The sequence below is a fragment of the Furipterus horrens genome, unplaced genomic scaffold (assembly GCF_987537825.1).
Source record: "Furipterus horrens unplaced genomic scaffold, mFurHor1.1.pri manual_scaffold_17, whole genome shotgun sequence".
Classification (NCBI taxonomy): Eukaryota; Metazoa; Chordata; class Mammalia; order Chiroptera; family Furipteridae; genus Furipterus; species Furipterus horrens.
Window position 1 is genome coordinate 78,729,682 of NW_028327187.1, and position 72,089 is coordinate 78,801,770.

The 72,089-nt window shown below is 41.9% G+C and overlaps 2 protein-coding genes and 1 pseudogene across 5 annotated transcripts; 1 reads left to right on the forward strand and 2 right to left on the reverse strand.

The window, feature by feature from the left end:
* Nucleotides 1-733: 733 nt before the first annotated feature.
* On the reverse strand, nucleotides 734-1,230 carry LOC149991358 (small ribosomal subunit protein uS15). The gene has a single exon (XM_090264625.1). It carries the CDS (start codon nucleotides 1,228-1,230, stop codon nucleotides 832-834), a length of 399 nt encoding a protein of 132 aa, XP_090120751.1. The 3' UTR covers nucleotides 734-831.
* Nucleotides 1,231-23,982: 22,752 nt separating this feature from the next.
* GNL3L (G protein nucleolar 3 like) lies at nucleotides 23,983-59,995 on the reverse strand. Of its 4 annotated transcripts, none has more exons than XM_090265419.1 (15): nucleotides 56,354-56,410; nucleotides 44,741-44,787; nucleotides 43,722-43,817; nucleotides 42,877-42,990; nucleotides 42,001-42,084; nucleotides 37,006-37,141; nucleotides 35,609-35,712; nucleotides 33,569-33,713; nucleotides 30,992-31,079; nucleotides 30,299-30,473; nucleotides 30,073-30,215; nucleotides 29,721-29,857; nucleotides 28,467-28,594; nucleotides 25,821-26,025; nucleotides 23,983-24,320 (listed from the first exon to the last, which is right to left on the reverse strand). In XM_090265419.1, exons 1-15 carry the CDS (start codon nucleotides 56,382-56,384, stop codon nucleotides 24,238-24,240), a joined length of 1,716 nt encoding a protein of 571 aa, XP_090121545.1. In that variant the 5' UTR covers nucleotides 56,385-56,410; the 3' UTR covers nucleotides 23,983-24,237. The 4 variants fall into 4 exon arrangements, with proteins under 4 accessions (XP_090121545.1, XP_090121544.1, XP_090121542.1 ...); XM_090265418.1 differs by lacking the exons at nucleotides 23,983-24,320; nucleotides 56,354-56,410 and adding exons at nucleotides 57,659-57,725; nucleotides 59,889-59,995 and having other exon boundaries at nucleotides 25,744-26,025; nucleotides 37,006-37,144; XM_090265416.1 differs by lacking the exons at nucleotides 23,983-24,320; nucleotides 56,354-56,410 and adding exons at nucleotides 57,659-57,725; nucleotides 59,767-59,853 and having other exon boundaries at nucleotides 25,744-26,025; nucleotides 37,006-37,144.
* On the forward strand, nucleotides 37,614-40,730 carry LOC149991360 (DNA (cytosine-5)-methyltransferase 3B pseudogene; annotated as a pseudogene).
* Nucleotides 59,996-72,089: the final 12,094 nt, after the last annotated feature.

Consider the following 72,089-nt stretch of genomic DNA (forward strand, 5'->3'; position numbering starts at 1 on the left):
CCTTCATATCCATGATTCGGTCTTTGTTCTTCTTTGCTTAATTTGTTTTTTTAGATTCAATTGTTGATAGATTTGTATTTTTTGCCATTTTATTTTTCATAGTTTTGAACTTCTTTTTCTTAAATAAGTCCATTTAACATTTCATATAATAGTTTGGTGATGATGAACTCCTCTAGTTTTTCTTGTCTGGAAAGCTTTTTATCTGCCCCTTCATTTCTAAATGATAGCTTTGCTGGGTAGAGCAATCTTGACTTTTCATGACTTTGAATATTTCTCTCCTATCCCTTCTAGCTTGCCAAGTTTCTTCTGAGAAATCAGCTGATAATCTTATGGAAACTCCCCTGTAAGGAACTAACTGCTTTTCTCTTGTTACTTTTAAGATTCTCTCTTTATCTTGAACTTTTGGCATTTCAAGCATGATGTGACTTGGAGTGGGCCTCTTTGAATCCATCTTGTTTGGGACTCTCTGTGCTTCCTGGACTTGCATGTCTATTTCCTTCACCAAATCAGGGAAGCCTTCTTTCATTATTTTTTCAAATAGATTTCCAATTTTTTGCTCTTTCTCTTCTCCTTCTGACACCCTTATAATGCAAATGTTGGAATGCTTGAAGTTGTCTCAAAGGCTGCTTACACTATCATTTTTTTAATTCCTTTTTTTACCTTTGTTGTTCTGATTGGTTGTTTTTTATTTTTTTTTTATTTTTTTTTTATTATTTTTATTTATTTATTTATTTTCTAGTTAAACAATGGTTTTATTGCTTGAGTACAGACATTTTATGCAACCAGGGCAGAGGCTGTGGATGACTCGTATTTCCAATTGGGAGGGAGGACTCATTTGGTCTTATAATATCGAGCCAACTGGTAAATACGGCTCTCGATCAGAATCAGACGGAATTTAGCATCCTTGTCCTTTCTGTTCCTCTCAAGATGCTTTCGAACAGCAACAGCTTTCTTAATTAAATGGTAGAGATCCTCAGGAAGATCAGGAGCAAGTCCTTTGGACTTAAGAATTCTCAAGATTTTATTGCCTGTCACAAAACGCACTTGTGCAACACCATGTGAGTCTCTGAGGATCACACCGATTTGTGAGGGAGTCAGGCCCTTCTTGGCCAGTATGTAGATCTGCTCCTTCACGTCATCAGACGTCAATTTCAGCCAGGTGGGGACGCTGCGGCGGTAGGGCAGAGCCGACTGAGACAGGCCCTTCCCAGGAGCATGCATGTGATCCATGATGGCGGGGAACAGACAACGAAAAGAGAGCTGATTGGTTGTTTTTTAGGTTCCTAGTGTCCTAAATCATTAATTTGATCCTCAGTTTCATCCACTCTACTGCTGTTTCCCTGTAAATTGTTATTTATTTTCATTAGTGTATCTTTTGTTTCTGACTGGATCTTGTTTATGCTTTTGAGGTCCTCACTAAGTTCCTTGAGCATTCTTCTAATCTGTGTTTTGAACTCTGCATCTGATAGATTACTTATCTCCATTTTGTTTAGTTCTTTTTCTGGAGTTTTGATCTGTTCTTTCATTTGAGCCATTTTTCTTTGTCTCCTCATTTTGGCAGCCTTTCTGTGTTTGTTTCTATGTATTCAATAGAGCTGCTATGACTCCCTGTATTGGTAATGTGGCCTGATAGGTAGCAGTGTCTTGTTGGGTCCAGTAGCACATTTTTCCCTATCACCCAAGCTGGGCACTTGAGGTATGCCCTTCATGTGGTCAGAGTATACTCTTTTATTCTTTTACATCTGAGCTATTGCTGTTGTCAGGTCAATGGGAAGGATTTTCCCAGTCCAGTCAGCTGCAAGGACTGGCTGTGACCACAGACCACCAATTTCCACCCTCCATGGAGGACCAGCGATGCAGTGGCAGGTTGGTGGTGCTCTGAGGTGGGTGTGCAGGCCCTGGGATTTTCAAGGTGGTGCAGGCCAAGGGCAGCACCCACCTGTGTTTTTCCCGGGGCCACCATGCCTGAGCTGTAAAGCAATCTGAGATGGCTGCTACTTGTGCAGAACTTGGCAATTCCCAGAAAAAGCCAAGCTGGGAATCTAGGCTGATGCTGCTAGTGCTGATCCTTTGGTCACATAGCAAGAGGTACAGGAGCTGGGAGGCCAGCTGTTGTTTAATTGACAGGATTTAGGAAGTTGTGAAGCATGAGCCAAGACCAGCCATTCATATGGCTACAAGTTGGGTAGGGCAGAGCCTCAGGAGATCACCAAGTCTGGGTATACAATGTTAGCCAGATTGATGGAGTCTCAGATATGGCTCCTGCCTGCCAGCTCTGTGGCTCTGTTGGAGGAGGGTTCAGAAAGGGACAATGGCTTCTGCTTGCATTTCCATCTGGGAGAAAGCTGTTCCCTAGCTCTCACCTTGATGCCTGACATTTTGGTTCCTCACCATATGCCACTGGAGCCTTTCAAGCTGCTAGCCAGGTGCCAGTGCTCAGAGGCAGTGAGTCGAGTAAGTCCATGTGTGGGTTCTTTAAGGAGAACTGCTTGGAACTACAGAAGTTTTGTCCACCAACTCAATCTCCACTGGTTTTCAGAGCTAGAAGTTATGAGGACTTATATTCCTGGCATTGTAACTCTGGGCTCGGGGGCTTGGTGTGGTACTGGGACTCCTTGTTCCCACGATATCCCTTCCAAATTTTTATCCACCATACATGGATGTGGGACTAGCCTGCCCTGCACCTCCACCCCTCCTACCAGTCTAGATGGATGTGGTTTCTTTAATTTGATAGTTGTCAGACTTCCATTCAACACAGTTTCTGATGGTTTTGAGTGATGGACGTTCTATATTTTAGTTATAATTTTGATGTGGTTGTGCAAGGAAGTGAGCCATGTTTACCTATGCTGCCATCTTGACTGGAAGTCCTCAAGAGATTGCCAATAAGCTAATTTTTAAAGACTTTATTATTTTAGAGTCATTTTAGTTTCACAGCAAAATTAAGAAGGTACAAAGATATTACATACATACACTCTGCTCACACATGAAAGCCTCCCCATTATCAACATCACTCACCGAAATAATACATTTTTCAAAGTTGAGGAAGTTACATTGACACATCATGTTCACCCAATGTCCATAGTTTACCTTATTTTTTTGTTTGTTTTTGTACATTTTCTGGGTTTGGACAAATGTATAATAACATGTATCTATCATTATAATACTATAAAGAATATTTTCACTTTCCTAAAAATCCTGTGTTCCACCAATCATCCCTCCCTCTACCCCAAACCCTGGCAAACACTGATCTTTTTGCTATTGCCTTAGTTTTACATTTCCCAGAATGTTATATAGTTGGAATAATACAGTGTATAGCTTTTTCAGATTGGCTTTATTCACTTAGCAATATATATTTATTATTTGTGCCTTTTTATGGCTTGATATCTCATTTTTATCATTGAATAATTTTTCATTATCTGGATGTAGTACTCATTTTTTATCCATTCCAAGTTTTAGAAATTATTAATAAAGCTGCTATGAACATCCATGTACAAGTTTTTGTATGAACATAGACTTTCAACTCCTTTGGGTAAATACCAAGGAATGTAATTGCTGGATTGTATGGTAAGAGTACATTTAGTTTTGTAAGAAACCACTAAAGTTTCTTCCAAAGTGGCTGTACCATTTTGCATTTCCACTAGCAATGAATGAGTTTCTCCCCCAGATCATCAACAGTATTTGGTGTTTTTGTTGTTCATTATTTTGATCATCTTAATAGTTGTGAAGTGGGATCTCATTGTTGTTTTAATTTGCCTTTCCCTGATATCATGTGATATGGAGCATCATTTCACATTTTTATTTGCCAATTATTTACCTTCTTTGGAGAGATGTCTGTTACAATCTTTGGACTATTTTTTAAATCAGGTAGTATGTTTTCTTATTGGTGAGTTTTGAGATTCAGTGTAAACAAGAAGCAGACTGACAGTGACCAGTGGGGTGGAGGCGGGAAAGAGGGAAAGGGTCTAGTCAAGGAACTAGTATAAATGACCCATGGACATGGACAATGGGTGGAGACTGACTGTGGGAAAAGGAATGGGCAGAATTGGGGGGGGGGATGTGGGAGAAAAAGTGGGATAACTGTAATAGAAAAACAATAAATAATTTTTTAAAGAATTTATTGTATATTTTGGATAAGTCTTTTATTAGATGTGTCTTTAGCAAATACTTTCTCCCAGTCTATAGCTTGTCTTCTAATTCTCTTGATATTGTCTTTCACAGATCAGAAGATTTTCATTTTTTTCATTTTTTTATTGTTCTATTACAGTTGTCCTATTTTTTCCCCCATTGCTCTCCCCTGCCCGGCCCACCTCCTCCCTCTCCCACAGTCAATCCCTACCTTGTTGTCCATGTCCTTGGGTCATTTATACTAGTTCCTTGACTAGACCTTTCCTTTTCTTTCCTCCCTTCTCCCCCTCCCCCCTCCCCTCTGGTCACTGTCAATCTGTTCCTTGTTTCCCTGTCTCTGGATCTATTTTGCTCATTTGTTTGTTCATTAGGTTCCTGTATTAGGTGAGATCATATGGTATTTGTCTTTCACTGCCTGGCTTATTTCACTAACATAATACTCTCCAGTTCCATCTATGTTGTCACAAAAGGTAAGAGTTCCTTATTTCCTTCTGTTGTGTAGTATTCCATTGTGTGACTGTACCACAGTTTTTTGATCCACTCATCCACTGATGGGCACTTAGGCTGTTTCCAGCATTTGGCTATTGTAAATAGAAGATTTTAATTTTAATGAACTCCAACTTATTATTTCTTTTTTAGATCATTCCTTTCATATTGTACCTAAAAAGTTATTACCATACCCAAGGTCATCAAGATTTTCTATTATGTTGTCTTCTAAAAGTTTTAGTTTCATATTATACATTTAGATTTATAATCAATATTGAGTTGATTTTTAAAAGGGGGTAAGGTCTGTGTCTAGATTCAATTTTTTAAAAGATTTTACTTATTTATTGCCAAAGAGAGAGGAAGGGAGGGGGAGAGAGAGAGAGAGAAACACCAATGTGTGGCTGCCTCTCACACACCCCCAATGGGGGACCCAGCCCACAACCCAGGCATGTGCCTTGACTAGAGATCAAACAAGCAATCATTTGGTTCACAGGCTGGCACTAAATCCACTGAGCCACACAAGCCAGGGCTAGATTTATTTTTTTATGTATATGTTTCTTTGTTTCAGTACCACTTGTTGAAGAGACTATCTTTGTTCCATTGTGTCAAAGATCAATTGACTATATTTATCAAGATCTATTTTGAGCTCTCTATTCTGTTCCATTGATCTACTCATCTATTCTTTCTCTAATACCTCACCGTCTTGAGTACTGTAGCTGTATACTAGGTCTTCAAGTCAGATAATATCAATCCTCCAGTTTTGTCCTTCCTGTTCAATAATGTCTTGGCTCCTCATATCAACTTCTAAATTACTTTGTTGATATTTACAAAGTAACTTACTTGGATTTTGACTGGGATTGCATTGAATCTATAGATCAATTTGGGAAGAACAGACATCTTGACAATATTGAATATTTCTGTCCATGAACATGGACTATCTCTTCATCATTTTGTTGTCCTTAGAGTTCATTCATCAGAGTTTCATAGTTTTCATCATATAGATCTTATACATATTTTGTTAGATTTATACCTAAATGTTTAATTTGGGGTGTAACAATATACATGGTATTGTTTTTAATTTCAAATTCCACTTGTTTGTATCTGGTATACAGGGAAGTGAATGACTTTCTTTAAAAAATTTTAAAAATTTATTTTCAGAGAGAGGGGAAGGGAGGGAGAAAGAAAGGGAGAGAAACATCAATTGTTTGCCTCTAGCACACCTCCTGCTGAAGGCCTGGCCTGCAATCTGGACATATGCCTTGGCTGGAATTGAACCAGTGACCTTTTGGTTCACAGTTTAGCACTCAAGCCTCTGAGCCACACCAGCCAGGACAGAAAGTGAATGACTTTTTTATATTAGCATTGTATCAACCTTGCTGTAACCACTTATTAGTTTCAGTTTTTGTTAATTCTTTAAGATTTTCTACATAGGCAATCATGTCTGTGAACAAAGACAGTTTTATTTCTTCCTTCCCAATCTGTGTGCATTTTTCCTTTTCTTTTCTTATTGCATTAGCAAGGACTTTCAGTGCTACGTTTAAAAAGAGTGGTAAGAGAGAACATCCTTGCCTTGTATCTGATCTTAGTGGGAAAACTTCAAGATTCTCACCATTAACTAGAATGTTAGCTGTAGATGTTTAGTAGGTAGTCCTTACTAGTTCAGAAAGTTCCCCTATAGTGTATTCCTGGTTTACTGGAAGTTGTTATCATGAATCAGTTTGAGTTTTGTCAAATACTTTTTCTACATCTATTGATACGATCATTTGGTATTTCTTTTTTAGTTAGTTGACATAATGGATTACATTTATTGATTTTGAAATGTTGAAACAGCCTTGTATGACTGAAATAATTCCCACTTAATCATAATGTATAATTCTTTTTATACATTGTTAGATTTTATTTACTAATATTTCATTGAGGATTTCTATATGTGATAACCTAATTTTAAAAATAAAATTCAGGTGACATCAGCATCATGGTGGATTAAGAAGACCTCTCTTTGTATCTCCCTTTAAATTTACAAGTCGGACGGACAAAGATAATCCAACAAAGATTCCTCTGTTCAACCCATAATATATGCATTGGTACATCTGAAGGTGAGGGAAACTAAATGAGTAGTTGAGGAAGGATGGGGAGGAGGGAGGAAAGGGATGGTACACAGATACATTTTAGCCTCTGCTGCAGCCCAAGCTAACATGGTAGCAGCTGAAGGAGTCAGGCTGCTGCCTTCACACTCTGGCCCAGTAGAAGGTAAGAAGAGAAGTGCAAAAGCAGTTTGCGACTGACAGGTTGGCTTCCTTCCCCCATCTAATTTCTGCAGAACCCTGTAGCAGCAGCATAGCCACATCAGAAAGCATAACAGGCACCAGGAGCCATTAGTAACAAGGAGGCAGTGCCACAGGTTCACAAACCTGACTCCCCCCTACCATGGGGCGGTGACCCAAGACCAAGGCAAACCAGACACAGCAAAGACACTCAACCACCCGGGAGTATGTGGCAAGTTCTAAAACCAAAGCAACACCCCCACCACCAGGGCCCCATAGGTGCAGGTAGCACAGGTAAGAAAAAATAAAAACTTGCACTATAGCACCATCTACTGGAAAACAAAAGAAGACCACTACTTATCAATCTGCTGATTTAAGAGCAAAACTGTTTCTAAACAAGAGTTCAATACCTCAAATGCACAGGCAAAAAAAAAAAAAAAAAAAAAAATCAATACATCAATTTTCATGCATAACCAAGGTAATTAGTAACCCAGAAAGGAAAAGACCTCAGAAACCAAACTCGAAGTCATGGAAGACTGTGATTTAAATGACAGTGAATTCAAAATTTGAGTTATAAAGAAACTCAATGAGATACAAAAAAATTCAGAAAGACAGTTCAATGAGCTCAGGGCTAAAATTAATGAACAAAAGGAATACTTTATGAAAGATATTGATATTGAAACTATAAAAAAAGAACCAAACACAAATTCTGGAGCTGAAGAACTCAATAAACAAAATAAAGAATACGTTATAGAGCATTGGAAGTAGAGCAGACCAGATGGAAGAGTGAACTAGCAAGCTCAAAGATAGAAACCTAGAAATGATTCAGGTAGAAGGAGAGAGAGAACTAAGTCTTTTAATTAAAGAATGTGATGGGAACTGTTTGACTCTATTACAAAGAGTAATATAAGTTTAATGGGTATTGCAGAAGGAGAAAAGAGAGAGAAGGGAGCAGTCTGTTCATACAAATAGCTGATGAGAACTCCCCAAACCCGGGGAAGAAGCTGGATGTTCAAATATAATAAGCTAACAAGACACCTAATTATCTCAACACATAAGGACCTTCTCCAAAACACATTATGTTATAATATTACATATATCAATTCTTATGATAAGCAAGACTTCTCAAGGCATCCAGGGGGAAAAAGACAGTAAACTACAAAGGAAACCCCATATGATTATCATCAGATGTCTCAATAAAAACTCTATGAGCCAGGAGAAAGTGAAATGATATATTCAAAATATTGAAAGAGAGAAACCACCAGCCAAATATAATATACACAACAAAGTTATATTTTAGATGTGAAATAGAAAACATAGTTTTCCCAGACAAACAAAAGCTGAGAGAATTTACCACCACAAAACCTGTATTACAAGAAATGTTGAAAGGGAACAAAAAGGTGAAAGTATACAAAATTTTGAGTTAAAGTGACAAACAGAAGCAAAAAATTACAACTCTAATTCAGAATAGGTTATTAACCTCTCAATTTTAACATAGGGATTAAAGGGGAAAAGTTTCAAAATAACTGTAATTACTGCAATTTTATAACAATAGTACAACATAAAAAGATGTAATTTATGACCAAGAAAACATAAAAGGGAAGGAGGTAAAGATTGAATTCATATAGGTGAATAAATATAAGATACAATGAGAAGAAAAGGACTATTTTAACCATGAGATATTTTATATAAAACTCATGGTAATGACAAACAAAAATCCAGAACTGAGACTCAGAATATCAAAAGCAGAAATGAAGGAAAAAATCATAGAAAACCACCAATCTAAACTACCAGGCAGAAACACAAGGGAGAAAAAAAAAGAAAAAACAATGGAGATACAGAGCAACAAGGAAACAAAAGATAAAATGGCTATAGTGAGTTCTCATATATCAACAATCACCCTAAATGTAAATTGACTGAACCCACAAATCAAAAGGCACAGAGTAGTGGAATGGATTAAAAATCAAGACCTGACTATACACTGCCATCAGGAGACCCATCTCAGCTCCAAAGACGAGCATAGGCTGAAAGTGAAGGGGTGGAAGATGCTACTCCACATAAATATCATGTTTTAAAAAGCAAGAGTAACTGTACTTATATCAGAGAAAAAGATTTCAAGACAAAGGTAACAAGAGCCAAATATGGACATCTTATAATGATAAAGAGGACAATATATCAAGAAAACACAACATTTAAACATTTAAATATATATAAATATATAAAGCAATTATTAGCAGACTTAAAAGGAGAATTTGATATTATGCAATCATAGCAGAGGACTTTAAAATCCCACTTATATCAATGGATAGACCATCCAGACAGAAATTTAACAAGAATTCACCCTTGAAGTACACATTAAATCAGATAGACATAAGAGAACAAAGGGAGAACAGAGAAAATAGAAAATGGAAAGAACAAAGAGTGAATGGAGAGAACAGAGAAAACTTTGTGTGATGAACACAGGGCAAGATATAGAAAACGTATTATAGAATTGTATTTTGAAACCTATATAATCTTATTAACCAATATCATCCCAATAGATTTAATTTTTTTAAATTGTAAAGATAATCAATCAATATAACTCACTATAAAAACTAGCTAAAAAAAAAGTAGTTGTCTCAATAGATGTAAATTTTAAAAAAGGTAGAGAAAATCCAACATACACTCCTGAAAGAAACATTGGTACTTCATGATGGTAAAAAGGAATACAAGAAATTATACAGCTAATATAATTAATAGTTAAAGACAGAATGTGAAGATGGTAGTGTAGGTAAATATGGTTTGCACCTCGCACAACCACATCAAAATTACATCTAAACCATAGAACAACCATCATTCAGAGCCATCAGAGATCAAGTTGAAAGGAAGCCCTACAACTACAATGTTAAAAAAGAAACCACATTAAGACTGGTAGGAGCCCTGGCTGGTGTGGCTCAGTGGATTGAGTGCTGGACTGCAAACTAGAATGTCACTGGTTTGACTCCCAGTCAGGGCACATGCTTGGATTGCAGGCCGGGTTCCCCAGATGGGGGTGCCAGAGGCAACCAATCAGTGTATCTCTCACACACTGATGTTTCTCTCCCTTTCTTTCTCCCTCCCTTCCCCTCTAAAATAAAAAAAAAGCTTTTAAAAAAAGAAGATATTAACCTTAAAACACACACACACACACTCGTAGGAAGGGCAGAGATGCAAAATGAGCTGGTCCCACAACCAATGTGTGTCCAAGAAAAATCAGGAGGGATATCTCAGGAGTGAGGGTTCCCAGCCCCACCAGGTCCCCCAGCCCAGGGTTCCAGTGCCAGGAAGGTAAGTCTCCATAACTTCTGGCTGTAAAAACCAGTGGGGATTCAGACTGTGGAAGACAGAAACTTCTGGAATCCCAGGCAGTTTCTCTTAAAGGGCCCATGTACAGAGTTACTCAGACTCACTCCCTGTGAGCTCCAGGATGGCAGCAGCAGATTGAAAGGCATCAGAGACATACAGGGAGGAACTGAATTGTTGGCATCAAGGGGAGAGCTGGGGGGAAATTTTCTCCCAGACAGAATTGCTGGTAGAGGCCACTGTTTCTTTTCTGAGCCCTCCCCCAACAGAGTCACAGAGCTGGCAGGCGAGCAACATATCTGAAACTCCATCAATTTGGCTCTTGTGTTTGTCCCACCCTGGTGATTCTCTGAGGCCCTGCCCCACCCAACATTCAGGCCCACCCAAACTGTTAGCAGTGGCTTTTCCATTCAAGTGGCTTGTCTTGACTCATGCTTCAGATTTTCCTAAATCCTCTCAGACAAGCAGCATCTGGCTTCAGCAAGCCCCATAGATCTCATTAAGTTGCCCCAGGCCTGGCACTAGCAGCAGCTGGCCTTGGCTTATAGCTTGGCCTCAACTGAGCACATCCAAGCCCAACACAAGTAGAAGCCATCTGCAGATCACTTTGTAGTTTATGCTGTGTGACCCAGGACAGGACATAGTTGGTAACTGACCTTAGACATGCCAACAGCAATCAAGGCTCAACTACAACAGGAGAGAGTACACATCCCACATGGTGAGTGCACCTTGAGTACCCAGCTGGAGCGATAGAGAAAAATGTGCCACTGGACCGAACAGGACACTACTACCTATCAGGCCACATTATCAACACAGGGAGTCATAGGAGCTCTAGTCAATACATAGAAACAAACACAGGGAGGCTGCCAAGACAAGAAGACAAAGAAACATTGCCCAAATGAAACAACAGAACAAAAATCCATAAAAAAAACTAAACGAAATGAAGATAAGCAATCCAGTAGATGCAGAGTTAAAAACATTGGTTTGGCCCTGGCTGCTGTGGCTCAGTGGACTGAGCGTCGGCCTGCGAGCCAAGTGTCGCTGGTTCGATTCCCAGTCGGGGCACATATGACTAGGTTGCAAGTTAGGTCCCCAATTGGGGGCGCGAGAGAGAGGCAACCACACAGTGATGTTTCTCTCCCTCTTTCTCCTTTCCCCTCTCTCTAAAAATAAATAAATAAACAAATAATAAATAAATAAAATTATTAAAAAAAAAAAAAAACATTGGTTATAAGAATGCCCAAGAAACTTAGTGATGACCTCAACAGCAAAAAAAAAAAAAAAAAAAAAATCCAGTTAGAAACAAAATATACACCAATCAAAATAAAGAACAGTAGACTGGATAAAACAAAGGATCAAATCAGTGATTTGGAATATAAGGAAGTAAAAAACAACCAATTAGAACAGCAAGAAGGAAAAAGAATCCAAAAAATGAGGATATTGTAAGAATCCTCTGGGACAACTTCAAGTGTACCAAGATTCACATTATAGGGGTATTGGAAGGAGAGAGAGAGCGAGAAATTGGAAATCTATATAAAAAATAATGAAAGAAAACGTCCTTAACTTGGTGAAGGAACTAGACATACAAGTCCAAGAAGCACAGAGAATCCCAAAAAAGATGAACCCAAAGAGGCCCATACTAAGACACATCATAATTAAAATGCCAAAGGTTAAAGAAAAAGAGAGAATCTTAAAAGCAGAAAGAGAAAAGCAATTAGTTGCCACAAGGGAGCTCCAAGAAAACTGTCAGCTGACCTCTCAAAAGAAACTTTGCAGGCTAGAAGGGATTAGCAAGAAATATTCAAAGTGAAGGAAAGCAAGGACCTACAATCAAGATTACTTAGCAAAGCTATTATTTAGAATTGAAGGATAAAGAGCTTCCCAGACAAGAAGAATCTAAAGGAGTTCATCACCACCAAACCATTATTATATGAAATGTTAAAGGGTCTTCTTTTAGAAGAAGAAGAAGAAAAAATATGAACAATAAAATTACAATAAATACATATCTATAAACAATTGAATCTAAAAAACAAAATAAACAAGCAGAACAGAAACAGAAACATAGATATAGAGAACGTTTTGATGATTGACAGTTGGGAGGGGACTCAGGGATTGCTGAAAAAGGTGAAAGAATTTAGAAGTACAAATTGGTAGTTACAGAATAGTCATGGGGATATAAAGTACAGCATAGGGAATATGTAGGCAAAGACATATATGCATGACCCATGGACATGGACATGGTGTGGGGATTGCCTGAGGGAGTTGGGGGAGGGTTAGTTGAGGGGGAAAAGGGGAGAAAATTGAGACACACATAATAGCATAAACAGTAAAATATAATTTAAAAACTATAAAAATGCTAATAGAACTATAATATTCATATACAGAAATGAATTGTATTTTTATGTATTAGCAGTGATTGATTCAAAATTTAAAATTTTTAAATACACTTCCGGTCAAGAGGGAGGCATAGACAGACATGCTCCATCTCCCTCCACAACTAAGAAGAAATACAACTACCTCAAAACTAGAAACAACCAGAAGTTCCAGAAAGTCAAACTGCATGGAAGTCCAGCAAACAAAGACATAAAGAAGAAATACTCATCCAGACAGGTTGCAGGGGTGGAGGCAAACAAACACAGGAGCCTGTCAGAAGTGAGGAGACAGAGAAGTATGGCCCAAAAGGGGGAACGGATCAAGGTTCCAGTGGGAGAACTAAGCGACAAGGAGATAGACAACCTAACAGACACAGAATTCAAAACACTGGTGATAAAGATGCTCACAAGCTTGACAGATATGCTTGAGTATGGCAAATGCATAAGAGAAGAAGTGAAGGCTCTGCTTAGTGAAACAAAGGAAAATCTACACAAAATCAATGGTGAAGGAAGGAAACTGGGCTTCAGATCAGTGATTAGGAACATAAGGAAGAAAAAAAGTCAACCAGTGCAGGATGAGGAAGCAAGAATTTTAAAAAATGAGGAACACCTCCCAAATTTTCTGAAGGAGATAGACATACAGCTCCGGGAAGCACAGAGGGTCCCAGGTGAGCTGGACTCAGAGGGGACCACACCAGGATGCATCATGATTGAGATACCAAAGGTGAAAGATAAAGACAGAGGGCAGCAAGAGAGAGGCAAAGAAGCAAAGAGAGGCAAAGAGTTGCCTACAGGGGTTGCCTATAGGACTATCAGCTGATTTCTCAGAGGGCACTTTGCAGGCACGAAGGGACTGGCAAACAGTATTCAATGTGATGAAAGGCAACCTGCAACCAGGACTACTCTATCCAGCAAGGCTATCAATTGGAGTGGAAGGGCAGATGAAGTGCTTTCCAGACAAGGTAAAGCTAAAGGAGTTCATCATCACCAAGCCATTATTATATTAAATGTCAAAGGGACTTACTTAAGAAAAAGAAGATCAACACTATGAACACTGAAATGACAACAAACTCACAACTATCAACAACTGAATCTAAAAAACGAAAACAAAATCCAACTAAGCAAACCAGAATGGAACAGAATCATAGGTATGGGGATCATTTGGAGGCTTATCAGCTGGGAGGAGGGAGGGGGAGAAATGAGGATATGGTGCAGGGACTAAGAAGCATAATCGCTTGGTACAAAATAGACAGGGAGAAGTGAAGAATGATATAGGAAAGGGTGAAGCCAAAGAACTTATATGCATGACCCATGGGCATGTACTAAGGGGGGTGGAATTGCTGGAGGGAAGGGGAGTACTGGGCAGAGGGGAAAAAAATCGAACTACTGTAACAACATAATCAAAATATACTTTTAAAAAGTCTTTAAATACCATTTATAACAGCATTCAAACTATGAAATATTTAGACATAAATATGAAAATGTGAAAGACCTGTACAAAATATTGCTGTGAAAATTAAGGAAGGAAGGCCTAAAAAAAATGGAAAAATACATCTTGTTCATGAGTCAAAGACTCAATATGTTAAGGTGTCAATTCTCCCCCTGCATTGATCTGTAAAGTCAATGTAACCCCAGTCAAAATTCCAATAGGCTTTTTTTGTAGAAATAGACAAGGTGATTTTAAAATTCATGTGGAAATGCAAAAGACCCCCAAAGAGGTGAAACAATTCTGATAAAGAACAAAGTTGAAAGATTAAGACTATCTGACTTCAAAAATTATTATAAAGCTAGAATAATCAAAACAATGTGGTATATAGCCATGAGGATTTAAAGTACAGCATAGGGAATATACTTAATAATGTTGTAATAACTATGTATGGTGCCAGATTGGTGCTGGAAATATTGGGCAGAACACTTTATAAAGTATATGCTTTTCTAACCACTATGCTGTACACCTGAAACTAATACAAAATAATAGTGAATATAAACTGTAATTGTAGAATAAAATTTTAAAACACAGCCAGCCAAGATAGAGGTGTAGGTAGACATGCTTCACCTTCTCACACAACTATAAGAAGGATCACATCTACCTCAAAACAAAAAACAACCAGAACTACCAGAAAACCAGACTGTATGAAAGTCCAACACCAAGGAATTAAGAAGAAATATTCATCCAGATGGGTAGGAGGGGCAGAGCCAGGGAGCAGGGTGGAGAGGACACGGTGTAGCAGAGGCCAGGCAGTAGTGGCAACTGGTGGAACAAGTGGTCCCACATTCACGTGTGGCAAATAAGTCAGGAAGATTACTGGGGGAGTGATCCCAGCCCCAAGCTAGACCATGCAGCCCAAGGTTCCAGCTTCAGGAAAATAAAGTTTCATTGCTTCTGGCTGTGAAAACCAGTGGGAACTGGGGCGGCAGAAGAAACTGCTTGTCTCTCAGGAGAGTCTGTTTAGAGGGCCCCCACTATCCTAGAATGTACAAAAACCCACCCACTCTGGGAACCATCACCAGGGCCACAGCTAGAGGGGCGCCAAGTCACATACAGGAAGCAGGTGAAGTGACTGGAAAAGGGGCGATTGCTGAACAAGTGGCATTGTTCCCTCTCTGACCCCTTCCCCACATATAGTGCCACAAGGTGGTGAAAAGGGGTCGCCCTACACTGATCAATATCTAAGGCTCCACCCCTCACAATGTTACAGGTGTGATAGCTCTACCTAAGACAGAAGCAAACTAGGTAGGCTGTCAAATTGAGGAGACAAAGAAGTATGGCCCAAATAAAAGAACAGATTAAAACCCCAGAAAAAGAACTAAGCAAAAAGGAGATAGTCAACCTATCAGATGCAGGCTTCAAAACACTGGTGATCAGCATGCTCAGAGAAATTACTGACTACTGACGCAAAATAAAGGAAGTAGGGAGGTTGTACAAGGTGAAATGCAGGAGGATATACAGGGAACCAACAGTGATGGGAAGGAGGCCAGGATTCAAATCAATGATTTGGAACAAAAGGAAGAAATAAACATTCACCCAGAACAGAAAGAAGAAATAGGAATTGAAAAAAAAAAAATGAGGAGAGGATTAGGAACCTCTGGGACAACTTTAAATGTACCAACATCTGAATCATAAGGGTGCCAGAAGAAGAGAAAGAGCAAGAAATTGAAAACTAACTTGAAAAAACAATGACAGAAAACTTCCTTAATTTGGTAAAGGAAATAGACATACAAGTCCAGGAAGCACAGAGAGTCCCAAACAAGTTGAACCCAAAGAGGACTACACCAAGACATATCATATTTAAAATGCCAAAGGTTAAAGATAAAGAGAGAATCTTAAAAGCAGCAAGAGAAAAGAGGAGAGTTACCTACAACGGAGGTCCCATAAGACTATCAGCTGATTTTTTTCAAAAGAGACTTTGCAGGTGAGAAGTGGCTGGCAAGAAGTATTCAATATGATGAAAAGCAAGGACCTACAACCAACATTGCTCTATCCAGCAAAGCTATCATTTAGAATGGAAGGGTACATAAAGTGCTTCCCAGACAAGGTAAAGCTAAAGGAGCTCATCATCACCGAGCCATTATTATATGAAATGTTAAAGGGACTTAGTTAAGAAAAAGAAGATCAAAACTATGAACAGTTAAATGACAACAAACTCACAACTATCAACAACTGAACCTAAAAAATAAAAACAAAAAAACTAAGCAAACAACTAGAATAGAAGCAGAATCATAAATATGGAGATCATATGGAGGGTTATCAGTGGGTAGGGGGAAGGGAGAGAATGGGGGAAAAGGTACAGGGATCAAGAAGCATAACTGGTAGGTACAAAATAGACAGGGGGATATTGAGAGTGGTAAAGGAAATGGAAAATCCAGAGAACTTATATGCATGAGCCATGGACATGAAATAGGGCGGGGATTGCTGGAGGCAGGGGAGTACCAGGCGGAGGGGGGCAAAGGGAAAAATTGTGACAACTGTAATAGCATAGTCAATAAAATATACTTAAAAATCATTGTGGTATTAGCATAAACCACACAAATATATCAATGGAACAGAGCAGAGGTTCCAGAAATAAACCCACACATATATAGACATTTGATTTTTGATGAAAGCACAAAGGCAATGCTTTAGAGAAAGAACATCCTTCCCAACTCATACTACTACAACAATTAGGTAACTATATGCTAAAAAAAGAACATTGATCCATACCTTGTGCAATACAGAAACATTAACCCCAAATGGGTCATAGACCGACCTAAATGTATGACCTAAAACTATAAAATTCATCAAATGAAACATAAAAAAAAAACATTGAAATCTTATGAGAGGTAAAGATTCATTAGATATGATATCAAAAGCAAGCTTCATGAAAGAATAAGATATGTTAAAGTTCATCAAAATTGAATTTTTTTTCTCTTCAGAAGACAGTGTTAGATCAACAATAGTGTAGTGTAGTGAAACAGTGTAGTAAAAACTGGATACCCATATGCAAAAATTATCTCAAACTAGATTACAGACCTGCTTGAACAGTGCGGCTCAGTTAGTTGGGCATCGTCCCTCAAAGTAAAAGGTCACTGGTTCAATTCCTGGTCACGGCACATAACCTGGGTTGTGAGTTTTGTTCCAGTTGTGCATGAGAGGGAAACAATTGATGCTTCTCTCCCTCTCTGTCTCTGTCCCTTTCCCTCTCTCTAAAAATGGATAAATAAAGTTTTAAAAAAATAGATCACAGACCTAAAATAAGAGCTAAAGCTATAATACTCTTAGAAGAAAACAGGGGAAAAGCTTCATGACATTGAATCTGGAAATGATTTCTTGGATACGACAGTAAAAGCACAGGCAACAAAAGGAAAAAATGTACATCAAAATAAAAAATTGTACATTAAAGGACACAATCAACAGAATAAAAAAGCAACTCACAAAATAGGAGAAAATATTTGCATATCATATATCTGATAAGGGGTTAATATGTAGAATATATGGAGGACTTCTACAACTAAACAACAACAAGAAAACAAACAGCCCAACTTAAAAATGGGCAAAAAGACATTACTCAAAGAAGATATACAGATGAATAATAAGCTCATGAAAAGATGCTCAATATAACTAATCATTAGGGAAGTGCAAATCAAAACCACAGTTATGGCCCTGGCTGGTGTGGCTCAGTGGATTGAGTTCTTGCCTGAGAACTGGAAGGTTGCTGGTTTGATTCCTGGTCAGGGCACATGCCTGGGTTGCAGGCCAGACCCCAGTTGGGGGTGTGTAAGGGGCAGTCAATTGGTGTTTCTCTCGCACATGTTTCTCTCCCTCTATTTCTCCTTCCCTTTCCCTCTAGCTAAAAATAAAATGAAAAATTCTAAAAAATAACAACAACAACAACACAGTTATGGCCCTGGCTGGTGTGGCTCAGTGGGTTGAGTGCCAGCCTGAGAACTAAAAGGTCACCGATTCAATTTCCAGCCAGGGCACATGCCTGGCTTGAGGGCCAGGTCTCCAGTTGGGGGCACAGAAGAGGCAACCACACATTGATGTTTCTCTCTCTCTCTCTCTCTCTCTTTCTCTCTCTCTCCTTTCCTCTCTCTCTAAAAATAAATAAATAATTTTAAAACCACAATTATTAGGATGATTACTATAAAAAATAAAAAATAAAACAAGTGTTAGCAAGGATGTGGAGAAACTGGAACCCTGGTGCACTACTGATGGGAATGTAAGATGGTTCAACTGCTACAGGAAATAGTATGGTGACTCCTCAAACAATTGCAAATAGAGTACCATATGTTCCAGAAATCCCACTTCTGGGTATAGTTCCAAACGAATTGAAAGCAGGGACTCTGGTGTACAGCCACGCTCAAAGCGGCACTATTCACAACAGCCAAAAGGTAGAAGCAGCCCAAGTCCCCATCAAAGAATAAATGGGTAAACAAAGTGTGGTATCTACTATAATGAAGTATTATTCAGCCTCAAAAAGGAAGGAAACTCTGATGCATGCTGCAACCTGGGTGAACCTTGAAGACATGCTAAATGAAATAAGTCAGACACAAAAGGACAAATACTGTATGATTCCACTTATATGAGGTACCAAGAGTAGTCAAATTTAGAGACAGAAAATAGAATGATGATTGTCAGAGGCTGGGGGTAGGGGAATTAGTTAGTGTTTACTGGATACAGTTTCAGTTCTGCCAGATGAAGAGAGTTCTGAATATAGATTATGGTGATGATTTCAAAACAATGTGAATGTATTTAATGCCACTGAACTTAAAAATAGTTAAGATTGTAAACTTTATGTTATATGTATTTTACGAAATTTTTTGTAAAAGTTTTAAAAATAATCTGTTAAAAAAAGCTTTTTCAGAAACATAAAAAGGCACTTTTTAGAGAATAAAAAGACAAGCCACAGACCAGGAATTTGAAAATGTTTAAAAAAGAAAAAACACAGTGCAAAATGTGCAAGAGATTCGAACACTTAGCCAAAGAAGATATACTGATGACAAATAAGCACATGAAAATATGCTCAAATCATTAGTCAGAAAGGAAATGCAAATCAAAGCCACAATGAGATAACACTACGTCTGACTAGAATAGCTAATGTCAAAAAACTGACAATGCAAAGTGCTGGAAAGGATGTGGAGCTACCTAAATTTTCACATACTATGGGAATGCCAAATGGTAGAGATACTTTGAGGAACAGGTTAGCAGTTTCTGAGAACGTTAAACATACTTATCATATATCCCAGAAATCCAGCTCTATGTATTTACTCTAGAGAAATGAAAACACAAAAGATTTGCATGTAGATACTTGTAGCAGCTTTATTTGTAATCATTCAAAACTGGAAACAACCCAACGCGACTTCAAATGAGGAATGGATAAACAGTGATACATCTTTCCATACAATAAAGTATGATTCAGCAATAAGGAAGTATTGATAAACCCAAAAATGTGGATGAATCTCATATGTATTCGTCGGCAGCCATCCGTCTCGAGAGACGATGGTGTAGCTTCTTAAGTGTCTATCTGCACCGCCGAGAATGGCTGTGCAGTCCGACTCGGGAGTGACACGGCATCTGTCTCCTCCCGTGTTGAATCGACATCTTGCGATGACGCTGGAGTGTCCTCTCCAGTGGAGCTGAAGCTACAGAGCCTGGGCAGGGTGATATGGAGGGTCTGCTGTTGCCCATGCAGCAGACCCCCCCTCTCTTCGCAGCTGAAGGGTCCAAGGGAAAGACGGAGTCGATACAGCTTGGGTTCAGGTGCGCCGCAGGAGTTGCCGGTGTTGACTACAACGTCAAACCGCCTTAGGGACTCCGGCTCCGGATTTTCTGTCGGGGTTTACTCCCTTAGCCTTTCCCCAGAAGAGGAATGCCGCAAGGCAGCGGAGGTTTTTTGGAGTCAGAGTTTTCCTTCTCTGATGTACCCTGACTGGAAGATCGAACCAGCGACACTTAGCTCGCAGGCCGACGCTCAATCCACTGAGCTAAACCAGCCAGGGTTTCATATGTATTACGCTTAGCGAAAAAAGCCAGTATCAGAAGGCTACAGATTGTATAATCCACTTACATGACTTTCTCCAAAAGACAAAACTGTAAGGACAAAGAACAAATCAGGGTTGTCAGGAGTTAGTGTTACAGAATGGGGGTGTCCAAAAAAAAACCCCAGAGCTTGCAGTTGGGGGATGGGGAAAAGGAAGCAGCTTTTAGGATGCCTTTGCATGCCGGGGGCTAGTGACTGGTAACTTTGTTCTGCAAATGGCTTTGATACTTCTAAGGCCCAAGAAGATGGAAGGGGTCTTGGACCATGGGATGGTATTGAAAGAGTTTACAGAGCCTGTGTAAGGTTTTGTGAATGGTCTGAACTGGTTACCACACCCACTGCATCAAAGGACGCAGTTAGAGATTTAAAAAGGAGCTGCAGACATTTTAGCTGGCTCTCTCCATGTGGCTTTAAGAAGGACTCTCTCCATGCTGCTTTTAAGAAGGGAGTTCTCCATGTGGTTCTGAGAAGGGAGTTCCCCATGCAGATTTGAGAAGCTCAGTTCTCCATGTGGCTTGGTGAAGAGGTTCTCCTTGAGGTTTTGAGAAGATTCTCCATGCTGTTTTGAGAGGCAAAAACCATGCGGCTTTGAGAAGGCAGTTTACGAGGATGCTGAGAATCCACGCAGTTCTGCATTGAAAGCTGGTGGGCACCACAACATAGAAAGACCTCCCCAATCAGAATTGAATTATTGGCAGCTCCCGGTAAAGCTGAGCTGTGTCTAGGAAGTAGGGAAACGGTATCTCTAACTTTTCTAAAACTAGCCTGGTTTGGTAGGGGGAGGCAGAACTATGTGTTTGTGGGTGTTTTAAAGAACATAACAGCAGAAATCCGCAAATAATCTAAATCTATATAACTATTAAATAAACAATTCTTTTTCTTTTCACTAAACTCTGGTATTGAGAGTTATAATTCTGGTGGTGGGCAATCGGACCCCTAACTAAACAGCCCGTGGGTTCTGTTTCAAATCGGAGCAGCCCAGGGGTTCTGTTACATTAGGGGTAAGGTGGTTTTTACTATAAAGTAACAGGAATGAATTTGGTGGTGGTCAGAGGGTAATGGAACTCTTCTATACCTTGATTGTGTTGGTTACACAATTATGTGCATTTGTCAAAGCTTATGGAACGGTACACTAGAGGGAATTTTATTCTATGTAAATTTTAAAATAAAAATTTAAAAACGTATAGACAAAATAGACCTATATGCTTCATGATTCTTTTTTTTTTTTTAAGATTTTTTTTTAGAGAGAGGGGGAGGGAGGGGAAAAAAAGGGAGAGAAACATCAATCAGTTGCCTCTCATCTGCACCTCAACAGGGGAGCAAATCCATCACCCAGGAATGTGCCCTGACCGATAACCAAACTGGTGACCTTTTGCTTTGCGGTACATCGCCCAGCTGAGCCACACCAGTCAGGACTGTGTGATTCTTTTTACATGACATTCATGCTAAAACAAAACTATAGGGACAGAAAACAGATCAGTGGTTCCCCGGATCTTGGAGTAGGAGTGGGGGTTGACTACAAAGGGGCCTGAGAGTTTTGGGGGTTATGTAACTGTTGCTTATCTAAATTATGATGCTAGCTCACTACTGTGTACATTGTTCAAACTCACAGAACTTTATATATAAAAAGTAAACTTTTAAAATATTTTAAAATTTATTTTTCTATTACAGTTGACATACAATATTATATTAGTTTCAGGTGTATAACAGTGATTAGACATTTGTATACCTTATGAAGTGATCACCCTAATAAGCCTAGTACCCACCTGGCACCATACATATTTATTATAGTATTATTGACTATATTACCAATGTTGTGCTTTACATTCCTGCTACTATTTTTGTAACAGGCAATTCAAAGGGCTGACTTTATGTTAATTATATTTTAATTCTTTTTAAAAAGTAAGAGGGAAAAGACTCAAGAAATGGCTTTTTAAAAAACTTGTGATATTCTTCTGTAGAGAATCTAGTCCCATATTCTTACCTCAACAATCAGTACCTTAGTTCTTCTGTTTGATTTGGGCCAATTTATGTTTCCATGCTATTTTTTAATCATCAAGATACCTCCTCTTTCTAGTACTTAGTAACCTGCATGTGCCCTGACTGCAGACCAGACCTGAGACCTTTGGGTTCACAGGTTGGCTCTCAATCCACTGAGCACACCAGCCAGGGCAAGACCCTATTTAAAAAAAAAAAAAGAATATATTTAAAGGGCTGACAGTTTGTTCCTTAATTCCATGTCTGATTCTATTTTGCTTGTTTTGTTCATTAGGCTCCACTTATAGGTGAGATCATATGGTATTTGTCTTTCACTGCCTGGCTTATTTCATTTAGCATAGTACTCTCCAGTTCCATCCATGCTGTGGAAAACTGACAGTGACCTGAGGGGAAAAGGGAGAGAGATAACAGGAGAAAGAAGAGGAAGGTCTAGTCCAGGAACAAGTATAAATGACCCATGGACATGAACAACAGGGTGGGGATTGACTGTGGGAGTGGGGTCGGGGAGAGCAATGGTGGGGAAAATTGGGACGACTATAATTGAACAATAAAAAGAAAAAATAAAGGGCCGATATCAGAGGCTGGCATACAGCAGGTGCTTAATCGATGTTAAGGAGGCACTACGATGCAGAGAAAATGGCCTGCTTAAGGTTACCACACCTGGGTTCCTTCCAATCCTGTCACCACCACTTAGTGTCTTGGGCATATCCTGACAACTATCTGAGCCTGTTTATTTTTCATGTATGGGAAGACTAATCCCTTAGTGGCAGAACTGTATTGAAGGGTAACAGAGGATCAGGTTTCCAGGATTTGGCGGTTTGTGCTCAAGCTGTACATAATTATCTCTCTTGGCTGCTCCAGAATGCAGTAGTCTGCACTTCTCTGACAACTAAACTGCAGCCAAGGGCTCGCCAGTCCTTCCTGTGGTTCCACTCTTTAAGATTGGAATAGGTAAATTTGGGGGTGACAGCATGAGAGGAAAGGCTAAGTAAGATGTGGCTCTGGGTCCAAAGATGTGTGGAAGTTTGAGGTGGGGGGCAAAGACTGCCCACTCCCTTCTTATGTCTTCTCAGGTTGATTTCTGGGAAATAAAGTCATGTTCTTAACCACAACACGGAGTTAAATAGATTGTTTTTGCTGCCATCACCTTCCCCAGTCCCTTGTGAGGGCCTCTGACACTGTTGGGCTTCTCTGTGCTTGTCTGATGGGGTAGGCTCCCCCAGACGAGGTAGCTAATTAATTTTAATGGGGTATAGGACTTCTAGACACCAGAAAAGGACTTGGATGATGCACCTGATTGGCACCTCTCTTGAGGATGCAGCCTGTGAATAAATGGTACCAGAACCCTTTTGGATTGTGGAATTCAAATGCTGGTGCTGGATGAGCTGTGGTCATACAAGGGCAAGGCCCACTCAGACTGCTTCAGTCCAAGGGACTGCTCCAACTCAGTCTGCCCAGAAAGGCCCTAAGGTGAGGTTACACACCTAGCTAGACACGCTACCAACAGGCACCTTGTTTTCCCTTCATGTGAGCAAGGTAGTGTTTACACTTCAGCACCAGCCAGGCTCGTGTTCCCTTCTTCCCTCTATCCCAACCAGAGCCTTCAGACACAGAAAGCTTATCACTGTTCACTCTACTCCTCCCACTGCAACCCACATGAGGATCTGTGGACTTGTGTGGAAGATGCGTGAGCTGCAGCCCATTGCATAAGTGCTTGCCACTGAAATCTGTCATGGACTGCTAAAGAAATCACCACCTTCCCAGGGACCCCCAGGTCTACCAGCAGCCTAGCCTCTAGTTGCATATTTAGGTGTCCAAGAGGATTTGGTGAGGGGTCCGGTCACCCACCCACAACCAGGCCAACCTACAGGGTGGGGATAAATTGTTAGCATCAGATCTGTTACCATAATTTCTTTTATTTCTGTTGGAAAACACAGTGAGGGTTAAATTAAGGGCATTGGGCTGGTCAGTTCCAGCTACTTGGGACTCCTTCTTTCCCCTGAAGAATGGAGGAAACAGTGTCAGGGGAGGAGTGGTGGAGGAATTCTTTTAATATGCAGGTGCTTCAGCGAGAAGGAAACCATTTTCCTTCATCTGTATTCCGCCATCCCACTGGAACTGGTACTTGGAGAGTGGAAGGGGTGACATCAGTCAGTCACCAGCACTGTCATCAGCATTGCCAGACAGGTCGAGGGCAGACATCATGGAATCAGACAGCTTACTGGCAAGTTTATCTGCAGATGGAGAAATACAGTCACTTGGTGGCTGGCTTGCCAACAGGAGGCCTGCGGGACTGGCTCACTTACTCCCCCAATACTAAATAAAACCAGTGGGCTGCTAGCCGCCACTGCTCAACCTCTCAGGCAGATCCATTTGTCTATGTGTGAAATTATCACCCCAACTCAGATTCTGTTTTCGACTGTCAGACTCACTGGGCTCCAAGTATTTCTACCCCTTGCTAGTAGCAAAACATCAATTTCTTATTACTGTGCTTGAACATATTAGCACTCTGTCATTACCTTCAAGGCTCTCAAAGGGACAGTAGGGACATTGAGCCTGAATTCTCACCTCCCATCCTCCAGCCACACCCCACTGTTCCTCTGGAAATCCTCCTCTGCACACCCTTACCCCACTAACGTCTCCAGACTGGGTTAGGTTCCTTCATTGTGCTTTCAGTGTCTTCATAGTGATCACTGTATTTTGTCAATGTCTGTTTTCTTGTTTTCCTCCCCACTGTCCAATAAGACCAGGAGTTCCAGGACAACTGATATCAGGATTCCCGGGTCTCAGTGTGGAACCAGGCCAAGAGTCAATGGTTAGAAACAGCCTAGTTCAAATAACAGAACTTAGGGGGTCCATCAATCCTAGGTTTTTATTTTGGCTCTGTTAAATACTAATTGTCTTACCTTGAGTGTGTCACTTAATGTCTCTGGGGCTCAGTTTCCTCACTTATCAAATGTGGATAAGACTTTTGCAATGGATTTGTAAAGATTAGTACAGCATGAAGACATAAATGGGCCAGCCACACAACAGAGCGCCACTAAAATGGAGGAATTTCCATGTGAATTGACATGGATATATCTCTAATATATATATTGAATGGAAAATGATGTGGCTAATTGTATGTTCAGTAGACCAGCATTTGTATAGAAAGAGAATAAAGAATATATAGATGTTTGCCTGTGTGTACCTATCTCAGGAATGAGATACAAGGAATTAACTGGTCGCCTGTAGGAGGGTAGCCTGGATGACCAAGGGACTGGAAGGAAAAAGACAATTTACTTTAAATCCTTTTATACATTCTAGATTTTGAGTATATTGCCTATTGTTAACGTAAACATTATATATAGCCTATGAGCTTCCTATCACACAGAAAGCAGCTGATAAATAAATGGTGGTTATCACAAGCTAGGCCAGTGTTCTCCAAGTGTGGTCCCCAAAGGACTAACAAAAGCACCACCTTGGAAGCAGTTAGAATCACAAATTCTCAGTCCCCATGGCCAACCTTCTCAATTAGAAGTTCTGGGGGTGGGTCCCAGAAATCTGTGTTTCAACAAGCCCTCTGGCAGTTCTAATATAAGCTAAAGTTTGAGAACCACTGTGCCTATAGGTGAAACTCCTAACCCATCGCTGCCCCCTAACCCTTGCCTGGGGCTGGATACATGGAGATGCTCACTCAGGAGCCCCAGGTGGGCCCCTTTTTGGAGCACAGGGGGGTTGTCTGGTGTCCCCACCTGAACGCTTCTGCATCTTCTTCTTATTCTTCAGGGCGAATGCCAGAGCCTGGCCCTGCTGCAGGGGGTCTGTCTCCATGATCCTCTGTATCATTGGGCGGCGGTCCACTGGGCAGACGTTTCTGGGGCAGTCGTCCACATTGCGCTTAGCCCACCCCTTCTGATGACGGTTCGAATTTGTGCAATACCCAGTGAGCTCACCGATCTGGTGAGACAGAGGACAGCAGTGAGGTCTAGGCCCCCAAAGACTTCTGCAGAGGAGGCAGGAACAGGCTTGGATAAGAACAGGGAAACTGGAGCCATGCCGAAGTAAGCTCCAAGTCTGGCTCCACCACAAACTAGTAGGTGGTTAGTTAACCCCTCAGCTGCAGTCTGATCATCTTTCAAATGGGGATGGATAATGGGGAACTTGCATGGTTTTCACAAAAAGAAAATGAAAAAGTGGAGTTACTTGATCAGTGACAATTGATATTACAATGATTCTTTGTTCAAGTGACCCTTCAAGGCCTCAGTCAATTTAACAAATATCTTCTGATACCTATTTTGGGTCCAGCTATGTGAAGGGACACACTGGAGAAATGAGTCAGATGCAGTTTCATCTTCGAGAAGCAACCAGGCTAAAAAGGATACAACCAACCATACTACAAGTCAGAATATGTAAGTGCCTGCCAAAGAGACATGGTGTTAAGTGACACAGGTTGAGGGAATGGTGCTGGTCAACATACTTCCACTAAGAGGAGGGTCATTCCTGACTGAACACTCGAAAAACACAGAGCATAGCTGGGCACCCCAAAAGGTGTCTGTTTGGCTGGAATTGAAGGTACATGTGTGTATAGTAAAGGCTTATAACAGAAATTTCACTATGTGCCAGGTACCATTCTAAGCACACCTGTGTGTATCTGTATACACATAAATATATGAATATGTATACATGTACATATACCTATTAACTCATTTTTAGTATATGATGGGGAATTACTACAGGTCCCTAAGGAAAAACAGCATATTCTGGGGTTTATGGACTCAGTGAGAAATATTATCAGGGGGTGCCCTTAAATGCACAACTTTACACTGATCTTCTTATAAGCACCAGGGGAACCTTTGGAACTAAGTGAGGATGGGAATGGAGTGAAATCCTTCCACTGCCCCCAGTATAAGCTTCATCATCCACAGAGTGCAGGTAACAGTTTCCCTCCTGGACTCCCTGCCTCCACCTGACCCCTTTCTTTCTAATGTGATTTTTACCCCAGCTGCCAGAATAATAGCTCTAACAAACAAACCTGACCACGTTGCTTAAGAAATCCTTCCAGAGGTTATGTAGCCATCAAAAATGAGGGACAGTTCTCTAAGTAATCATGTGGGGCAATGTATAAGATGAATTTGTAAGTGAAATAAGCAAAGTGCAGAACAATATGAATAGCATGCTACTATTTGAATTAAATTAGGTATCTGTATCTGCTTGTATGTATATATGTGTGTGTATAAAGATGTAGTTCTAAAAGGACACTCAAGTCTGCTAATAGCGACTGCCTACAAGGAGGGGACAGAGTGGCTGGGAGACAGAAGCAGGAAACTTACTTTTCACTCTACACCAATTAGTACCTTTTAAATATGTACACATATTACCTAGTCAAAAAATAAATAAGAAAAAAATACTTTAAATAAAGAAAATGGAAAAAAATAAAACCTCTTGACCCATAAAAAAATAACAACTTTCAGGGTTTTCCTATTACCTATGGTTTAAAGTCAAACTCAAGGCCTTGTGTGATTTTACCCCAGATTCATCTTTCCCTGCGTCCACCCCACTCCAGCCACCCAACACCACTAGTAATTTCCCCAAACACTCCTGTCTCACCCTTTTGGGCCTTGACATGAGCACAGGCTGAGTTCCCATCAACAAGCTGCTGCCGCCCCCTTCCCCAGAGAATTCCTCAGTCTTCAAGAGGCTTTCCTGACCCGAAGTAGTAGAGGTTAGGGCCCTAGGTCCATGTTCTCCCAACTTCTGCCCCCAACCCCAGCCTGTGTCTCCTATCACAGTGAAGATGTCTGTGTCTGACACCCTCTAAAGTGTGACCTCATGAAGAGCAGAGATGGGGGGACTGGCAGCTAAGGAACCATGAACAGGGAGGAGGATCCATGAGAAGGGAGGTGACATGGTCAGATTGGGCGACGAGAAACCATGGGACATTTGTCCAGGTGAGAGAGGATTGGAAGTTTAAACTAGGGTTATAGGAATGGTAGAGACAAAAAGAAGCTGACAGTTTCTCAAGAGATTTAAGAGGAAGAAGCCATTGGGACTTGGTGAATGACTGTGTATAAGATCCTGAATACGAGCTGGAGGGAAGGAAAAGTCACGGACACCCAGCTTTGCAACTTGAACAACTAGGTGGCTGGACAGGCATACCTGTGCCCTGGGCTGGAAGCAGGCTGGGAAAACTGCTTGAGAGAGCATGCCTCCTCTTTGGACCTGCCATTGCTTAGCAAAGGATGCACCCCACAAGGTGCCCAGGGAGCCCACAGGGAACAAGTGAACAACCTTCATCTCCCCACCATTAGAGGCAGACCTCGTGGGAGCCAGGCGGAAGGGACTGACCATTTCCAGAGCCTTAGATAGAGAGGGTTGCCATGAAGAAAGGGGACAAGTACCTTATGCACGGTGGTTTTATCTTCCAAAGCATCGACTATTTTCATCATCGGAGAATGGAGCCACTTGATCTCCATTTCAAGTGGATCCATGTCACCCAATAGTTCATCAGACTCTCCATTGGCCAAACCTTTAACACAAGCAACATCGCTGTCAGGGCTCTGGCTCCTCCCTGCTGTTAGCCCCCTGGTCAGGCCCCAGTGGAAAGGAAATGTGGACAGAGCCCATGGCAGTAGGGAGGAAAGGCTCTTTCATTACTGCTGGGAGGCCACAGGACAAAGGATAAAAAGCACAGGTTTTGCAGTAGGGCACTCGCCTGCTGGGAGCTGGTCTTGGAGCCTCAGATTCCTCATCTGGAAAATGAGAATGCCACAAGCCCTATGATGCAGGGCTGCTATGAGTCATAGGAGAGGACTGCCTGCAATGTGCTGGCCTAATACACTGCTCTCTCTGTAAATGACAACAAATGGTATGCCCTCCCCAGGACTAGGCCTCTTGCTCCCTCCCTCTGGCCCCTTGCCTGAAGCTGGCCCCCCTTGCAAACGGTAAATGTGCCCATTGTCTGAGTCCACACCACCCTTGAACCTGCTTCTAAGCTTCCCTTCCATCCCCTTCCTTGGGCCTCTAATCCCTACTCACGCTTCAAGATCCAACACTAGGGCCAATTCCTTTGGAAACTCTCACTGGTAACCTCCCCATCTTCTCAGTCCATCCTTTTAACCACTGACCTACTCTGAGCCAGGAGAGTCTTCGACAACAGGGCAGGAGAGCTGGTTTGAATGTCACCATTGCATGCCACTGACTATGCACCATTCAGCAAATATCACCTTTCTGTGACTCACATGCCTCACTCAGCAATGAAGGTGAGAATGAAAATCTAAGAATGGACATGCAGCGGCCGAGGCAAAGCCTAGGGCAGCATGAGAAGGGGTTTTTGAGAGAAGAATCTCAGTCCACTCCAGGTCCCAAGGGCCGGGGAAAGGGAGTTTGCATTTATTGAACAATGCACCCTGTACATAGTACTATTTTAATTTTCTTCCCTATACACCAAGAGCTCACAACCACCCCCATGACCCAAATAAGAATTATCCACCCTATGCGTGAAAGCATTAAGTTTAGAGCTGGTTAAACAATTTTGTCAAAGCCAGAGTAAGACCAGAGAAGGGGGAGGTCAAGTACGGAATTTGTTCTCAGGTCCATGTGGCTCCAGGGCAAGACCAAGTGCCGTGCAGGCCAGTCCACTTGCCCTCACTTACATTCCATGGTGTCTTCATTGGCCTGCTCTGTATCCTCAATGTCGAAGACTTCAGTCATCTCCTTAACAATCTCAGCACTAAGATGAGTAGGCAGAGTGTGGGTGGCTGGTGGGAGTGTGTAGAAGCTGATCTTCCCGCTGCATTGGGAGGTGGGAGGAAATTGGTAGTAATGTCATTAAGAGAGCAAATTGCCAATCAATGAGTTCCCAAGTCAGAAACAGTGAGGGACAACAACCAAACCCTGCCAGTGGCTTCTGAACAAGAGGCTGAGTTGTTGGTTAATCCCTGACCCACAGTGCTACAACTCATTCCACTTTACAGAACCTCACCCTTACCCCTACCCACTCCTCACCTCACCCAGTCAGCCAGGACTGTTTTGGCTGCCTCCTCCTGGTTGTATATGCCTCCCTTCTTCTTCTTCCCCAAGCGCTGGGCCACCAAAGTCAGAAAGTGCTCAGTAGTCTGGAACCCAGAGATGCCGTAGTAATTGGAAATCTGGTGAAGAGAGGAAGAGAAATCACGAAGGAGAACAAAGGGCCATTGGAGTGGGGTAGAACATGAGCAAGAGCCCTGCGCACCTCCTCCAGGTTGCAGCGTTGCAGGATGGTCTCCACCGGGCTCACGGGGTCCACCAGCTTTTGCACATGGATACAGTTGCGCAGAATGGTGCCCACCTCTGAGTTGGGTCCTGGGACAATGCCTGGGGCATCCAGCAGCCTGATAAACTTGTCCAGGTGGACCTCCTGCATGAACCTGGGCAGGAGAGGAAAGAACAGAAGATGTAGAACACTGATGAGTCCAGATGTGTCTGGCATCCTTTAGGCTCCAGGCACACAGTTGGGAGAAGGTGTGAGGGGCAGATTGCATATAGATGAGGGTGGAGAGATGCAGGGCCAGGGCCTTTGGGGTCCTACAGACCTGGGACTGAGTCTAGCCTAGTCTCTGCCATTGCGGACTGAACTGTAGGACCATGGGTCAGCTTTTGACTCTCTGAGCCTCAGCTGCTTCACCTAGGAAGCAAAGCTGCTTATTCATAGCCATTGTTGTGTGGCTGTTAGGAGGCTTCAAGGAGTTAACAGGAAGGGGGGCATGCAGCTGGGCGCCTAGACCACATCTAGGGTGTACCAGGTAAATGCAGGCTGTTAATGAGACTCCTATGGCCAGGGAAGAATCAGAGGCTGCCCCAAGATAAGGGAAGGGGCAGGGGCTGAAGGCATTGAGAGCAGGGGGAATGGTTGTCAGTGGAAGTGGGGGAATAGGCAGGTGCTTACTTGGTGATCCCAGGAATAGCTCCCACACTGCAAGCACGGCTACGCTTCAAACTATTGATCAGGCTGCTCTTCCCCACATTAGGAAGGCCTACAAAAGAGTGGCAGATGGCTCAGCACAGGAAGGGCCCTCGAGAACATCTGGGAGGCCGAGGCAGGGGCAGTGACCAGGCCACAAGGAAGCCAAAATGAGAGCCTGGCCTCTTGTCTTCCCACCGCAGGCCCTAAACAAGTCCCTACCTGGCCTTTTTACCCCTCCCATTCATTTGTAAACACACTAGATCAATGTGTCCCTCTCTCTAGAAGTGACGCTCACCTCCCACCTATAACCAGTCTAGGAAAGGTGCTCAATGCAAAGCCTCTATGACATGATCCAACAGAGGTTGCACATTGGGACATGTCCGTGAAACACAAAACCATCTATACTGCTGTATAATTAACAGGCGTGGGGGCAGGGGGCTCATCTCCAGATGTCCCTTCTCTGAGCAGCTGTCTGCTTGTGGTGCTTTTCTGTTGGGGCATCTGTGGAGCACCTCTGGGCCTGTGGATGTCTTTGTTTCTCCCTCTTTGGTTCTCACATTATCACAATTCTCCTTCTGTGTCCTAGAAGTTACAAGTCTACTGCTCTTTCATATATGGGCGGGCGTTCGTGCATGTGTGCATGCGTGTGTGTGTGTGTGTGTGTGTAAGTCTCTATATGTATTCCCCCCCACTCCCTTTGTGTGTGTGTGCGTGCATGCATGCGTGCCTTGTTTGTTCTCATTCTAAATATCCTTTTCCACTTTTTACTTTCTCTCCTACTCAGTCTTTCTACCACAACTCTCTCTGTACATCTCTTTGACAGTTTGTCTCACTGTCTCTCATTGTAGCCATTGTCTTTTCTCTTCTCCGTCCCACCCCACCAATTCTACCTCTTTGTAATTACTTCTAAGTCAACTCTGCTCACGTTCATTTTCTCAGTGGGCTAGTCTCTCTTCATGTACACTCCTCTGTGCCTGTTGCATTGTCTTTCTCTCCCTGTGTCTCCCGAACCCCCTCCTTACTCCACCCCCTTTTTCCCCCTCCTCTAGGCATATATATCTATCTCATCATAGACGTGTCTGTGTATTTGTCTCTCTGTGAATCTGGGTGTGTGGCTGTGTCTGAGAGCCTAGTATATCTGGGCACATGTGTCTCTCTTGGCTCTATTCGCTTGAAAGAAGTAGAGTTGGGGTGAATGTGTAGGAAGCGTTTGGTTTGCATGTGTTTTGCTCCTGGGTCTGTCTATCTCTAGAGGTGCCTCCACTAAGTCTGCTCGTATACACATCTCTGCACGTGTGGATCTGTACTTGTGTTTATGGATCTGTGTGTTCCTGTGTCTCCATTTTTCTTCCTGCTTGTTTCTCATATGTTTCTCTAAATCTGTCTCTCTATCCCTATGTTTGTCTCTTTCTCATTCTTTCTTTGGATATGTATATGTGTCTGCCTCCCCACATACATGGGGTGGCTTTAGCCCTCTTATATCTCTCCTTGCAGGACTCCATGCACATCTGTCTCTGTGTCCATTTGGTATTTCTTTCTGATCATATTTCTGTCTCTCTGCATGCCTCTGTCATTCAAATCTGTCTCCCCTTTCCACTGGCCACCAACCGCACCATTTGGCTTCCCAATTCCTTTTATGTGTCTATTCAAGTATGTACATCTACAGTAGTCCCTCTCTGTATCACAGTTCACTTATCGTGTCCTCACTATATTGCAAGATTTTTTAAAATATTATATTTAATTATTTATCGCGGATTTTTCGCTATATCGCGGGATTTTGTGGTACTGTATATGTATGTTGTTAAAGTTATGTAGATTTAAGAGTGTAAAATATGTTTAAGAACATAAGTAGTGTTTATAAAAGTGTGTAAAAGGTTAATAAGGGAGTGGGAAAGGTTAATAAGGGACTGGGAATGGTTTATAAGTGTGTGAGAAGGGTTTATAAAGCCTTAAAACATATATAAAAACTAAAATAAATGTAAGGTTCATACTTCGCGGATTTTCACCTATTGTGGGGAGTCTAGAATGTAATACCCGCGATAAGTGAGGGAATACTGTATACCTTTTTCCCAGTGTCCGGCTTTCTCTTCCATGTCTGTGTCTCTTGATTTTACTTCCTCTCCCTAATGGTCTACCTCTGTCTCTCTCCATTCCCCCATTCCAAATTTACCATCCTTCCCTCAGTGCCCTGGGATCCAGACAGACCCAGGTTTGAGTCTTAGTTCTGCACTGTCTCAACAGAACTGAGTCCTTCCAATCCCTTTCCCATCTATGAGCCTCAGTGATCCTCTCTGTAAAAGGGGAATGTTCACCATCCCTTCCTGCAGCTCTGGTGGATAAGGTGGTGTCAACTCCAAGCCTAGCCCTGTGTACTTGGTCCATAGTGGTTCTGAATATGCATTCCTGTGTCCATCGACCCAAATTACAAATTATGAAACCCTTTCTGAACTTCTCTCTTCCCCCAAAAAGGTAATATGAAGTTCCCAGGATCCTTATCCCCAGTGAAGCCCCCTTGCCAAGGAGAAGCCTTGGCCCCATGGCCTCCCCCAGGCGCCTTACCCACAACACCCACACGGATGTGGGTGCGCACTTCACCGAGGCGGCAATAGTTCCCCAGAACCCTCATGAGGTTTTCAGCTCCAAAGCAGGCTTTGCTCTTCAGCAGTGACTCAGAGGCCTGCTCTACTGGCACACTGCAACGATTCTAGAAAAGGAGGGATAGTACAGAAGAAGCATTAGGAGGGAGATGTGGTCTGAGCCCAGATTTTCACCTTTCAGAGAAACTTTCAGGGTCTGCCTGTGATCATTAAGATCCCTGACCCAAAGTGGAAGGCTTCTCACACAGGCACTGGATACCTGCCATTTCTCTGCTGTCCTCGGAGACCCACAAGTTCTGTTTTTCCACTGTCTTCTTTGTCCCCACCTCTGCCTATACACGTCTCTTGCTTCCTTCAGCAGGGACAGGATGGCATTATAACCTAGGGACAGTCCAGATCGGACTTCCAACTCTTCCTCTCACAGGTGTGTCCCTAGCAAATCCTGCTTCCCTTCTCATGGTCTTGGTGCCCTCGTCTGCACAACAGGGATGCCTGTCATCCCTGCCTGCAAAGGACAAGGCCATTCCAGCCTCCAACTCTTTACTCCTGATGCCACCTCCTCTGCCCATAATGCCCTTCCATCTCTTTCTCTTTCCTTACCCACCACAGCACTGCAAAATAGAAATTAATCTAAATATCCAACAATAAGAAACAGGTTAATGAGATATATCTTTAAAGTAGAAAACAACTAGCCCTGGCTGATGTGGCTCAGTGGATTAAGTGCTGGCCTGCGAACTAAAGGTCACTGGTTTGATTCTCAGTCAGGGCACATGCCTGGGTTGTAGGCTAGGTCCCCAGTTGAGGGTGAGCAAGAGGCAACCTATCAATGTAACTCTCACACATTGCTGTTTCTCTCCCTCTCTTTCTCCCTCCCTTCCCATCTCTCTAAAAATAAATATATAAAAAATTTAAAAAACAGTAGATAATGACTGAAAGAAACCTGATAGCAAAGGATTCTTACCACATTTTTGCCATCAAAAAGGTCAAAAAATTTTTTACTGAGATATCATGTGTCTTCCAGATTAGCAAAGATTACAATGTTTAATGATAATGAATGTTGGCAAGGGTAGAGGGAAATAGGCCCTATCACACATTCATCTACCCCATTGGCAGGAACATAAATGGTACAGCCACTTGGGGGGGTGCAATCTGCCAGTGTTTAGGGAAATATAAATGAAGAAAGCCTATGACCCAGCTTCTCCACCTCTCAATACCTAACCTATACAAACATGTGCAAGGCTGTATGTTGAAGTACTGGTTATAACAATAGAACATTAGAAACTAGTTTTCTTTAGCATCAAAAAGTCAGCATCTTTACAAAAAGATCCTGAAGGAAAAAAAAAATCAAGCTTCAGGATGACACGTGTGATACCTGCAAACACTATTTTCCTTTATATATCCATCCCTGTATATATAAAGTACAGAAAAATATCTGGATCCTTCCATACTGACAATGGTAGTTACTTCTAGTTATATATGGATAAAGGAGACTAGAATGAGGGATATTGGTGAAAGGGTAGTTAAGCTTTATCTATAATTGTTTTTATTTTTTCTACTTTATGTTTAATAAATAATAAGTTTTACACCTGGTAAAAAATTGAAAAAATGTCCCCAGCACCCAGTTTCTCTCCCTAGAAGCAACAAATGTTTTCGTATACTTTAATATTTTACAATAAAAATGTATTTGTGTTAATGATATAATTAGGAAGTAGTGTGATGTTTTAAAGATAAAAATAAAGCCATGTATTTTAAAATTTAACAAAGTAACTATACTTTCCAGTTTTTACCACCCTTATATCTCAAAAAATGCTCCCTAAAGAGTAATAATATTGGAAGGAATAGAATGAAACTAATATTAAGTTATCTAGTAAAGCAAACAACTCAAAGTTGAAGGCCCAATTCAATTACCAAAGAGCTGGAGACCCAAGCCTAAGTCATGATTTCCCATCCCTGGCCCCAGGCTACCCTGAAAGAATCTAGATGGTCCCTGGGCCCAGCTTACCAGGTTTTTGACCTGATGCTGGGTGCTGGCCTTGAAAGCCACGGTTGGCAGCTCATTCCGAAGGTAATCCAGCCACTTCTCTACAACCTCCTTGGGGACCAGGTCTGAAAGAAAGGAACAAAGAGAACTGGTAAGGAGAATATGACCTCGATGGCTCATTCCAAAGAGGTATCTATCCGTACCCAAGGTTAGGCCCACCTCCTGCCGACAGGTATCTATCTCCCTGGCCCTGCCACTCCCTGTCTTGTCCCAATGTTAGTTAGAAAGGACATTCTATTCTAGGGGACCATTTGGCCCTTCTTGACAGGACCGCTCTTCCCTTAAGGAAAATGGGAAAGCTAGCTATTTGGTCCCAGATGCCTTCCTTCCAAGCCAGGGTGCTCAGGGTACCCAGGCTGCCAGAGGTCTCCCAAAGATTGTGCTTCCCATTCCCTCTCTAGATCATTCTAGTATTGACCAAAGGTCAAGAATAACATAGACAAAATGACAACAAACTCACAACTATCAACAACTGGATCTAAAAAATAAAAACAAAATCCAACTAAGCAAACCAGAATAGGAACAGAATCATAGGCATAGGGATCATTTTGGAGGGTTATCAGCTGGGAGGGGGAAGGGGGAGAAATGGAGAAATGGTGCAGGGATTAAGAAGCATAATCGGTTGGTACAAAATAGATAGGGGGATGTTAAGAATAATATAGGAAAGGGTGAAGCCAAAGAACTTATATGCATGACCCATGGACATAAACTAAGGGGGGTGGGATTGCTGGGGGAAGGGGGGGTACTGGGCAGAGGGGAGCAAAGGCGAAAAAATTGGGACTACTGTAACAACATAATAAAATATACTTTAAAAAAAAGAATAACATGGGCAAAAATGACTACCATTTATGAGGTACTGACCACATATATACCAAGTACTTTATTATTAATTTTCACAACCACCTTGTGAGGTTGGGACAATCACAGCCCATTTTACTGCTAGAGAAATGGAAGCTCTTGAGTGATATGACTAGTCCAAGATCTCAGACAAAATGGCACAACTGGGATGAGGCCCAGACCTGAATGACTCCTGAGCCCATGCCCTCATCTTTGGGTTCCAGCTTAGAGAAGTCTCCTGGGTTGGCCAGTCACAGATAAAGCCCAGAACAGCAAGAAGGAGGAACCAAAGGCACACAGGCTTGGACTCCATTCCCAATTTCTGCTACACTCTGTGTGTGTCTTTAGACAAATGATTTCACTTCCCAGATTCCTGGCTTTAAAAACTGGAACAAGAATTTCTACCTTGCACAATTGTTAGGCATACCACTGAGCTGCTGGGTCTCAGGGTCTGGTCTAAGCTAATCTTTCAAGAAGAGCTGGCCCCTGCCCTGCCTTACCGAATCCTTCTCAATACCCACCAATCTTGTTCAAGACCAGGACCAGCTTCTTGTTGCCCTGTGCACACAGGACAGCCTCCTCCATCTGGAAGCAGCGACAGCCCAACGGGTCCCTGGCATCCAAGACTTCCAGAATCACATCAGAGTATTCCACTACCTGCTGGGCAGAGGATGAGCAATGAAGGCAGAGAAAAGATTGGGTAGCAATCACACAGACCAGTGAAAGAAAAGGTCTCCATCTCAGTCAGAAAAAACAGAAATGGAGAGGAGATAAAACTAGATTGGTGTCCTCCGTAAAGGACTTTTAGAAATGGGTCCCGACCTTCTCCCTCTGCCCTCTTCAGCCTGCGTTGCTTCCTCACAGCAGCTGCCGCCAACCCCTGACCACAGCCCAGTGGATGATGCTCCAAGCGTCCCCAGTATATGCCACGTGCCCACTGGCATGTTGAGGAGGGAGCAGTCACACCCAGATGGCAGCGCAGGGGTTAAGTGGCCCAAGTAAATTCAGCTTAATTCGCCAGCTGATCTCTCTACATGGCCACCCATTTCTGCAGGGGCCGGCATGTCCGGACCCAGACCCAAGGCTCTACCACGGAGCTGCACCCCAGTCAGGCTCTGGGCAGGAAACAATGATGGGAGACACCAGGCAACTCAACAGAGTAGGACACCAGGGGAAGGAAGAACTCCATCATCACCAATGGGCGCTGCAGTGACCAGTCTTCTGACTCCAAGGACATACCCCCGCCTCCGATTCTGGAGGCTGTCAACAACCCAGAGATAAGAGGCTACAGATCAAATTCACAACTGTCTAAGAGGGAGGTCTCCAATCTGCTAAGTTATACTCAGGCTCTGATGGGCGATGGGAGAGGAACGGACAGATGAAGATGGCTCCAACACTCCAGTGTTGCCAAAAACTCTATGTGAAACCAGGACTTGGTCTGAAAACGCAGCTGTTCAAACCCAAAATAACACCAGTGCCTCTAGTAGAAAGAGGCACAGGTCTCTGCCACGTTCACGTTCCACCGAAGGCTGTCAGGGCCACAGTCACATCATATTTAAGAGTCCCGGGTGGAGTTCTCAGCTACCAGGTCCCTGAGGCGGCAGGCGGCATCCTCAGCAGGCACACTGTGGCCATCCCCTGACAGCCCCTACCTCACCATCAACCTCACAGATAATCGTGATGCCCCAAAGCAGCAGTACCCCTTATACCCGCCTGGCCCAGGACAGTCAACAGGAGAACTTGGACTTCCCACAGGTGGATGCAGAGGGCAAAGATACAGATGGCACCAAGTATCACGATGGAAGGAGTTTGGAATAGGAAACCTTGTGTTGGGAAAGATCAAAGGCTTCTCCTGGTGGCCTGCCACGGTGTTGTCTTAGAAGGCCACCTCCAAGCACCAGGCCATGTCCCGCATGTGGTGGGTCCAGTGGTTTGGTAATGGCAAGTTCTCCAACATCTCCGCAGATAAGCTGGTAGCCTTGGGGCTACTCAGCCAGCACACTAATCTGGCAACCTTCAATAAGCTGGTCTCTTATAGGAAGGCCATGTACCACACCCTGAAGAAAGCCAGGATAGGGGCTGGCAAGACCTTCCCCAACAGCCCTACAGAACTATTGAAGGACCAGCTACATGTAGCCCATGTTGGAATGGGGCCATGGGGGCTTCAAGTCCACCAGGATCAGGGGCCTCAAACACAACAACAAGCAACCAGTTGTTAATAAGTCATCGGTGCGTTGTACAGGCAGTGGGAACTGAGAATCAAGGAAATACGAGAATAAGACTCAAAGATGCACAGCTGATGGCTCAGCCACCTCCACTGACTACTGCCCCCCATCCAAGTGCCTCAAAAAACAATTGCTATAACAATGGCAAAGAATGAGAAGACCAGAGTTTAAAGCAAGTGGCTTTGGATGTTGCCAACAAGAGTAGTCTGAAAGACAGCTGTTTGTCCTGTGGTTAAAAAAAAACAAAAACCAAAAAGACTTTTTAGTTTGCCTTTGTTTCAGTTCCCTAGCTTCTGTTGTTGTTTCTTGTGATGCAGTTTTCATTTTAGATTTCATAGTTTTGATCCTCCTTTTTCTAAACCAGTCCCTTTAACATCTCATATAACAGTGGTTTGGATCTAATGAACTCTTTCAGTTTTGTTTTGTCCTGGAAACACTTTCTCTGCCCTTCTATTCTGAATGACAATTTCACTGGATAGAGTATTCGTGGTTGTAGGTTTTTGCTTTTCATTACTTTGAATATTTCTTGCCAGTCCCTTCTTGCCTGCAGGGTCTCCCTTGAGAAGTCAGCTGACAGTCTAATTGGGACCCTTTTGTACATGATTCTTTTCTTCTCTCTTGCTGCTTTTAAGATTCTCTCTTTATCTTTAACTTTTGACATTTTGATTATAATGTGTCTTGGAGTGGTTCTCCCTGGAAAAAAAAAAAAAAAAAAAAAAAACCAAAAAGACTTGTGTCCTTACACCCTCTCTTTGAGGGTGGGCTCTGCCAGATATGCCGGGACTGGTTCCTCGAGCCGTTCTATATGTACGATGATGATGGCTATCAGTCCTACTGCACCATGTGCCATGAGGGCCACGAGCTGCTCCGGTGCAGCAACATGAGCTGCTGCCAGTGCTTCTGTGTGGAGTGCCCGGAAGTGCTGGTGGGCACAAGCACAGCAGCAGATGCCAAGCTGCGGGAGTCCTGGAGCTGCTACATATGCCTCCTTCAGTGCTGTCATGGGGTCTTGCAGTGCCGGAGAACTAGAAATGTGCACTTCAGTCCTTCTTCACCAGCGACACAGGTCTCAAATATGAAGCCCTCAAGTTATACCCTGTGATTCCTGCAGCCTGATGGTGGCCCATTCAAGTCTTGTCCGTCTGATGGAATTGCCACAGGCTACTTGGACCTCAGAAAACTGGGCATCAGAGAAGTATATCGCCTCTGAAGTATGTGGAGAATCCACCACCACTGGCACTGTTAGGCACGAAGGCAATATCAAATATGTGAATGATGTTAAGAACATCATCAAGAAAAATAGTGAAGAATGGGGCCCCTTTGACTTGGTGATTAGTAGAAGCCTATGTAATGAGCTCTCAAATGTGAACCCTACCAGGAAAGGCCTGTATGAGGGACAGGCCACTTTTGAGTTCTACCACCTGCTGAATTACTCACGCCCCAAGGAGGTTAAGAACCGGCCCTTCTTCTGCATGTTTGAGAATGTGGTAGCCGTGAAGGTTGGCAACAAGAGGGACATCTCTCAGTTCCTTGAGTGTAATCCTGTGATGATTGATGCCACCAAAGTGTCTACTGCTCACTGGGCCTGATACTTCTGGGGCAACCTACCCAGGATGAACAGGCCGATGATAGCATCAAAGAATGATAAATTTGAGCTGCAGGACTGTTTGGAGTTCAACAGGACAGCAAAGTTAAAGAAAGTACAGAAAATAACCACCAAGTCGAACTTTTCCCTGTTGTCATGAATGGCAAAGAAGATGTTCTGTGGTGTACTGAGCTAGAAAGGACTTATGGCTTTCCTGTACACTACACACATGTCCAACATGGGCCGTGGTGCCCGCCAGAAGCTGCTCAGGATGTTCTGGAGTGTGCCTATTATCTAACATCTCTTCACTTCTCTGAAGGACTTCTTTGCCTGGGGCATGGGGCAGAGCCAGAACCTAGGAGATGCATCCCAGGCTCTGCCCTTCCTCAGCTCAGCTGTGAGGGGTCAAACCATGTACCTCATCAGTGCCACCTGATGCTCTCCTGGCAGGGGGAGCCCAAGGTGCCAACTTCTTGCGCAATTCAACTTAGCTGTTTGGAGTGGCCAAACACAGTGCTCATTTTGTCTTCTAAAATTTTGAGACATTAAATAGTTAGCAAAGATGGTTTTTTCCCCTCTGCTGGGTTTACCACTCAGGAACAATGGCTAATATACCAAAACCACAGTGCCTTGCTCTCCAATACTCAGGTTAAGGCTAAAAAGTCACCCAAGACAGTTACTACAACTTTTTTTTTAAACATCTGTGGCAACTTGCCTCCAGGAGTGTGCAGTGGTAGACATGTAGCTAAGGGACATTTTAAGGGGTCAGGATACTTTTTTTTCTAGGACAGAAGAGGAAATGATGTCTCTGTCATGCTTGAATTTTACCCAGCATGTTCCCCTGGCCTCAGTATAAAGGGCTAAGATTTGCTGTTGCGGACCCAGTGAGAGTAGTTTCCACACTAATGATTATTTCAGCAGGGATGAAGTTATTGTCATATTCAAGGCTATTTCTTCCCACAGACCCAAAGGCAGGGCCAAACTTAGTTAAATCCATCCCAGTGACTGCTCCTCCTAGGAGCTCAGGAAGGGCGTGGGTAGGGTTATAAGCTGACATATATTATGTAGGCAGACATGGATCCTTGCTATCTCTTTTCTATGTGAGGGGATGAAAGAGGGAGCTTAGGTAAGGAGCCCCCAAATGCACCCTCCCGACTTCTGCAGACACAGCTCCCTAGATTATAAGGATGACTCTAATTCCTCAGCTTTTCTCTAAACTCAGAAGCAGCAACGGTCAGGGGCAGAAGCACATTCCTTGCACCTTTCCCTCATCTAAGAGATTGCAGGGGGAAGCTGCAATAAAAAGTCAGTCCTCCCTCCACAGATTTTAAAGTCTTTTTCTTTTAATTCTATGATAAATTGTTTTTAGGGATAACAGGAGGTCAGACAAGCTGCATTTCAGAAATACCATTGTAATAATGGTTTTTAACACCTTCTGATCATCTTACTGATGCTATTTTGTAGAATAAGGAATAACTTTCATAGGTCTTGTGGAAATTTTTAATACTATTTTTTTAAATCTGACTTCTATTTTTGTTATACAATTTTCATAAAAAAAATTTTTGTAACTAGAGCCATGTAACAAGAATGGGGGATAATTGTGCCTTGCAATTTTGCTAATTTTTAGGCTGAAAGATGCCTAGAGTTTACTTTATGTTGAATTAAAATCAGTATTTCTCTGAAAAAAAAATGGATCTCCTCCATACCTTACGGAACTCCTTGTAATAAGCCTTCCTTGTTGCCTCATCATCCAGCTGAGGAAACATATTTAATTCCTGCAAAACTTCCTCCTAAAGGGAAAGAAAAAGACAGAATGATCTGGGGGGAGGGGGCGGAAATAGAGAGTGAGAGCCAGGGCTTTGGAAACATGAAAGGCTAGGGAAGCCATGTGAGTCCCAGTCCACCAAAGAGTAGCTCTGACCAGCCAACAAAACTGGGAACTAGAAGAACAGACAGACCAACATGATGCCTATATGTGCCTATGTGTCAGTGTGTGTTCAAGCACCAGATGGAGGCCTGAGTGTGCACATGGGTGTGTTAAGGAGGAATGGGAGAGGAAGGTGTGAGAAAAACAAGCCATGGGGGACATGGAATGAGGAAGGCAAAATATGTGCTTTATGTAGAAAAGGGACTATGAGTTGGAAAGTGCATATGCTGTGAGACCAGAATATATGCCAGAAAGGCAATAAGAAGCCCAAGAAGGGAGAGGACATCTCCCTCACATATACTACTCTCTCAACCCTCCCGTCATACCCAGTCCCTCTCTCCCTCTTCCCCTAGTCCTACATCTCCCAACCCCCATTCCCAACCGCCCCCTCCCCATACCTGTCTTTGGGATCCAGCTTGGGAGAAAGGACCTATCCAGGGTTGTTCAGTCACACAAGACTCAAAATGGCCCTTTACCTCCCCCTTATCCTCCCTCCCTCCATCCTCACTCTTTTCCTATGCTTTCTGCACTGATTCCCTACTTCCCTTCCAACCATCTCACACCCTCTCTCTTTCCTTTTCAGAGAGCAACAGCAAAAGATGCTCTTGAGCAATCCCACACCCGTCCTGCCCAGGGACAAAGACTGTTCCCTTACCTTGCTCTCAAACTCCTTCTGGCGTTGCAGGACATCCTGACAGTAGCTCTCCATGGTCCTGTGTCTGTGTCTCTCCTGCTCCCGGGCAGCCTGCTGCTTCTCCCTCATCTCAACCTAACAAGTGACACGGCAGGACTGTAGCTGACTAGGTGTGCAGCCTAAGGGAGGGCTGGGAGACCGAGAGTAACAGGGAGCGGGTGATGGAAGGAACAGTGTGACATGGCAGAGGTGGGAAGAGCAGAGATACAAGGACAAAGCAGATATGACAGCAGGAGATAGTGGGTCTGAGATAAGAAAAAAACAGAGAGGTACAGGAATGGAAAGAGGGGCATAGGAAGCCAAGCGAGAATGTGTTCCTGGCAGAGACTGGAATCCCTACAGACCAGAGAGGAAAAATAACAAAGTTGTGGGGTGTCCCACCATTTATAGAACAGGGAGGGACTGGAAAAGAGGAAGGAGGACATCTAGGAGAGTGAGATGACAAGGAAGTCAAAGTGGGAGTGTTTCAAGAAAAGCAGTCTCAAATGCAGAGAGTTTGGATCAGATGAGATGAAAACTATCTATAAGTCTAATGTCAGAGAATGCACTGATGAGGCCAGGGCGGGGGGGCGGGGGGGAAACGGGGCATTTCAGTGGCATGATGGGAACATAAGCCAGACAGCAATGGGCTGGGAGGTGAGCAAATGCAGACACTTAAAGCAACTACCAAAGCAACACCCTTCCTTCTTCCTTCCACAACAGCTCCCGTAACCCTAACCATTCTGGCCTTTGCTCTTCCATTTACCCCTCCTGCGGATCTGGCAGTCAAGCCAAACCCCCTCTCTCTCCCATGGTAAAGGGCTTACCCTCTTCTTCTTTAATACAGCCTCCCGGATGGCATGATCATTGGAGTGAACAAACTGGGGAACGGAGGCCACCTTGGAGGCTGTTTTCTTTCCATTCTGCTTTGCAGGATGGTCACCACACAATAGGGAAAAAAAAAATCAAACAAGAGCTAATGAACCCAGAGAAATCACCCTTCCCAGGGAGGTTAAAGCTTCTCAGAAGTGTAGTTGTTGGGGTAAAAGGGAGGAAAAGAGCAAGCAAAAAGAAGGGTTCTGCCCCAGAGGTATTCCCATCTGGCTAGAGAGAAATCATCCTTCCCCTAGCCAGGCAGGGACTGACTGAATAATCCCAGGAAATGGGGTGGGGTAGGGGTACAGGGAAGTTTTCCCAAGTAAAGGCCAAGGGAAAAGCTAAATAGTTCTCAAAGTATGTTCCTTGGACCAGAACCAGCAGCAACACCTGGGAACTCATTGGAAATACAAATTCTCAGTGCCAAGACAAACCCACTAAATCAGAAACCCAGGGGTAGGGCCCAGCAATCTGTGTTTGAACCAGCCCCTCCAGGTAATTCTGGAGCCCTAAAGTGTGAGAACTTTAACCATGCTAAAATTTGAGAACCACTACTCTGGCCCCAGTCTTACTTGTCCACACCTTTCCTGGCAGGACCAGGAGATCCAGGAGCTGAAGCCAAAGATTATGTTTTGGCCTTTCTCCTCCCCATGAGTGATAGAGACCTGGCACTCAGACTCAAACTCCAGATGCACTACCTTGAACCTAGGAACTTTCTCACTAAGGCTCAGTTTCTTCATCTAAAACATGGGATGGTGACAATCCCTACCCAAGGTAAATCAAGCACAAAGTAGAGTGTGGCTTGCAGTGTAAACTTAACAAATGCTGCTGATTCTCTGCTGTAGTCGCCCAGAGAGGGGAGAAAAGCCACATCCACCGAGTCCAATGTGGGTCTCTTCTAGGACAGGCAGCATGTTCCTAGCTTACCCCAACAATGGGCATACCTTACCAGAGGGTGGGGTCAACTTACCTTTACCTTCTTGCAGCCTTTGGGACCTTTACCTGGCTTTTTATTTTCTACAAAAAAAAAAAAAAAGAGCTGTCACTCACCTACCCAACATTTGTTGACATTTTAATCAAGGCCAGGCCACACTAGGACCTAAGGACGCCTCTGGCACCGTGTCTGTCTAGGCTCAGGAGAAGACCAGGAGGAACATGCCACCAACGCTGTTAGAGGGAGTACCAGTTATAATGCTTGGAGTATTATTTCAATGTAAGCTAAAATAATTCTCAAGGAATCCTGCTTGTGACTCTTCTCTATCCCCCAACTTCTGGCAGGAGGCAACTTGACGATTTCAGCACCAGGCCGAGGTGGAGGGGCTGGGACCATGGAAAGGTTATCTGAGGAGTCCCAGCTGGCCAAGCCAAGGTAGATGCCCTCAGCACATGGGGAGAGAACGGCCCCTTCCGGCCATCCCTGCTCAGGCCATTGCCTCCAAAGGGACTTGCCTCCCTTGGACACAAGGAGAGAGCTCACTTTCCCTAGTCACACCTTAACAGAGCCCAGAAATTTAAGAGGCTCTCCTCCTTCAATGAGAGGTCCCATCTGTCATCCCCTTCATAGTTGGCCTCTCAGGGAAGAATGGCTGTCCTTACTTAATTCTCAGTACTTACAAGGTGGCTAAAGGAATTCCTAGAAGGGGATATTCTGGAAGTTCAGGATATAAATAAATATAGGAGCAGCCTGAGAACACCAGAACAAGCTCCCCAATCTCATCATGTGGTTCACACCAGAGTTAATGTAGGAAACAAGAGAATTTAAATACTAGAGTAGTTCCCCTCCTCTGCAAGATATTCATTCCAAGATCCTCAGTGGATGCCTGAAACCACAAATAGTACTGAACCCTATATATATATTTTACTATGTTTTTTCCTACACACACATACCTTTTCACTTCAGGGAAACACTCTTTGGAGTCATTGTTAACTAAAATAACAGTTACTTAAACACAAGCACTGTGATACCGGGACAGTCGATCTGATAACAGAGACACCTACTAAGTGACTAATGGGAGGGAAGTATCTACAGTGTGGATACTCTGGACAAAAGGATGATTCATGTCTCAGGTGGGATGAAACAGGATGGCACAAGATTTCATCATGCTACTCAGAATGGTGTGCAATTTAAAACTTATGAACTGTTTATTTCTGGAATTTTCCATTATTTTCAGATTGCAGTTGACTGCAGGTAACTGAAACTGCAAAAAAGCAAAAGCGCGGATAAGAGAAAACTACTGGACTGTGAATTCTTAAGGAGATTCAAGATACTGCAAAGGAACTGTGTGACAAAAAGATTCCCAAGACCCGATATTGAATAAAAATTCAACAGATGTAGTAGAAACAGAACATCACTAACAATAAAATTAATAAGCTGGAAAATCAAGGGAAGTGCTTGCTAGAAGAGAAAAAGAATCCAAAAAAATGTGTAAGAATAAATTTAGAAAATGAAGAATAGACACAGGAGAGCTACTATATAAATAACAGGAGTTCCTGAAAGATAAATAGGTACAAATGGAGAAGCATTTTTTAAAAATAATAGATAAAAGTTCCTTTAGTTAAAAACAGTCTTGAGGTTTCAGATTAGAAATGCTCACGTAGTACCAAGATTAACGCAAAAGACATATCCAGGGCATATCTCAGTGATATTTCTTTTTTTTTTTTTTTTTTAATTTTGAGAGTACGTTTATTAAAGCTGGGCACAGTGAAACAAAGAAAGGGCTCAGGGTAGAAGCAACAAGGGAGTAATAGGAGAGAGCCTAAGCAGTGCTCTGCTTTGGCGTTCTAGGAATGTTATAGGAAAGGAGTGAGCCATACAGGGCTGCCATGGACCCACTGAGAAGTAAGTTACAACGAAAGAAGTGAGCCAAGACGGGGCTGTTGCTAGCTCACTGAGAAGTCGGAGAAAGGGGGGCCTTGGAGACAGTTTCAGGGGTAAGCCTGGGATGAGCTACCACTGCCTATGCTCACCTGGTTGCAAGGAGAGAAAAGTAAAGATGCACACCTGAGAGGGAAGAAAGGCAAGGGTGTGCTGCAGATTTCTGAACTCCAAGGATAAAGAGAAAAATCTTATAAACTTTCAAACAGAACATATTTCCAGCAAAGGCAAGAAAAATGGACAGCCTTCTCAAATCGACATCTCTGAACACTGAAGATAGAAGAATAACCATTACAAGTTCTGAGACAAGGGACTGTGTTCCATGCCAAATCCCTACACCCAACCAATAGATCACTCTGACCTGAAGTTTAAAAGAAAGACATTTTCAGCTCTGGCTGGTGTGGCTCAGTGGCTTCAGTGCCGGCCTGCAAACCAAAAGGCTGCTGGTTCAATTCCCAGTCAGGGCACATGCCTGGGTTATGAGGCAGGTCCGCAGCTGGGGGCAAGCAAGAAAGGCAACCAATGTTTCTCTCCTTCTCTTTCTCCCTCCCTTCCCCTCTCTCTAAAAATAAATAAATAAAATTTTTAAGGAAAGAGACATTTACAGATGTGTGAAGATTACCACCTCTATTCCCCTTCTGGAAAAACTACTTGATGTGCCCTGACTGGTGTGGCTCAGTGGACTGAGCATTGGCCAGCGAACCAAAAGGATGCTGGTTCAATTCCCAGTCAGGGCACATGCCTGGGTTGTGGGGGTGTGCGAGAAGCAACTGATCAATGTTTCTCTCCCTCTTTTTCTCCCTCCCTTCCCCTCTCTCTAAAAAGAAATAAATGAAATATTTAAAAAATAATAAAATGGCAATAAGTACATATCTATCAACAACTGAATCTAAAAAACAAAATAAACTAACAAGTAGGAGGGAAACAGACTCAAAGATACACAGAACATTTTGACGGTTGCCAGATAGGAGGGGGCTTGGGGGGATGGGTATAAAAGGTGAAGGGATTATTCCTGGCTGGTGCGGCTCAGTGGATTGATTGAGTGCCGGCCTGCAAACCAAAGGGTTGCTGGTTTGATTCTCAGTCAGGGCACATGCCTGGGTTGCGGGCCAGGTCCCAGTTGGGGGCAGTTGGGGGCGTATGGGAGGTAACCCATGGATGTTTCTCTCCCTATTTTACTTCTTCCCTTCTCCTCTCTCTAAAAATAAAAATAAATAAAAATTTTAAAAAGGTGAAGGGATTAAGAAGTACAAATTGGTAGTTGCAGAATAGTCATGGGGATATAAAGCACAGCACAGGGAATTTAGTCAATAATATTCTAATACTATGTTATGTATGGTATCGGATGGGTATGAGATTTATCGGGATGATCACTTAGTAAGTTATGTAATGTCTAATCACTGAAATTAATATAATAATGTATGTCAACCGTAATTGAAAAATAAAAAATGATTAAATGGCAAACAATGTACACACACACACAACCACCCCTGCCACTGGGTTATCTCTTGTCTTCCACCAGAAGCACACCCTGGGCACTGCCCCCAGCACTGCTGTGGAGTGGACATGTGTGTTTGCACCCTGACAGGCTCTCAGCTGGCTGGAGGGCAATCTTGACCCTGACCGTCAGTGAGCTCCCAATCTCAAAGACAAGAAATTCTCATTCAGGAGAAGCTCAGTGTGGCTCAGTGAGTGAAACGGAGTCAACGTGTCCGAACTGGGTAAGCTCAGGGGAGGGAGACACCAGCCACAGGGTGGCCAGATAAAATACAGGCTGCCCAGTTAAATTTGGATTTCAGAAAAACAACAAATAATTTCGTAGTGTAAGCATGTCTTATGCATACTTATACTAAAAACTTACTAAGTTATACTAAACATTATATCTGAAATTCAAATCTAACACTACTTTTTTGGGTGAATTCCAGCAGCCCTAGTCAGGGAGGGCTTTGAGTGAATGAGGCAAAACGAGGTTTTCGAGGTGGCACCTGGGAGCCAGGGCTGCCCAGACGTGTGTCCACTTAAGCCTCAGGCAAGCTGTGGGCTCTACCCTATTACTCTGCAGTGGGCTTCTGAACACTCGCGAGGGTGACATTTATTTCAGGGATAGCCTTGACTCTGGTCTTGTTTATTAAAAAATAAAGTTAATAGCCTTGGCTGGGTAGCTCCGTTGGTTGGAACATAGTCCTGTACACCAAAAGGTTTCAGGCTCGATCCCCGGTGGGGGCGTGCGTGGGAGGCAACTCATGGTGTTTCTCTCTCACACTGATGTTTCTTCCTTCTTCCTTCCCTCTCTCCCTTCCTCCCTCCCTCCTTCTCTTTCTAAAATCAAAAAACATATCCTTGGGTGAGGATTACAACACATAACAAAACAAAATCAAAGTAAATAATTAAAAACCTGTGGTACTGGCTATTCCAAAGAATGGCAAGATCACGGTCGCTGACTGCACTGCACGGGTTAGAGCGCTGCAGCACCTTTATTAGGAATTGCTAGTCTAGGACTCACACCCCTACTTACTAGCCGTGTGACCCTGGGCAAGCCTCTCCAGCTATCTGAGTGTCACTTTCCTTGTCTGGAAAACAGGAAAATAATCACAGCCCCCTGGTTTGGGGAGTCCATGAGACAATCAAGGGAAAGGGCATAGTGTCCTCCTACCCACAGAGCAATGTGGGTTAAACTTGAAAGCCAACAGAACTGCACATCCACAAAGACATGGAACTACTCACAGACACATTCACACAGATATGTAAACCCATGGACCACAACCCAACACAAACCCATCGACGGTGAGAAACACAAGCAAACCAGCCAGAGACGGACACTGAATGCAGCCCCACTGCCCACCGAGAGCTCCTCACATCAGGGCGGGGCTCCTGCTGAGGCAGGTGGCAGTGAAAAGACAATGGTGCCTCACCCCCCACCCCATTCAAATTTAATTCAAGCTATAAACCATACAAAATTGTGAAAGAAGTGTTAAAAATACAACAAACTTTTGGATTTTCCCATGACACCTTACTGTTATTGAAATAGCAACATCATTTCAAAAATTGTTTCTGGTTGCTATAAGTCCCTGCTTGGTAGTTGCCCTGACCTGAGCATATGCTTCTGGGATTATTGGAAGAGCAGGTCCACCCTCTAGTTGAGCTGGAGGACAAGGACGCCTCTGGTTGCCCATTCCCAAGGGAAACATCCTTTGCTTCTCCCTCGGCTCTTTCCAGGAATTTCAGCTCCCAGCTTTCCCCCTCCGTGGACAGAAGCACCGCCTCTTCCTTTTCCCAGCTGGGGTGTGAGAGGGTGTGCAATAGGCAACCAATTGATGTATCTCTCACACATTAATGTTTACTCTCCTCTTTCTCTCTCCCTTCCCTTCTCTCTAAAAAATAAATAAAATCTTTTAAAAACTACTTGATGAAGTATACTAGCAAAAATAAAAATTATATCAGAATAAGCATCTCAAGCTAAAGGAAATAAACAATGGTGGAAAGGATATCTATTAAAACTTATCATTAAATCTTTTCAAAATGCTAGTAATGTAGGTAAAAACTATAACACATATTAAGAAAAGATTTAAAAATCCAGGAACCATATTATAAGAAAATAGCTCAGAACTAAAATGCCAAATTATTTCAACAAAATCCAGGATTCAAGCAATAGGGGTTGGAAAAGCTAAAGCATGAAAGCATGCTAAAAGTCTCACTTTGAAAGAGTAAGATAAAATAGTTATTATTTAACCTTGATAAAATGATAGAGAAATTTAAATTTAATTAACTTTGCTATCAATATAAATGTAATTGCCAATATATAACTATAATTATGGGTGGAGGATTTTTAAAAACTAGATCAAGTGTTAAAATTAAATAAGGCAATAAGAAGAAACAAACAAAAAATATAAAATAAGGTGATAGAAATTAGACCAATCGTATAATGAATGTGAATGGTTCAAATTTCCCTATAACAACAACAACAAAAAAGAAAAAAACAAGCAAACAAACAAACAAAAAACACAGACCACCAAGTCTCCTTTTCTTCCAAAGTACTCATGTTGCAATGAAAAGAATTTGAGGTTTGGAATGAACCAGGTCTGGCCATTTTATTCAACCATTCCCATCTGCCTAACTTCCCCAGAAACTGAGAGCTTGTGCCCGATACAGGCACACAATGAAAGAAAATACTGGGTTAGCCAAAAAGCCCATTTAGTTTTTTCTGTAATATAAAAGACACATTTTCATTTCACCAATTACTATATTGATTTGGATATTTTGAGTATGCCGGCTATCTCCCACTACTGGCTTCTAGTGGGTAGAGGCCAGGGGTGCTGCTAAACATCTTCCAATGTGTAAGACAGTCCCACAGCAAAGAATTATTTGGCCTAAATGTCAATAGTACTAAGAAATTTCACAAACCACTTTTGACACACTCGATCAGTCACAGCTCCTTCTCCATACACTGCACAAACCTTTTTTGTGTTTTTACCTTTCTTGAAATAATACAGCATAATACACCAAAGATGTTGCATATTTTCTTCCATCTTCAACATTAAAATGGCTGCACAATTTTGATAAGTATTTTTAAATGCACATTGATATGACAGCTGTCACAATACAATCTAAAAAAAAAATGTTCCAAATGAAGTTAAAGACAACTAAGCACTACTAGAAATGCAACAGACTTTTTGACCAACCCAATAGATCATGTAGAGAGGAGGAAAACATCTGCTTCAGAAAAGAAGAGAGAAGGGGAAGAAGAAAAGACGGAAAAGGTGGTCATCACTCACAGCACTGCAACACCCAGGAGCTACTGTTAATCTGTATTTTCTAAAGATTTTATTTATTTATTTTTATAGAAAGGGGAAGGGAGGGAGAAAAGATGGAGGGTAACATCAATGTGAGAGAGAAACATCCACCGGTTGCCTCTCATACGTGGCCCCGACCAGGGACTGAACCTGCAACCCAGGCATGTTCCCTGTCCAGGAATCAAACCCATGACCTTTCACTTTGTGGGACAACGTCCAACCAACTAAGCCACACTGGTCAGGGCAATCTCTTTTTTTTTAACAGCTCAGAGGGAAAACAGCTACCATTTTGTAGCAAGCCAGACCTAGATTCCTATTCTAGCTTAATAACTGCCTAGCTATATGACCTGGAAGAATTTTCTCAAATCTCTCAAAGCTTCAATGTCTCCACTCACCAACTCTGACATCAGTCAATACTCAAAAGCAGAGCTCTCCACTCACCTATCATCTCCCATACTCTTGCCCCACTACATCCAGTACACTCAGCCTGGAACTGACTCCACCACCAATATCCTCCTTCTGCCTCTACTTCAAATTTCCCACTATTCCCTCTGAATCTCCAACTTGGGGAGTTCAGCACTCCCCTAATTTTTTCATCTCTCCTCAGGAACAATTGCCCAACCTCTTGCCTCAACATATTGCATATGGGTGGCGAGAATTCTCGTCATTTCTAAAAGGCATTTAAATTCCCCGGGAAGCAACGTGTTAATAGAAATTCAGCTCTGAGGACACTGCTTCACCTACAGGCCTCTAGAAAGGTGGCTGTTGCTTCTCCAGCACATGAATACCTTGAGGCCAGTAGGTAGAGGAGGTGTACTCTGGATTCACCATTGCCAAACCAAGACTATTTCTCCCTCTGGTTAAAAAAGTAAAATGGGAGAAAGCCAAGATGGCAGCATAGGTAAACACAGCTCACCTACTCACACAACCACATCAAAATTAGAACTAAACTACAGAACAACCATTTTTCAGAATTTCCAGAAATCGAGATGAATGGAAGTCCTACAACTACAGAATTAAGGAAAAACCACATAGAGAGGGGTAGGAGAGGCGGAGATGTGGAACGGGCTGGTCCCACACCCACATGCGGTGGATGAAAATCAGGAGGGATATCTTTGGAGCGAGGGATCCCAGCCCCACACCAGGCCCCCCAGCCCAGGGTTCCAGTGCCAGGAAGTTAAGTCCCCATAACTTCTGGCTGTGAAAACAAGTGAGAAACGAGGCCATGAAGCCAGAAAACTGCTGGATTCCCAAGCAGTTCCTCTTAAAGAACCCACACATGGACTTACTCATATTCACCCTCTCTGAGCTACAGTCTGGGGATAGTAGCTTGAAAGGCACCAGAGGTTTACAGAGAGGAACCGAATTGTCTGGCATTAGGGCAAGAGCTAGGGGGCCACTTTCTCCCAAACAGAAAGCTGGCAGAAGCCACTGTTCCTTTTCTGAGCCTTCCCCAACAGAGCCGGCAGGTGGGCACCATAACTGCAACACGATCAACCTGGCTCACACTGTTTGCCCCACCCTGGTGATTCCCTGAGGCTCTGCTCCACCTAACTTTCTGGCCCGCCCAAGCTGTTTCCAGTAGCTTTTCCATACAAATGGCTTGTCTTGGCTCATGCTTCAGATTTTCCTAAATCATCTCGAACAAGCAGCATCTGACCCCAGCAAGCACTGTACCTCTTGCTAAGCAGCCCCAGGCCTGGCACTAGAAACAGCTGGCCTTGGTTCACAGCTTGGCCTCTCTTGGGCACCTCTAAGCCCAGCACAAGTAGCAGCCATTTGCAGATCATTTTGTAGCTTATGCCAGCTGGCCCCAAACAGAACAGTTGACCTTGGCTTGCACCACCCAGGAAATCCTAAGCCTGCACACCCAGTGGACAGCTACAGACCACGTCAGAGCACCACTACCCAACCACCTCCACAAGCAACACACTCAAGGGGTGGACTTAATGGGCACCAGAGCCCTGATGAAGGAAGTACTGCCCTGTGGAGTAGGCCCCTGAACAGCTGATCCTCCACAGTGGTCGGAGGTTGGTAGTCACTGGTCACAGCCAGTCCTTGCAGCTTTTCAGCCAGGATAAAACCCTCCCACTGATCTGCCAACAGCAATCAAGACTCAACTACAAGAGAAGGGTGTATATCACTCACATGGTACTTGGGTGATAAGGGAGGCTGTGCCACTGGACCCTACAGGACACTTACTACATTAAGCCACTCTACCAAGCCAAGGAGTGGTAGCAGCTCTACCTAATAAATAGAAACAAACACAGGGAGGCTGCCAAAATGAGGAGACAAAGAAACATGGCCCAAATGAAACAACAGAACAACACTCCAGAGTAGCCCTGGCTGGTGTGGCTCAGTGGATTGAGCACCAGCCTGAGAACCAAAGGGTCACTGATTCGATCCCCAGTCAAGGCAAATGCCTGGGTTGCGGGCCAGGTCCCCAGTTGGGGGCACACAAGAGGCAACCACATATTGATGTTTCTCTCCCTCTCTTTCTCACTCCTCTTCCCCTGTTTCTAAAAATAAAAATAAAAATTTTTTAAAACTCCAGAATAAGATCTGACCAAAATGAAGACAAGCAACCTACTAGATGCAGAGTCCAAAACACAGGTTACAAGGATGCTCAATGAACTTAGGGGAAGAGCAGATGAACTCAGAAAGAACTTCAACAGCATAAAAAGGACATGGAAACCATAAAAAAGAACTAGTCAGAAATAAAGGATACACTAATCAAAATAAAGAACAATTTACAGGGAATCAAGAGTAGAGTGGATGAAGGCAAGAATCAAATAGGTGAATTGGAATATAAGGAAGCAAAAAACAACCAATCAGAACAACAAGAAGAAAAAATAATCTCCCCCAAAATGAGGGTAGTGTAAGGAGCCTCCGGAACAACTTCAAGTGTACCAACATTCACATAATGGGGGTGCTGGAAGGAGAAGAGAGAGCAAAGAATTGGAAACCCATTTGAAAAAATAATGATAGAAAACTTCCTAACTTGGTGAAGGAAATAGACATACAAGTCCTGGGAGTACAGAGAGTTCCAATCAAAATGAACCCAAAGAGGCCCACACTAAAACACATCATAATTAAAATGCCAAAGGTTAAAGCAAAAGAGAGAATCTTAAAAGCAGGAAGAGAAAAGCAGTTAGTTACCTACAGGAGAGCTCCCATCAGACTATCGGCTGCTTTCTCAAAAGAAACTTTGCAGGCTAGAAAGCATTGGCAAGAAGTATTCAAAGTGATGAAAAGCAGAGACCTATAACCAAGATTACCTAGCAAAGCTATCACTTAGAATCGAAGGACAGATAAAGTTTCCCAGACAAGAAAAATCTAAAGGAGTTCATCATCACCAAACCATTATTATATGAAATGTGAAAGGGTCTTATTTAAGAAAAAGAAGACAAAAAATATGAACAATAAATTTGCAATAAATACATATCTATCAACAATTGAATCTATAAAACAAAATAAAAAAACAAGCAGAACAGAAAAAGAATCATAGATACAGAGAACGTCTGATGGTTGCCAGTTGGGAGGAGACTTGGAGGGATGGGTAAAAAAGGTGAAGGGATCAAGAAGTACAGATAGGTAGTTACAGAATAGTCATGGGGATGTAAAGTACAGTATAGGAAATGGAGTAGGCAAACAACATATATGTGTGACCCATGGACATGAACAACAGTGTGGGGATTGCCTGAGGGAGTGAGAGGGCTGAGTAGAGGGGGCTAAAGGGGAAAAAAATTGGGACAAATGTTAATAGCATAAACAATAAAATATTTTTTAAAGCAAAAAAGAAAAATAAAGAGGGCATAAAGTTCTGATTTTTTTTTTTTTTTCAACATCGATGTGTTGTTGCCTCTTGCATACCCCCAACTGGGGAACTGGCCCATAACCGACATGTGCTCTGACTGGGCATTGAACAGGTGACCCTTTGGTTTGCAGGCTGGCGCTCAACCCACTAAACCACACCAGCCGGGGCAAATCCTGCTCTTTTTGAGACCACTTCTATGCCTGTCACCTATGAACCACTTGTCCTCATTTATGGAAGCACCTGGCTCAGAGCTTTACTTTCAAACCCAACTTCTGCCACCACTGACCTGGATAACTCTGGCAATCTCTGAGCCCCTTCCAACACTCCAGTTTCCCACTTCCTTAACATCCTCACTTCCAGGGACACCCCACTCCATCCAGCTACCTGCCCACCCACTGCTATGGTGATATCTATGATCATCATCTCTAACTCCTTGTATTTTAGAAAGCAGTCTCAGATACCCCTCATTTGTTTAACCTCCTAGAAACATCCAAAACACTGAAGCCTCCATTTTGTTCCTTATTCATCAGCCACCCTCTTCCCTCCCTGTGCAGCTGATATTCACAGTCTGCCACTACAATAGATTATATACCTGTGCTACCAATCACTGACTGGTATAAATCTTCTTAAGTGATAGAACACATCCTTCCTTTTTATTAGCCACTCAAAAGTATACAACAGAAATGAAACATAAACACAAAAATGAAAGAAAATGCACAAGAGTTGAAACTATATTTGAACACTCTTTGTAGGGCTCCTCAAAAATGTTCCCAGATTTAATTACTATCATTACCATTTGGGTCCAAGGCATCTCTAGCTGCACCACACAGCACTGCCCCTATCTACCACTGCAATTATCCCAGTTACTCATTACATACTTTAGTTGCAATTCATCAGTGAAAACCTTTGTTTTGTATACACATGTAAAGTTTTTCTATTCAATTTAATGTTCACCATTTCACCACTAATATAAATGTGTATGATTGCTCTATAACAGGTCATAGGGCTCCAAAATAAAAAGGTGTACTTTGAGATGTCTCCCTTCCCACACTGTCCCTAGCCACTGTAGTCCCCTCACCACAATAAGAAATCACTTTATACCCTGGCCGGGTAGTTCAGTTGGTTGGAGCATCCATCTGATGTGCCAAGGTTGCAGGTTCAATCCCTGGTCAGGGCACATATAAGTCAATCAATTTATGCATAAATAAGTGGAATAACAAATCAATGTCTCTCTCTTTCTCTCTCTCTCTCTCTCTCTCTCTCTCTCTCTCATTCCTCTCTCTCTAAAATCAATAAAAAATTTGTAAAAGAAACCACTTGTTAGTTTATCTTGCATCATTCAGTTTCTTTATGCAAATGCAAATATATACTCTTATTCCCCCCCTATTTTCTCCTGCTAAAGGTAACACACCATGTACTCTTCTTAGCAACTTGCTTTTTTCACTTAACAAATCCTGAAGATCTTTCCATCTAACAGTGTTTCCATACAATACAGTCTTTCCATATAATAATCCCATATAAACTTCTTCATTACTTTAAACTGCCAGGGTGCTTTTTGTATGCATATATTATATTTAACCTGCTAATTATGGTCTTCTTTATCACTATCAATTTTATTATCAGCTGGTATTGGATGTTCTTATAGTTGATCTTGTTCATTTTTCTTGTATTACCCGAAAAGTGATTATTTGCTTTTAGTATTAACACCAAAGTGTGATTCATGATAATATTTTTTGTGATTATATAAAGTAAATGTAGTAAATTTTTTTTTCATGAAGCCCTAGAGATGCAGGGCCACCATTCATACAGAATTCAGGACTGCTGGGGTTGTACAATTCCCTCCAGTCTATCCAGTGTGCCATCCACAGTGCCAGGCACACTGTTCTAAGTATCTTACCTATTTTAACTCATTAAATCCTCATAACAACACTATTAGGCAGATATTATTATGCTATTATGTAAGTACTATTATAATCCCATTTTGTAAATAAAGAGACTGAGGTTAAGTAACTTGCACAAGACCACACAACTAGTAAGTGGAAGAGCTAAGATTCAAACTCAGTCTGGCTCCCAAGTCCATTCTCTTAGCCACTTGTATAATTCATGGTACCAAAAGAAAAATGTTAGGGTGTGTTAGGGTTCTAGGTAGTGTGATATAGTATTTACTGCTATTCACCTCAAATCAAGTCACTTAACCTTGCTGAGCCTCAGTTTCTCATCTGTAAAATGAGAATGAGGGATAAGGGGAGCATTACCTCACAAGAAATTGAAAAGACAACAATACCATATATACAATACAGACAAGAGTGACCTGTTACATTCCGGGAAATTTTTTAAAGTTGCTGTGAAATACTATGAATGTTCATTAAAGCTGATAATTGGGAGGAGGTAGTAAAAGAAACTCACTGTGTCTAAGTTTCATCATGATGATCAGCTTAAAAGGAGGTTAAATTCAAATCTGCAGGCTTTCTTCCTGTTGGAATGGAAGAACCAATATAAAGACAGGATGGGGAACCAAAATGCCACAAGCCTCCTCTAAGCCCCCAAAGGGCAAAATAAAATGTTAAATAACATGATAAGGAAGTCCTAATAATTAAAGGAACTGGAAGGAGCAATACTAAAGCAGGGATACACAGGGAAGACAGTGTCATACTACCCAAAGGGAGGCTAGGTCTAAACCTCTTCCTGGGTGGAGTCAATGCCACAGTGCATCATACAGGGTCATTGGTCCTCAATTCTCCACCCAGTAGGTTAAGAGAACAGCACTAAACCTCTCTACACCGAGGGGAGGGAGTATGCAAGGACGATCTATTTCTACATTAGGTATTAATAGTACTTCTTTTCCCAAGTAGGGGCTTCTGTGTCTCATCTACCCCAAAAGCGGGTAAAGACAAATCCCAGGAAAAGGGACATCAGAACAGGGTTGTTGTTGTTGTTGTTTTAAATCTGTGTCTATGTGCACTGAGATCAGTGCAAGATCTTGGGGGAGGGGAGAAAATCTGCTTCTATGCGTGGTTGGAGTCTGTTCCTTGGTGATTGGAGGGAACAGAATGCCCTCTGTCCCTCTACTCTGGGGTGCAGAGGAACTGGGGAAACTGGTACAGTGGCTGTGTGCATCTCTGCTGCATGGGTGAGAAGGGTGGGTCTGTACAGACGATGGAACTGGGACTCTTTACCCTGGGGTGGTCTGCAGGGTAGGACTGATATGTCTGTCTTTACTACAAGGTAACATGAGTGCCACACTAACAAAGAGGGGACTTATACAGTTTTGCATGAGTAAGGTCTGCAACTTGCCTGCTGTGGGCTACTCTAGACCTTTCCATGGAAGGTGGAATGGGAAAGATCTATTTTTTTATGTGGGTTGAAGTCAACAGTGCACTAACATTAAAGGGAACAGGACCTTTGTTTCTCTGCATTGGTGGGGGGACAGGGCAACCCAGCTATGAATTCAATGGATTGGTTCTTACACTTGTGGGATGGGGGGGCGGGGTCCAGTTGTTTTACCCTGGATGTTGAGAAAGAGAACTAACCTCCCCTACCTTGAGTAAGTGGGAATCCCATACGCACAAACTGTGGGTGATCACTGATGTCATTGCCTCTCAACACTGCAGAGAGGGGAAGATCCCTGTTCGCTTGGAGTCTCTCTTTTGCTACATTTGATGATTCTAAATCCTGGGGGGGGGGGCAGATAATCTCTGTCTACCTCAAAAGGAGAACAAATCTAAACCCCTCTACCCTGGGAGCCCCACAAGGCAGATCTGACAGTCTCTGTGGGTTAAGATCTACTGCAGTTTGCTGTGGGGCATTTTGGGGGTCGAACCCTTACAAATTCAGTAAACCAGCACCTCCTTAACCTAGGAGGAGGGAGAAATTTGCATAGTTTTTGGTAGGATGAGGCTTGTGCCTCCAATCACTTGGGAAGGGGTGATCAACCATCTCTGCCGGAGCAGGGGTGGGGCTCCTGTCCATTAGTTACACCAGAGCGAGGCTAGTAGGTCTTTAGGTCTTAACAAGAATGGAAAGATATTCCGTTTCCTTCCTCTGTATATTAAATTACTGAGCTCTACTATATTGGTGGTCAGCCGGGGTTGGGGGTGCGGAGGGGGAAATACAACAAAGCCTCTTATCCTAAGGCAAGAGGTGCATCAAGGTGCATGTGTGCGCCTTAGCTAGCGCCCGTAGAGGTCTGCACCTGTCAGCCTCCTGGAGAGGGGAACAGGTCTCTGTACGTGCGGGGTTGATATCGCCACACCTTCTGACAGGGGGGTAGACCTGTCGACACCCGGAGAGTGCGGAATGGAGCCTCACTATCATAAAGGGAAGAGATCACTCGACGCTTCTCCACACAAGCAGGGCCTATGACTCTACAGTGTGTACAGGGTCTACAGCTGTCTAAATGGGGTGGGGCCGTGCCCCTCTAACCCGCAAGAGTGTATTTTGGCGCATGTCCACGTGCGCAACGATCCCTGCCCTTCATCTGAACCCCGTACCCTGGAAGGGAGCTGGCTCTTTACCTCTCTATTCCTGGGTGGAGTGCACCTCTTGTTTCACCTTGAATAGTCGACCCTTACCGAGCGGCCGGCTGGCTGGATGCTCACCACTTAAAAAAAAAAAAAAAAAAAGACTCGTCTCTTACCTCCACTTCCGGCGAGGATCTGAGAGGAAGAATAGCGAGACAACACACTCGCCCGGGAGGTAGCGCTCTCACAGCTGAGCTGCGACTTCCGGATCCCAGCCTCCCGGCTCTAGCTCCGCCCTCATTGCGTTCCTGGAGGTGGGGTTTCGGATTGACAGCTCACGCCAGCCCGTCCCTTCCCCGCAGCCGCGATGATCCCGCCTCCCGGCTGGCCCGTGACGTAAGAAGGGAGGAAGAAGGAGGGAGGTGAGGATGTGGGACGTGTTAACGGTGTTTAGATTGGTGCGGCCGTACTACTTACTGTAAGCCAAGATCTTTGCTGTCGTCTATCTAGGTCCAAATAGGCGTGTTCCCGACACTTTTAACATTAGGCGACAACCATTACCGCATCAGACAAGAGTGGGGGTCAGTGCCTTTGTCTACATTGGAAGATGGCGACGGGCAGGGTCCTAGGAAAATGGCCGCCTGAATCACATGTCTTGCCGAGCATTCCTCACCTGTGAGTTGGTTAGCTGTTCCCAGCAACTTTCCCGGCTTGTAGGGCCCCAGACAAACCAGTAGGCAACCTCTCCCTCCTCTTTCTGCAGTATCTAAGAAACAACTGGAAGCCTCTTCCATCCTTTTGCCCTCTTCCCCTCCTCACTTCTTCCCACAAGCCCCGGAACAGTGCCTACAGAAGGGTGAATTTCTCTCGAGGGGGTAAAAGTAAGGGTTTACGTATTTCACAAACTATTTCGAGGACCTCCTAACCTGGCTGGAGAATGAGGTCTCCCCCTAAAAACCGTTAAATACAAGTCTGAAAATGGCTTTCTATTTAATAACAGCTCCTTTTCCTCTAGCCTAAACATTGGGGTGGGCCGAGCCCCTCTACACTGAGGGCGTGCTCCTCCACCTCCACCAAATCCATGCACCAAATGACACCCTCTGCCTACTTCCACACCTTACATACATAGGATTCACTGCCCCAACATCGACGGAAGGCTTCTCTCTCACCCTAGCTACACACAAAACTCCTCTGGACCCCAAACCAGCCCTGGTCACCTTCACCTTTACTGCTGCGTTAGCAAATCCTTGCTGTTTCTTTAATGCCTAACCCTTGTCACGTCTAAGAATTTTCCCAGCTGACTTAGAAACCCTAGCCACTTTGTCTTGTTGCACTTATCACTTAATACTGGAACCATTTACATAGCTATATCTCCACAGGAGAATGAAATCCTTAAAGAATAAGGACTCTGTATCTTCAAACCCTCAACAAGACCCAGCTCAAGACTGGTACAAGGCAGACTTCAGCAAATGTTTGTTAAATGGGTGAAATTACAGGTCTGCACCACAAACCAATGGGAAAATGGATATTTTGGTGGTTAGCATTGGGAAATTTGGCTCACCATAAGGAGAAAAATGAAATTGGATCCCTACTTATTTTCATATAAGAGGAATGAATATTTTTGTAACCTGGGACAGGTACCGATTTTTAAACTAAGTCTCAAATGCACAAACTAAGGGAAAAAATGTAATGAAATCTGGTAGAAGTGAAAATTGGTGTTACTACTTTGGAAAACAATTAGGGAGTATCCAGAATAGTTGAAGATAGCCGTGGGACCTAGAAATTCTACTGTTATAGACATATATATGTGTGTGTGTATGTATATCCATGCCCTAGACTTTTAAGCTCTAGAGAAGTTCTTATACATATGCACAAAGAGGCATGTGAAAGAATATTCATTGCAGAACTGTTTGTAATAGAGAAAGAAATATGAACAATCTAAAAGTTCACCAACAGGAGAATGAATAAGTAAATAGTGGTACAGCCCCACAAGGGAATACTATATAACAGTGAAAAACTGAACCAGACTTGCATGTATCGATACAGATAAACTTAAAAATCACAATGCTGAGATAAAATACGAGTTGTAAAAGGATACGTGAAGTATTAAACCATTTACTCATACAGATTTTTTATATCTAGAAAACAATGCACTTTTTATAGATTATATAAATATATAAACAGTATTTTTAAAACAAAGGATGTATCAATAAATACCAAACGCAGAATGTTGAATACCTCTGAGGAAGAAAACAAAGGAGCAGAATGAGAGATACAGAGGGGACCTCAACTGTTTGTCTTAATAGGTTATCTGGGTAGTACATGGATATGTGATATATTGTTCTCTATACTTATTTGCATGCCTGAAAGATTTCAGAATTTTTAAGGAAGACTACAAGGATCTACAACAAAATTAACAGTGACTAAATCTAGATCACTGGTTCTCAAACTTTGGCCAGAAGCAGAATCACTGGGAGGGCTTGTTAAAAAAAAAAAAAAAAAAAAGAGTTGCTCGCCCTTGCCGGTGTGGCTTGGTTGGAGCATCATCCCGTAACCAAAAGGTTGTGGGTTCAATTTCTCATCTGGGTGCAAATGATCCCCAGTCAGGACACCTATAGGAGGCAACTGATCAATGCTCCTCTCTCTCTAAAAGCAATGAAAAGTGTCCTCAGATGAAGATAATTTCTTTTTTAAATACCAGTTGCTGGTCCCAAGGCACAGAGTTGTGTTTCAGTAAGTCTGGTATAGAGCCCAGGAATTTGCATTTCTAACAAGTTCCCAAGTTATGATGATCATGAAGAAGCTGCTGCTGCTAGTCCAGGTGCCACATTTTGAGAACTACCATCAGAGAAAATGAGAATATCAGTGAATTTAGGGTTTTCATTGTGCTTTTCTGTGTTTTCACATATTCAATGAATATTTATTACTTTAGGGAGATTTTTTTCTATTTTTTAAATTCCCTTTCTACTCTACTTCCCACTTGTATTTCCCTCATGTATGCAACCATTCTGAAATATATCATACATCTCTTTTGTTTATGTATTCTTGCAAAATATGCATTGTTTTATGTGCATAAAGTTCCCCCAAATTTTTATTTTTCAATTTTTCAAAATTCATAACAGTTGAAAGAATAGTACAATGCAAGCGCATTTAACCTTAATATATTGCCATATTTGCTCTACCTCTCTTTATATGTGTATGCATACATTTCCTTTTTTAAAAAAGATTTTTTAAAATTATTATTTTTAGAAGGAGAAGGGAGGGAGAAAGAAAGGGAGAGAAACATCAATGTGTCTCCAATTGGGGATCTGGCCTGCGACCCAGGCATGTGCCCTGACAGGGAATTGAACCAGTGACCCTTTGGTTCATAGGCTGGTGCTCAATCTACTGAGCCACAACAGCCAGGGCCCATTTCCTTTCCTTTTTTTTTTTTTTTTTTTTTTTTTTTTAAGAGAAAGAAACATTGATTTTTTTTTCCCACTTATTTATGCATTCATTGGTTGATTCTTGTATGTACCTTGATCTAGGGATCAAAACCACAACCTTGGCAAATCAGGGCAACGCTGTAACTAACTGAGCTACAGGCTAGGGCTACAGTTTCTTTTTTAACGAACCAATTGAAAGTTGCAGGCAGTATAACACTTCACCCCTAAATACTTCAGGACACATCTATTAGAATAAGGACATTCTCTTACATAACCACAATACCATTATTACACCTAAGAAAATTTTAACAACAGTTCAACAATATCATAAAAATGCCCTATATTTTAATTTTCTTATTTTTTATTTAATGATTTAAGAGAGAGAGACATTGACTTATTTCTACACTTATCCATGTATTCATTGGTTGACTCTTTTATTGATTCTGGAGAGAGGGGAAGGGAGGGAGAAAGAGTGGGAGAAAAACATTGATGTGAGAGAGAAACATCAGTTGGTTGCCTGTCCCATGTGCTCTAACTGGGGACTGAAGACAGAACTCTGGCATGTGCCCTAATGGGGAATTGAACCCTCAATCCTTTGCTTTGCAGGGCAATGTCCAACCGACTGAGCCACATAGACCAGGGCTCATTGGTTGACTCCTGTGTGTGCCCTGACCAAGGATCAAACCCACAACCTTGGTGTATTGGTACAACGCTCTAACCAACTGAGCTACCCAACCAGGGCGCCTATATTGAAAATTTCCAATTGTTCCCAAAATGCTTTTAGACCCACTCTTATTTCTTATTCCCAGGATCTAATCAATGTTTATGCATTATGTGTCGTGGTTGTATTGCTTTAACCTCTTCTAATCTAGAACTGTATTTTTTGTGAGTTTTATATTACACTGATTTTTTGACAAGTTTCTTGTAGAATGTCCCACATTCTGGACTTATCTGCTCTTTCCACATAATTAGATTGCGGTTAAATATTTTCAGCAATAACAGTATGTAGGGTACATTGTTTACTTCATACTGTTATCACCTCAGGAAGCACATAACAGCATATTGTCCCACCGTGAAGGATGTTTTGTGTGTGTGCAATTTTATTTTATATAAATGGTATTTCATTCTGTTTCTTACTTTTCTCATTCAGCCATTTGTTTTCAAAGACTATCCACATTGCTGTGTATACATCTAATCTATTGCTTCTAATTGCTCATGATAACCACAGGGTGCCTTCACCACATTTTCCCTGAATGTTCCCATAATGATGGACAGCAGGACTTCCTCTATATAATACTGTGATACACAGCCTGTGCATGTCCCCTTAATGGCCTACATGAAAATTTCCTTTGGAACATACACCCAGGAGGAGAATGATTGCATCATAAAGAGTGCAAATATTTGGTTTTACTAAGAACACTAGTACTGCTGCATGGTTCTCTGAGATTGGATACACCAGTCCAGTTTTGCCATGAGTGTTCGAGGATTCCTGTATCCCTACATCCTCACTTACACTTGGCATTTTCCAGAATTCTAGTTTTTGCCAGTCTAATAGGTATAAAGTAATAGTTTTAGTTTGCATTTCTCTAATTACGAGTTTTTTAACATCTCTTCATATGTGTGTTAAACGCCTATAAATTGCCTACTTTTATAGTTGGCCCATTTTTTTCTTTCTTTTTTTTTTAATGCTTTTTTTTTGAAAGACAATAGCAGTTTTGTTTTGTTTTTACTTATATAATTTAGAGAGAGGGGAAGGGAGGAAGAGAGAGAGAAACATCAATCAGTTGCCTCTTGCACGGCCCTAACTGGGAACCTGACCTGCAACCCAGGCATGTGCCCTGACTGGGAATCGAACCAGCAGCCTTTCAGATCGCAGGCTGGCATTCAAACCACTAAGCCACACTAGCCAGGGAAGCCTTTTTTTTTTTTTTTTTTTTTTTTTTTTTTCCTATTGTGGTCCCTCTTTCCTATTGATTTGCTAGAGTTCCTTATATGGTCTAGCTCTTAGTCCCCTGTCCGTTTCAAACACTATGAATATTCTTTCCCTCTTTTAACGTTGCCCATGATAACCTTCTTTGAAAAGAAATTGGTTTTTTTTTTAAAGGAGTTGTTAATTTTACTGTAATCAAATTCATAAAGATTTTGCTTTATAGTTTTTGGTTTGGGGGGGTTATTTTAAAAGTAGTTCTGTACTCCTGGATCACAAAGATGTTTGCCTACTTTTTTCTATTAACTTTATTTAATTTAAGAGTTTACCTTTGTCCTTTAGGTTTTAATCCATCTAGAATCTACTCTCATATGTGGTGATAGGCAGGAATGCAATTTTATTTTTTCCACACACTGAACCACACTTCCCACCATCAGATGCTAAACGGTTCTTCCTTTTTTATTGATTTTCCATGCCACCTTTGGCATATATTATGAAACACACACATTGAGCTGTTTGTGTTCTTGCACTAACAGTACCTTGTTTTTACTTTGTAATGTATCTTGACATCTGATAGGGCAAGTCCCTCCTCTTTAGTCTTCTTTTAGGGTTGTCTTAGCGATATCTCCACACAAATTTGAGAAAGAGTTAATCAAGCTCTTCAAAAAATCCAACTGGAATGCTGATTAAGATTGCACTGAATTTATAGATTAAATTGGGGGAGTTGACATCATCAAAATATTAACTCATCCAATGCAAGGGCATGGAATATCTCCTGATTTGTTCAGTTCACCTTCTGTCTGTGCTATATATTAAGAATTTAAAGTTTCTCTTTGGAATTGTGTGATTTTACCAATTTAATTCCTAGTTGCTTTATAGTTTTTGTTACTATTTTGAATATTTTATTTTTATTTATTTTTCAATGGATAATGTACATACATTTTGACCATCAAAACTACAAAATTATACTTTGAGAAGTGTCACCCATTCTTGTCCATTCTACCCAGTTGTCAGCACTCACACCACCACCAGTTACCAGTTTTATTTTTATTTTTTGTATTCTTCCAGTGTTTCTTTTTTACACGAATGGTGGTATACTCCACATACTGTTATCCATATCGCTTTTTTCACTTAATAATACTTCCTGGAGGTCTTTCCATATCAGAGCATTAGAGAGCTTCTAGACATAGAAAGTCATTGTATGGAAGTAGATGGAGTACTTCCTCAAAATGTTACATTATGTGGTTGTGCAATATTTTATTTAATGAGTGCAGTCCCCTATTGATGAATGCTTGGGTGCATTACATATTTCATACAAGTCAGATATTTCTATAGGGTAAATCCCAACAATAAGCCCTGGCTGATGTTGCTCAGTGGATTGAGCACCAGCCTGTGAACCAAAAGGTCACCAGTTCAATTCCCAGTCAGGCACGTACCTGGATTGCAGGCCACAGCCCTGGTTGGGGGCGTATGAGAGGCAACCAACTGATGTTTCTCTCATACATCAATGTTCCTCTCCCTCCCTTTCCCCCTCCCTTCCCCTCTCTCTGAAAATAAATAAAATTTTTTTAAAAATTTAAACAATTACATTTATACCTTTGGGTATACTGCCAAAAATTCCCCTCCATTGGTGTACCATTTTGCATTCACCACCCATTTACGAGGGTATTTGTTTTACCACAACCTCGCCAACAAATTGTATTATTAAAGAATTCCTCCATTTTTCTGTTAGACTGTTGGCCTTTCCTTCATTTCTAGAAACTTGTTATATAATTACAATGCTTACTACCTCCAATATGAATGTTAAGCTGCGAATGATACCACTTGTCAGGATTTTCTTCCAGTTTGTCATTCTTTTTCTTTGCTAATGAATTTTACAAGCAAGTTTTATTTTAATGTAAAAAAGTATGTTTTCTTTTATGAATTCTAGATTTTGAGGAGATAGTTTTGTGATGCATTGCATTAATGACCCCAGTTTGTCATGCATCTCTGTATCCACACTCTTTGGTAATTCCCTCCCATACTGACTCTGAGTTTGACCGTATAATTTGCTTTAACAAACAAGATAGTATCAAACTTGATATAAGCAGAGACTTGAAAAAGCTCTTGCATATTCTGTTTCCACTCTTGTACCCCTGTTACTGCTATGAGAACATATGCAGGCTAGCCAGCTGGAGGGATGTGAGACACACGTAGAAATGAGCCTGGTCCTCCCAGCCAAGGCGTCCTGTATCAACCAACCTCCAGCCAAGCCACCAACTCATGAAATAGCTCACTGGAGATCAACAGGGCCTGATCCAGATTGTAGAACCTCCCTAGTGACCCATAGACTCTTAAGTTTTGGTACATAAATGTTCATTTTGTTTTTTTTACACAGCACATTGTGTGGAAATAGTCCCCCATCATTGTTCTTCTATTTCAGAGATATACTGGCTGTGCTTGCTTGTTATTTTTCCATTTGAAATTTAATTCAGCTTGTCTGGTTTCAAGGGGAAATGATATGTTTAATGAGCTTATATTAAATATACAAATTATTGAGTCTTCCTATTTAAGAATGTGGGATGCCGCTAGAGGAGCATGAGACCTTTGCCCATTGTCCTTTATAAGATTATAAAGGGTCTTAAGTCTGAGAGGGGGGAATTGTTACAGAGCTGGGGTACCCCCTAAATTAATTAATTCATTAATTAAAATACAAATAAATTTAAAACTAATTTTTTAAAAGAATGTGGATGCCTTTCCATTTGTTCCTCCAGAGTTTTATTAATGTTTTCTTATAAAGATTTTAAATATTTCTTGTTAAGTTTGTGTCTAAGTATTTGCTATAGACTGAATGTTTGTGTACCCCCAAAATTTATATTTTGAAACCTAATCCCCAGTTTGATGGTAATAGGAGATGGGACCTTTGTGAGTTGATTAGGTCATGAGGGTGGAGCCCTCATGAATGGGATTAGTGCCCTTAGAAAAGATGCCCCAGAGAGCTCTCTTGCCCCTTCCACCATCTGAAGAAACAGCTAGAAGAAGGCAGTCTATGAACCAGGAAGCAGGCTCTCAACAGACATGGAATCTGCCCCTGCCTAGATCTTGGACTTCCCAGCCTCTAGAACTGTGAGAAATAAACATCTGTTGCTTATAAGTCACCCAGTCTGTGGTTTTCTGTTCCAGCAGCTCCAATGGACTAAGATAGTGTTTTATCTTTTTTGTTGCTCTAATAAATGGAGTTTTCTCTTCCATAAGTTCTATATATTAATTTTATATCCTGTTATCTTACTGAATTATCTTGTTTGTAGTAATTTTTCAATCAGTTTGCTTGGTTTTTCTGGCTATACAATCTTATCTCTGAATAATGATAGCTTTACCTCTTTCGTTCCAATTGTATAGTTCTAATTTCTTTGTCTTTTCTAATTACAATGCTTACTATCACCAGAAAGAATGTTAAACCATAGTGGAGAGGGTATATACCCTTACGTAGTGTCTGATTTTAGCATCTGAACACTGCTAGTGTTCCCTGGTAAAGTGAAATGCTGGCTAGCTGGATTTGGGGACATATAAAAACGTGCATGCACACACATAATTATAATCAAGGGAGAAACCATATATTCCTCTTTTATTAAATGTTTCAAAGATTTATTTATTTTGCCCTGGCCGGTGTGGCTCAGTGGATTGAGTATCGGCCTGTGAACCTGTGAACCAAAGGTTTGCTAGTTCGATTCGCAGTCAGGGCACATGCCTGGATTGTAGTCCAGGTTCCCAGTTGAGGGCATACTAGAGGCAACCACACATTGTTGTTTCTCTCCCTCTCTTTCTCCCTCCCTTCCCCTCTCTCTATAAATAGATAAATAAATAAATAAATAATTTTAAATGTTTATTTATTTTTAGAGGGAGGGGAAGGGAGGGAGAAAAAGAAAAACAGAAACCTCAATCAGCTGCCTCTCATATGCACCCAGACCAGGGACTGAACCTGCAACCCAGGCATGTGCCCCAAACAGAAATTAAAATGGCAACCTTCTGCCCTGCAGTTCGATGCCCAACCAACTGAGCCACACTGATCAGGGCAATTGCACGTTTTTAAATAAAGAATAGGTGTTGAATTTTGTCAAATGATTCTTTTGTATCTCTGAAAATACGATTTTCTCCTTAAATTTAATAATATGTTAGATTTTATTAATGGATTTCCTAATACCGAATGATTCTTTTTGGAGGGTTTATTTATTTATTTTTCAATTACAGTTGACATTCCTTATTATTTTATATTAATTAAATATTGAATGACTCTTGCATTCTTTGAATTAATCCCACACAGTCATGGATTCTGTTTGCTAATATGCTATGTAATACTTTGTATTAATATTCATAAGTGAAAATCGGTCTCTATCATTTTCTTTTTCTTGTGGAACCTTTGTCAGATTTTGGTGTCAATGTTATACTAATTTCATAAAACGAATTTGAAAGTGTTCCTTTATCTAGGCTTAGGAAAATAAAAATAGCATTTAGATGATCTGCTTTTTAGAGTTAGTAGACTTCCCCTGCAAAAGCATCATGGTCTGGTGTTTTGGGGGGAAAGTAACTCTTTAGAACTATCTCTGTTTCTTCCTTGGAAATTGATCTACATGAAATTTTCTCTCTTAGAATCAGTTTTGGCTCTGGCCTGGTAGCCCACAGTTGGTTAGAGCATCGTCTGGACATGCCAAGGTTGCAGGTTTGATCCCCTTCCTGGTCAGGGCACATACAAGAATCAACTGATGAATGCATAAATAAGTGGAACAACAAATCAATGTCTCTCTCTCTCTCTCTCTCTCTCTTTCTCTCTCTCTCTCTCTCTCTCTCTCTCTCTCTCTCTCTCTCTCTCTCTCTCTCCCTCCCTCCCTCCCTTTCTCTCTTTCTAAAGTCAATAAACATAACCTTGTATGAGAATTTAATTTTTTTTAATAAATAAAAAATTTTTGAGAAGATTCAGTTTTGGTATATTTTCCTAAGATGTTTTACATTTCTTCAAGGTCTTTAAAACAATTTGCATAGAGTTGTATGAGGAAGTCTTTTATGCTGTTTAAAATGTCCTCTTACTATGGCTATGTCTAACTTTTCATTTCGAATTTGTATATTTGTGCTTTCTCCTTTCCTTGATTATGTTATTTAAATATGGCTTATATGTTTGTTTTTCACAGAATTGGATCATCTTTAGTTCTACTCTTATCTGTTTTCTAACTCCTGTATTTGAACTTTTCTGTTAATTCTTTTCTTCTATTCCCCTTAAATTTATTTTGTTTTTTTTTTTTTTTCTCTAACTTTGGAGTCAGATGTTTTTTGGTTTTTTTTTTTTCTTTATTTTTCCTTCATTTTTAATATAAATATTTTAAGGTTGTGAACTTTCCTCTGACCACCACTTTATCTGTATCCATAAATTCTGATATATAGTGTTTTCATTATCATTATTGTCTAGAAATTCAGCAGTTTGGGTTTGAGTTTCCTCTTTGATCCAAGAGTCATATGATAGAATTTTTAGCATATTCAGATGGAGGATCCATTTTACATCGATTTCTAGTTTTATCCACTTGTGATCAGAGAACATTGTATTAGTTCCACTTTTTGGAATTTACTGAGATTTTCTTGTTGGCCTAATATTGATTTTGTTGTTTAGGTTTTCTATATTCTCACTGGTTTGTTGTTGTTGTTGTTATTGATTTGACCTGTTCTGGAATGAGAAAGATGAGTTAAATTTCTCCTGTTTTTAGTGTGTTTCAATCTATTCTCTATTTTTGTTTGTACCTTTTAACACTTCAGCTTTGTGAAAGTTGCTGTTATTTGCCCTTTCTTATATTTTTAACATTTCTGAACAAATTTGCTTTAGCTGACTCTCTTGAATACAGCAGTTGGGTTTTGCTCAGTGATCCAAGGGAAAATGTCTTTCTTTAAATAGGTGAGCTAAGACTTACTGATACAAAACATGCTTTGGTGTTAATATAGTCATATTAGTTTAATTTTTTCTTTTTTATTATTAAAAATATTAAAAGCATTTTACTATGCAGTCTGTTTTGTTTGTTTTCAGGTAACCTGACATTTCTAAAGAAAAGTTTTTATTTTGGTCTAATGATTAATTTTAGGTATCTTATTTTTTATTATTGTTAATAATAAATAAGTGGAGCAACAAATCAATGTTTCTCTCTCACTCTCTCCCTGTCCCCACCCTTCTCTGTAATCAATAAATAAAATTTAAAAAAAGAAGAGATACTGTTGATTCTTATAAGTTGATTTCCTAACTGGCAACCTTGCTGAACTCTTTAATTCTAATAGTTTCTGTTGAATCTGTTGGTTTTATCTCCTCTCTTCTAATCTTCACGCCTCTCAATTCTTTTTCCTCCTTGTAGTATTGACCAAGACTTTCGGTTCTATGCTAAAGTTTGGGTATTTTGTTCTAGTCCCTAGCAGTCAAGTTTCTAGCTTGACTACCCGGTGGTGCCTTCACACAGAGAGGGTGCCAAAGGACAGCATGACTGTCATTTGGAGGTCAGAGGGAGATTAGCTGCCTTGCACTTCCAGCAAAGCAATGGCTATGAGTGGTTCTCTGTTGCTTTGGATATTTGTGATTGTATATGAATTTTCACACTTCTAAAAATGTTTGTTTATACGTAATTCTCTGGTATGTTTCTGTTTATACAAAAATATCAGAATGAAAAAAGTTTTTCAAAGGGATTAGCTGGATGATTCTGTGTGTAGCTATTTTTCTGTATCTGTTTGCCTGGGTCCCTGAGCTGTGAGTGGGTAATTCCATGAGTCTTTCGCTGTCCCTGTGGACATCTGCATCTCCACCAGTGGATGATTCATTCTGTGTGCTTTTTTGTGTCTTGGAGTATCTGCAACTGTGAGGGTTTTGGATTCTCTGTGTATCCATATGTCTCTACATGTTTGCATCTCCAAAGGCAGAGGATTCTTTATGCATCTCCGTGTTTCACTGTAGAAATATATGCATAGACTGCACATGCTACGTGGCAAGTTCAGACTTTCCAAGTCTGGAATAAGCATTACAACAG

What these genes read in the sequence shown, in the direction of transcription:
- LOC149991358 (XM_090264625.1), bottom strand. Translation starts at nt 1,230, where the DNA reads ATGGATCACATGCATGCTCCTGGGAAGGGCCTGTCTCAGTCGGCTCTG.
- GNL3L (XM_090265419.1), bottom strand. Translation starts at nt 56,384, where the DNA reads ATGCTCCAACCAACTGAACTACCCGGCCAGG. An exon ending in AGCATCAGGTCAAAAACCTG is followed by an intron (nt 33,714 to 35,608) that starts GTAAGCTGGGCC and finishes CTCCTTTTCTAG; the next exon opens with AATCGTTGCAGTGTGCCAGT. An exon ending in CAATGAAGACACCATGGAAT is followed by an intron (nt 28,595 to 29,720) that starts GTAAGTGAGGGC and finishes CTTGTGTTAAAG; the next exon opens with GTTTGGCCAATGGAGAGTCT.